Source organism: Acyrthosiphon pisum, chromosome A2, assembly GCF_005508785.2.
Source record: "Acyrthosiphon pisum isolate AL4f chromosome A2, pea_aphid_22Mar2018_4r6ur, whole genome shotgun sequence".
NCBI classification, from domain to species: domain Eukaryota; kingdom Metazoa; phylum Arthropoda; class Insecta; order Hemiptera; family Aphididae; genus Acyrthosiphon; species Acyrthosiphon pisum.
The window spans coordinates 61,560,865-61,612,435 of NC_042495.1; the positions used below are offsets into that span (position 1 = coordinate 61,560,865).

The window sequence follows — 51,571 nt, forward strand, 5'->3', positions numbered from 1 at the left end:
TTTTTGAACTGTTTTAAAAAACATGATCAACAAAATGGCTATCTTGGAAATTTAATAAATTTATTTTCCTAAAAAAAAATTTTTGATAATTTTTGAATTTTTGAAAAAAAAAATCGAATATTATGTTATTCAATCAGAATTTCCATACTTATTACTGTAAAAAAATTGCATTTCAATATATTGATTTTCCACGGAGATACTAAGGGTGATACGGGACTTCTGGGAACTTACTGTACATTGTACGTTTATTATATTTATAATTTAATACAAAATTGGGACAAACTAGAAAACATAAGGGATATAATAATATTGTCTATAATTTATTGTACGTACGTACTACCTTTTTTTATTATATTTGTCCATAATGTATATTAATTTATAAACTTATTATTTTATTATTATATTTGATGAAAAGTATTGAAATATTTATTTTTGAATAGTTTTAAAAGTTGTAAAACGTATTTAGAATTTTTTATGGAGGTGTTCCAGTTAATTTTCCAAGCACATTTAAGTGGTAGACTCCGCTAAATAGATTTATGGAGCCAATGATGGGGATCCGGACCCTATGAAACCCCCTCCCCGTAAATACGCCACTGGCTTATATTAGTTATCGTTTTGTTCTGAAACTTATATGATTAGACATTTTTAATTATTAACCTATACAATCTGAATTAATATTTAACTTTTTATAGCTTCAAATTAAAATTATTGAATATTGAATTTTTACAACTTTTAATTATAGTACATATTTAATTTATAATAATGATATTAAAGGTTTGTATTATTACTTACCCTCCCGTGTTCTATCCAGAATAGACACACTTCAATGTTCAATAACCCTGCAGTGTTGTAACCCAGCAGTGAACATGTTAAACATTATCAGTGGTTACCTACATAATATATCTAAGCCCATTTATAAAACCAAAAATATATTTTTATTAAAAAATATATAAATTAATGTGATGTATATATTTTTGTTAGTATATTTCTGTGGACATAATAAATAAATAATATTATTAGTTAGCGCATAGTATATTGTACAATCCTCATGATTAGGGGGAAAAAAATATAAAATTTTCCCGAACATGACTGTCTAACAACAATAGGCACTTTCACATTATATAAGGAAAATAAAAATAACAATCATTCGATATATATATATATTTTTTTTTGTAATAATGCTTCTCTGTATTTGTAAAACTCGGTCATACACGAGGGTCGGAATCGTCCGTAACTACATATTGACTATAACGATGTTTTTTTTAGACTTTTTGCAGAAATGATCAAAATAGATCTAAACTCTAAAGAAACAATAAAAATATTGATTTTTTACGATTTCTGTAAGTACCTATGTATACTTTTTTTATTGTTATCAACTCTATAAAATACTGTTCGAAGAAAAAAATGTATTAAAAATAATCACCATTGGTTGATACTTGTTCATCTTAAAATAATTGTACTGTCTAGTGACAAATTAAATATCAAATAATAATGATTTTTTTTTTTCATTCATAGTATAACCTAAAATATTATAAATTAAAAACTTATGACCAATAACTAATAAGTAAGATCACTAAGCATGTAATTAATAGTAGTACTGAAATATTTGTAAATTCAATAATAAATTAGCATTCAATTTAGTATAGCTAATAGTTATCAACGTAAAAAACATTACAGTATATTTTAAATCATTCAAGCTCATTAAAAATGATTAATACCTTACGTTGATATCATGTTTTTATAAGAATATAATATTTCAATAAAATTTAATATTAGAGACATGAATATACGTTTAGTTTGAATAACATTAATATCATAATTATTTAAAACAATGTAATGTAATATTATTAATACTATAATAACACGTCCTTGATTTTACAAATTCGTTTTTTATAAACACGTTTAACTATGTTATGATCTCACGGAAACTAATAACGAACATTTTCAATGATGGGACTTAATTAATTTAACCGACAACCGTTGGGTTAATATTGAATGTAGGTAATACGTATTCATCATAAGATTTAGTTTTTAAAATATTTAGCTTAGATTTAACTCAAAAGTTTTATGATTTCCATAACTCTGATAGAGTGTATTGTTTATTTATAATTTAAAACACAAACATATTATTTTTATGAATAATGGCAATAATACTAACATAATATGTATATACATTCTGATTCGTTTCAAATATGTCTCATAATAAATGCCTTATAGATACAACCATTAGACAATTTACTCATTATAACTCATTGCGTTCAGATAGGCCTATTAGAACTTGTATATTTATGTTCGAGTTTAAATTTAGATAGGTACGTACATTTATACTATACATAATACATCTTATAATGGTATATAATAATATTATTGTTGGTGTATCGGTAGGTATTTTAAAATATTTTATTATAACACTTGGTTGTATGATACTTGCCACGATTGTCAATACTGTTATATGTGTTATATATTATAATAGTAAACAACGAGGGTGATTCATGTGTGTTCAGAAAAAAAAACAACAGTAACAAAAGAATTTTTACTCAAGTCTAACTGGTAAGTAGTGCTTAGTCCTTAATATATTATATTGACATAACTCTGCTTTTACTTTATTACGTACATTTCCTTAGCTCTCCGCAATAAACTTATATGTAAAAACTTCAAATAAAATTTCAGTACAGTAATGCACCATTACACATTTTGTAAGTGTTTGTTTTTTAGGTTTCTATTTATTATTAAAGTATTTGTTTTAGATAGATATATCTGTGTTTGTTTGGATACTGTATACCTATTATATATTTAGTAGGTATAAAAACAAGGCCGAACTCTTTGGCATTGCTATTAAATAAATTCAACTAAATGTTCTTATTTTATCTCATTTGATTTTTACAACGATACTATTATTTGATACGAGCTAAAAATGTATAGTAAAAACGCTAAGCGTACCTACCTACAATTAAATGTTTTATACAAATTACCTAACACTGATTGTATGTGTTTTTTCGATCTGTACTTAATTATTAATCATATTATGTTAAAGAGCCACCGATTTAAAATACAATGTACTATAATGAATAATATTTGGTAATATGGCACTATATGGACATAAATACATAATTTACAAAGTGATCTAAGATTAAATCGATACAAATCGTATTAGTATTCAATGGTGAGGTTAGTACCTAGTTGTAATTAAATTAAGTTATTTTGAATCACTTTTGAACTAGTAAATAAGTTATGATTTTCAAGTATCAATATAAATTTGCTTATCAAATAGATTGCTTTGAATTAAATTTAAAATGTATTCATTAAAATATAAAATATAAAATTATATTTTCAAGTGTATGCCAATACGCACCACAGTATCGGGACTAGGAGCTACTATTATTAAAGAAAACTGTTTGAAAGAATAACATGAGAAACTGGCAATACAAACAAATTGGTTTTAGAGATCAAAAACATGAATATATTTTAAATTTGTAATCAAAAAGGACTTATAATAATTGTAAATATTTGAAATTTGTATTCCAAAGAAATGACATGTAAAAATGTAAGAAACCTATAGCATTGAATATACAATTGTTTAAATTCTATTCGACAATTCGACATGGCACATCGACACAATAATAAATCAATACAATTTACACGAATTAACTGATTACGCAATCCAATATTTCTGGAATAATAATCCTTCACAATATACATGAACATATTGGGACATGTTGTATTCTTATTTTATGCTTAAAGTTATAATGGATTATTTTTGATTACGATGTGTTTTAATCATAAAAAAATGCATACAGTGTTCTCAATTTGAGTATTCTAAAATTTTGGAAAAATTAATTTTTTGCTCATCATTGTATGTCAATAACCATCTAGGTAATATAATGTGAGTTATACATTTATTTATTTGTCGTATAAATGATTTAACGCTGGTTAATATCTCAAAATGTTTAACCTTATACGAAAAATATGAAGAAATATTTAGCTTGAGTGTACTCACCATTATAGTTTGATTATATATATTCTAGAATTGATTCAAGATATTCTTGAATGCCATGAAATCCACTTTATAATATTACTTAGTAAAAAAAAAAATTAAAACACATAAAAAATATTAAAGAAAATGACGTCTTGATAAAAATTTATAATATTAAAAATCGTTTAAAATATTTAATTGTTTATGATTTTTTTTTTCTCACGGATTGGACGTGGTGGTCGTGTGTGTAACACAAATCAACTACTGCGGTTGTAGAGTCGTTGATGTCAATTTAAAAAATAATCTACTTCTGTTTCTGCCACCGTAATACAATTACCTCCCAACGGGAGGAAGAGATGGAAGGTTTCCGAGGTTAATAAATTGGTGGTAAGGAAGTAATAGTATAAGAAATATATATATATATATATATATAGTATTACCTGACTATCAAACACTGATGAGAAAACGAAGTAGATGATGTCCTAGTATTTTGTAACTAAACACGTATCTTGGCCCACAATTATAATATGTTCATAAAACCGTTGAATATATTTAGAAGAATATTAAACCAACTTATTTTATAAATTCATCACGACAATTCCATGAATAACAGATCATTTTTGTTAAATTGCTGTACGAATTTTGTTTGTATATTTAATTAATTTTACATAAAAAGGGCAAACGTAAAATAAAAATAAAGGTTTAAGGTCAAAAATGTGATATTTTTAAAAATAATAAATTGTTGGATGTATGTAGGTATTCATCCCTTGTCCGTAAAATTATAAAAAACATTCGTTTAATATTATAAATAGTATTAAAGTGTGTACAGATATCTATTAAATATATCGATAATTTTTTTAATATTAGAATAGGTATTTTATCATATGAGCGAGGAATACAAAGTATTTTATCCTGTTTAGATACTTACATAAATATGTACGTAGGTACTATAGATATATACATTTGTCTGTTATAATATCCTAAAACAAATTTTTATTTTTATTTTCCTCTACTTTTATTATTCCAAACTTTTAGTGAATGATAATATTGTATTAAATAAAAAATGATGACTGAGCAATTATGATACTAACTTACTATACTTAGTATAAGTCGGATAATACCTATGTGGCTATGTAGGTACTAATATTATTTATGTAGGTACCTACACAAAAACACTTACCATGAGTTATGACTTATAAGCCACTTTGTACTTTAAAACCATGACATTATGTACACTACTATTACCTAAGTTTTTTTATTTTTATCATTTATCTTTTAGATTCTGTGAAAAGTATAAAAGCTATTGATTTGATACTTGCATATTCAAACATTTTTTGAGGATAATAAGAATGATTTGTATGTAGCTAAATATGGTTTGCAAGTTGAGTACATACCTACGTGATTTTAAGATATAATATTTAAGTGATCACTGCTTACCTATTAGTAATTTATTTATTGTTCTTACCAATGTTTTCTATAAATCTGTGAAAACAAGCAACTCTCAAAATCGTTTTATGAATGTCTACCCTAATTATGTATTAATCTTTTTTTAGTTTGAAATAAAATTATAATATATATGGGTGTGGCTACGAGGTTACTTTTTATGAATACTCTAGACTTGGGTATTACAATTTGTATAGCATAATTTAAGAATTTATAAATTTTACTTATTATTTTAAGCTATTAATTATTATTTAATTTAAATTTATTTCGTGTGTTAAAACTATGCAATAAATTGAGCAACTGTGAGATGCATAATAAAACTTTAGACAATCAAAATCTAAAATAATTCATTAGTTATATGAAGTTTGAACTTTGTATTAAATAATTATATGCTGAAACTAGTTAAAACTAACTACTAATAAAAATTATTGGAATATTATACGTATCCATATATGGTTGGTAATAAATTATTTCTGATCCATACGATATTATCATACAATTAGAAAACTAATAGTAAATTTTAATTATATTATCATTAGTGAATGTTTAGCTCCATGTCTATTTTCAAGATATGAGTAAACAATATATTGATAAATATTGACTGGGTGTCTGGGGGGTTAGAGTATAATCTGTTATACCGTCTTAAAATAAGAAAAAAATTGTAAGTAAAATAAACATTATCTTAATGGCTTACAATATTACTAAAAATGTATAATACCTTTACATTATATTTTTCAATGTTTTATTTTTAACACATTGTCTTGAATGAGATTAAAAATAATATTTACATTAACAAAACATAATCATTAATTCATACTTCATAGTATAATATTTACTAAATATATAATATTCTATAAACTTACAGGCAATACCTTTGCATGTTAAAATAAACATAAGACAGTAAAATAAAACACATGATCGTAAAGCCAATTTTTTATCCAATATCCATATTACATCAGCACACTATGTTTAAAGAAAATATCTTACACACCTACCTGTCCTACCTACATAATATTATGAAGGGTGACTTACGAAAGGTAAGGTCATAATACATTAGTAAACCGAAAGTTAGTTAACCGCGACCACGTTGTTGCGGGTCTTACAACTGGAGCCTACCATTATAATGTGGACCGACATTACAAGAATACGAAGTAACTTCACAGATTTCGTTCAAGACCATACAAGATAATGGAAACGATTCAATCCCGTATTTATCACTGTTGACGTTTTTTTTTTTACTTTAGTCATGACGTCATAAAAACTACACAACATTTTAGATTTATGTGTCGGAGGACCTAGTTACAGACGAGCAAACCGGAAATCCAAATATCGTTTAGGAGGTGGATCGTCAAACGTACCGACTACCGGACAATATTATAGACATTCGAGTTTTTGGAAAATGTCACGCTAATGACGTACAATTTTGAACAGTTGTCATGACTCGTTAGCGGATGTACCTCCCAATTATTACCGATTACCTACCAATAAATTACGTTATTGAACATATTCGATAGTTTTTCAAATAATTAATAACAACATTAAAAGTAAGACAAATAATTGGCTAGTAATAGATAAAAACCTATGTATAATATTGACTAATCCAAAAGTAGCTAGGTGTACGTTATACTAACTTATTGTCAAACTATAATTAGCTATCATCATCAAATAATATTATACTTATTTATGCTTATATAGTTATGTGTATGATCATAATAATTATTAATAATCATAATTTTACCTTTTAGTTGGAACATCACCAAGCTTATAGGAATAAATATTATACTGTTAAAGAGTTCTAAATAAAATATAGCTAGGGATAATTTTAATTGGAACGTAAGATAAATTCAAGTATTATAAACGTGAATTTTAGTATTCTGTTAAATAAATTATTAATTTGATATTGATGTAATTATCTTTAAAAGCCATTACAGTTAGGTAGGTACGTAAACATTATTTTAATATAATATGTATTCATTAAAGTTGCATTTCCAAAAATATCACGTTTCACTTAATAAAAAAATGGTTCAAAATTGTTGTGCGTTTATTAATTATTATAAACAGGTTGATTCGACGATCACATGCTCACCCCCATTTTTATTTTTTAATATAGCTATACAAAATCTGATTTTTGGAATTTTTAAATAGGTAAGTATACGTCTTAAAGACCGTACTTTTGAATTTTTTTGAATTTTTGCAAATTTAAGGAGTGTTCTGTGGTGATACAAACATCTGTTTTTTCAACCACGTTTAACTACGTTTTTTTCAAATCTTTATTTTACATCTTGGATATGTATATATCTACATAATGTTTATATAAAAGCCTATACCTATATTTTGTATATTTCGTAAAAAAATGTTTGATTCTGAGTGGAGAGATGAATGTATGGGTTTTGCAATGATGTGTGTTTTTCTATTTGTCTGTCTGTGTACACGATAAGTATTCGAAATAATGATTCAATTTTCAACTTCAGTATCTTGTTAAATGGGAAAGTGAATGTTGTTGGTACATTGAGGAGGTCAAAACTTAAAATTCCCAGTAATTTTCAAAAGCGCCGTGAAAAACAAAAGAAAAATTAAGGAAAAACGTTATTTTTACGCAAAATGGTTTTTGGTGTAACTTAAAAACAAATGACCGTAGATACATGACATTTTGAGACATTTTGAAAATGTTCAATTTTTATAGCTAAGGATTGAAAATTTAAAACAAGGTTCCACGTAAATATGTTACATATAAATTACTTTATTCGCAATAATATCATCGGTGGACGGAGTGGCCGGGCGGACTAAGGCGTCGGTTGCGACGCACACCGACGCCGGTTCGATACCTCAGCCATGGGCGGAATTTTTCTTCGAGCAAGTTACGGTGTCCGGAGAACAAGTGCCGCCATCCCCCACCCGAGCATGGCAGATACCTACGGGTGCCCAAATCAAAAAGTCTGCCAAAACAAACACACACGTGTTACTCCCCCTACAAACAAAACACCTACAAATAAAACAAAAAAAGATAATGGCCTAAGTTGCCCGCCTTAAGCTCAGTAAAAAAATTATAATATCATCAAATATACTAAGTAGGTAATATCAATATATCGTAGGCTGACTGACTGTCTTCGCTCAGAATCGTTTTTCTTATACAATGATATTCATTGAATTCAAATTTAACACCATCCATTACAGGACCCAATTATAACCTGCTGTACAGCCGAGCGACACCAACTTGGCCACCTTCTTTTTTTTTTTGGAACGTATTATTAAAGAAATGTATTGAAATAAATTGACAGTGCGCATAAGAGTCATGTTTTTGATTTGAAATAAAATTCCCATTTTTTTTTTTAAAATATAATATATTATAGTTATTGGTACATAAATAATGAATAATAAATAGAGTTGGGACAAAGAGTATATTTCCAATATCTTTAAATTCGTTATGTTTTATCTTAAAACCCCTCCATTTTTTCATGTGTACATGAGAATCATTTTTTTATATTATATTATTATTGTTGAAATACTCTGATGTATATAAATAGAATAAACCTATTGGAGTGCTATACAGATATCTTTTGCATCTAATTTGTTTTGGTTTATATGTACCAATGAGTTAGTTAAATTTTTCATCACACATGTTATTCATAAATAGTATAATTGCTTATTAAGAATTAAAAACTAAAAATCTTTTCACATTGTGTATCGTATATTATGTATAGGGTGGCTCACCAAACAGATTCAACTCATTGTTTCTTTTAATTAAGCATTTACTTAAACAATTCTGTTTTTTGGAATTTTGAAATTTAGGTATACTTAAAAACAATATTTTCAATTAATTTTAAATTGTTTATATAAATTAAGAAATATTCTGTGATGATATAATAAACATTTTTTATTAAACAACAAACACCGAAAATAATATCATTTTTTGAAAACCATTTACGAATCTAAATCTAAATTTAAATTAGTAGTTTCTAATTAGAAACTTAAGTTATTACATTTTATGTACCTATATGGCTATATACTAAGGCTAATATAGATTGATAGTTTTACATAAAATATAAAATTTATGTAATGTTTAGTATATAATTTTATTATACCCAGAGAAAATTTTTACAAATTATTAAATTGTATTAAATGTATATTACCTATAATAACAACCTGCTAGTATTTTTCAATCACCATAGCCCCTATATCTTCTAAATATATCATCATGGGTGTTAACACTGTCTTAATATTCAAAAAAAATCATAAACTAATTGTTTATAATTTGATGTAGGTATATACAACAACATCAAAAAATCATTTCCTTAACAATTTACAATAAAAAAAGGTGATTCAGTTTGAAAAGAATGATTCTATCTCCAAATGTCACTCTTTAAATTATATTAAGAAATCGCCAAACACCATAATATTGACTATAATAATTTCTTGATAATCATGACATCAACAGTTAATTGTATAACCACGACCAACTATACTACCTATTTAAAATGTAATCACCTAACGACAAACCAACAAGGTAATATGTTCCCCATGTTCATAAAGCAGGTGCTTAATATATAGGTAATCCAAATAATTTGGATAATTGGATTTGTTAATTTACAATACAATTATTGTATTGTAAATTAACAAAAATAAATTGTTTCACATCGAAAATCTACAATGCTACAAAATATTATAGCCTGGATTCTAGATCATTCGAATATATTTTATTCAATTAAGATGTGTAATTAATGCATGAAAAAAATCAGCTAGTCTCTGCAAAGGTCTTAGGTTTTATGTGTAAAAATCCCAGTTCAATCCCCCCTGAATTTTTTTTCTGTGCGCGCCTGATTTAGCTATATAAGTGAATAAGGATTAAATTAAAATCCATTACAAAATGGATTAAATCACTTAATCTATTATAACTTTGATTCACTTCGTTAGAGTATTTTTCTGTGTTTTCTAGAGATTAAATTTAAAATAGAATGACAATGTAGGATATGAAGAAAATTAAAAAAACAACTATGTTATAATAATATAATCAAATTAACATCAGTAAATTTTCTTGTCATGCAAACATGTATGATTAAATATTTATGTATGTAATATGTAAAATAGGTAGATAATATTTATTTTAAAATATTATGCTAAATTTTAAAGAATTCATAAAAATAAAAGTAACAAATGTTTGGTATAAAACTTGTTTCAGCATTATATAACAGGTATATTTATTTATGTTTATAATAATATAAAATATATTTTGTTTCTTAAATAAATCTTACACTGTATTCAGTAATTCTTACTTAATATCTACTAAATCGAGTATAATCACCCGATTACTTGAGTATACCTATACCTACTAATATAATACTGATACGTATGAGTTGAAATCAAATAAATAACATAATATAAACAACTACAGCTAAAAAAAAAAATTGATTAATTCACTTATATGTAGGTATAAATGTATTTTCTAGTACTGTTAAGAGGACATCATACTGGCATGCTTTGTTTCTGTCTTACTAACGAATAACAAAATTCAAAATAATCAATACAACTTTGTTATAATATATTATAAATATTAGAGTGAATTGATCCATTACAAAGTTAAAATTATGAGTATTCTATATATATCTATACTTCCTGCAGGTTTTTATGTTTTGATTTTGAATCAAGTTACTTATGTGCATTTTTAAAAATTAAATATAAAAAAACTCACTTGGGCCCCTATATAATATTTTTAGTTTACATTTTAACAATAAATAAATAATTTTCAAAACTTTAATATTAAAAATAATATAACTGAGTTAAAATATGGATTATTCTAAACGTATAATATTTTGTTGTTGTGCGTGTTTGTAAGACGAAAACAACACGTATGGATAATATGTCTTCTTAAATAAAATAAAATTAACACATGATCAAATTCAATTTATTTATTCACCGTCAGTTATATAAACATTTTGAATACAATAAGCTCAAAATATAAAGTGTTTTTAAATGTATCCTTTTATTGATACTGTTCGAATGGATACAAAATAAATATTAAATAATAAATAATAATTAATAAAAAAAAGATTTTTACTTTAGTACCTATATCTTATACTTTTTTTTAGTTTCATCACATGAATAATGTTCATTACACCATTCCGTCCAGTTACTTGGCAACAGTCTAGTGTACAAATTATCTAAACGAAAATTGGTTACTTCTGTAAATGTTGAAACAAAGGACCTTATTTTCTTGCTTGGTAAATAGTTCGATATAGGTGATAAAGCCCTGCAAAATATAAATAATACGTACAAAATACTTAATTTTTTTGTTATTAAATCCAAATAAATTGTATGTTGTGTTTTATTTTTACAAAGTCACTCTAGTAAATCATACATTTATAATAATAATTATATTTGTACTCCAATTATCAATGATAATTATGCCAGAATGAATAACTTACCAATTCATCCAAATTAGTGTCAAACTCGGGTTTTTTGCACCAGCCATACGGCAAGAGACCCTCTCCACGCACTTTTCGGACCGCATGATTTGTCTGAAGCTAGCCATTCCAGTTTCCATTACTTGGAAATTGTCTAGACGTTTCCTCATCCTCTTCCCATCATCGCCATCATCGGCTCCATCACCTCCATCAGGTCCATTTGGACCTGCTGGCTGATTGCCTGATGGGCTCATGCTGCCAAAGTTATTCGGTACTAAAACCGGCTGGCTGCCCATATTGTGCAGGTTCCATAGACGCGATAGGATCATCGGCCACGTAAATATTGACAAGAGAGCTGGAAGGAACAGGGTCATTTTCACCATTTTCATAAACATCAGAGCCTTGATGGCCAGCACGAGTATGAGGAGTTTTAGTTTGAACAACATTAACAACAAGGCCTTGATGAAGCCCAGCGCTTTCAACTTAGCCATCGCGATCTTCACCAACGCAAACAGACCGATTTTGGTCACGTCGATCGACATTTTGTGTTTGCTAGGATGGCGGATTTCGGCGATTATGGGAACAGGGCGCGATGACTGTGGTATTTGTTCGCCGTACCACTCCATCATGCTGTCTCCACCTGACCATCCGTTGTTTGGATTTCGGTAGTTTCCGGACTCGTAACTAGATGCCCCAACGTTACCACCTCCGCCGCCGCCGCCAAATTCGAACGCGCTTCCGTAACCTGTCGATCCATCTTCGTCGACCGTGATGTCTGTTTCAATGGGCGTCGGCCCGTACTTATTCAACTGTCTGTGATTAGCGTTATACCTGCTGACAAGGCAATTATTATCATTATCGTTGATCTTTTTATCAAATTTATAATTTTTAAATACTTTATCCATAATAATATTATATTATATTATATTATATTATATTATATTATTATAATAGTATACTATTTAACAAATTACACGTCATGTATAATATGCATATGCTATTGCTGTACTACTCGGTGTTCACATGTTTAATTCATTTTTTATAGTATTAGGATATAGTATTTAATTATATTCAGATTATGTATAATTATAAACATTATATTAATTATATAGGTAGGTAAATTACAATAATAATAATCATAAGCCCCATATCTTCAAAATCCATTATCCGTTATCTATTACCCTTAATACACAAAGTCATATAAATCAGACACTAATCATTCAAAATTCTATTTAGAAAAATCAATATTTTCAAAAAAATAATTTTACTAATAATTTACAGAAAATAGGGTGATTTTCATTTAAAAATAATAAGTGGGTATAGCTACAGAACACTCCTTAAATTATATAAGAACATCTTAGTATTTAAATATGATCCTTAAATATATACTTAAAAATTACAAATAATATCAGAATTTGAATATATTATGGAAATATTATTAAAGAAAAAAATGGTTGTTGAGTACCTTAGCCTGTACTGTATAGCTGTATATTATATACGTATGTACACATCTAATATAATATATTAACACCCTTGTATATTATAATATGTACCTAAATGTATACTTTGCATTTTTAATACAGAAAATATTAATAATAAATTAACGAACATAGTATAATATGATATAATAGGTAACAGATTTTAACAGCGATATTCTGGAATTCATATTCAAGTGTTTTATTTAATTTTATTTCAAAATAAGAATATCATTTTAACGGAAGTCTTTAAAATATAGAAATAATTAAATTAGGCGCTTTTAACTATAGAAATAACAATATCAAATTCATTAATTAAATATACTCAAAAATCAGTTTAATTACAATATTTGAAGGTATCTAGTTACCAAATTATTTAATTGTTTGTAACCGGAAATCCAAAAAGTTGGTGCAATTTATTTAATACTTATATTTTCATACCTATTCCATTTCGGAAATGCACCATTTAACAACACATCTGCGTGTTGATCTTCTTCGAATTCGACTTCTTGATCTTCCTTGCTGAAGTAGAACGGATTTCTGATATATCTGCCACGAGTAACGAATGCCGGCGTACTGGTAGTCAGCGAAGGGTACGATTTAGTATTGGAAACTGATAACGGGGTCTCGACAAAAACATCGGACGTCAAAGACGAAAATGTATTGTAATCGTCAGTAGTCGACTTACGACCTGTTGTCTTAAGTTCCACACTCAAATCATGAACCAATTTAGATTTATCTTGCATTTCTTTTGAAGTCCGATTTTCGTGCAACAGAAGAGGAGCGTCGGTCGATGCATTGAGCTGAGTGGTTGTTATAAATACAGAGTCATCGACTAACGTCAGTGCAACAGCCATAACTGTTAAAATCTTAAAACTCATTTTTTTTAAATAAATGGTTTTCAATGTATTAAACCCTCCAAACAATATGAGTGGTGTAATAATGACTACGTCAAACGCCTGTAAATGTTTGAAAAATTGTATTACTGTTATTATTATTATATTATTACATTATAATTTGAAATGTAAAACAGATTTTAAAAGCAATATGATACGTTTGGTACTAAAAGAAATATCGACAGTACACTAAAAGGATATAGTATAGGAACTAATGTGCTTACATATATGAGTCCACAGTTATGCATCCATTATTGAATAATTGTGTCGGCTAAAAATATAAATATTAAAAAATATTTATGAATTATAAACAAAATAATCAGTTGAGTTCTTCAAAATTTAAGCAATCGAAAAAATGCAAAACTCTAAACTCCTTTGTTAAAATGCGTCTTAGCTATGCACATCACTCGTTGACAACGAACTGCGACTGATCAAGTCCAGTGGCATTGCTAATGTCGATTTTCTTCAATGACGAAAATCAAAGACAATAGTGTCCACGGGGGAGGAGCGACGACTTAATTGGCTAGAATCTAGAACAATACGAAATATTTACAACGATTTTTCTTTCATTGTAATTGAATTAAATTGGTTAACCATATATGTAAAATAAAGACTTTTTTGCAAACAGTCTGTGTATTAAACGAGAGTGAAGACGAAATAATTGAACCGCACCAGTGCTCGTTAACAGTGTATATTGAAAGGAAATTAAATTGAACGTAATATAATTATGACACGTGGACGTGTTTAAAACCGTTAGAATAATTATGGAATAAAAATAATATCAAACGTTGAGAGAAAACACTTATATTACGATGATCAATAAAGACATCACTTACATTTTTCCTATACAAATAAATTCGGTTTTTGCTTGAGAAATACAGGCCCAGCCCGGGGGCGGATTGGCAATTTTTTCGGCCCGGGAAAATGAATCAACTCGGCCCCTGAATGGCAAATATAACTTTTATATCCTCCAAAAACGATATTTTAAAAATTGTTTTATTTTAAAAACAACTCTTGATATTACAAATTTTAATAAAAATGTATAAAAAATATTTACACAATCTTTAAATTTAATAATATCATAATAGCTTCAATTATTTTGTTTAAGATTTATCTTTAATAATTGAAATTTTAATAAAATTATTATTATATCCATAGCTTTATATTAAATTAATTAAATAACAATGGAAAATAACATATTTTCAAAGAATTATAAAAAAAAAAAATCCAAAACCAAATTTATATGAAATACAAACTTGAAAGCGTAATTTAATTGAAAAATTATTAATATTACCTAATATATTTGGATCAATATGTTTATATTATGTGCATTAAATCACATTTTTTTTTTCATATATAAATTTCCTCATTTCTATATTTTAATTTAATTATATTCATTTTACATTTAAAACTGCAGACTTTCAATACAAAAATAATGAATTAAAATTATGGGTTGAAACTTGAAAATGAAAATTTTAAATTTTAAAGTAATTTTCTGACATTTGCATTTCTTAGCAATTTTTGAGAAAAACCACGAAGAAATAGAAGCAAGCATTAAGTGTTTCTTATAAAATCGTGTTGAAATGAATATAATGTTCGGATAACCAAGTTTTATATTATATTCAGAATCAACCAATCATTTATTTTTATGTCCAATTCATGAAGTATTATACTTAGGTACATGTCTATTATATACCATTCGCACATTTCTATTAAATATGTACCAATATCTATAATAGATATATGAAACTTTGTTTTCAATCATTTATATTGTACTTAACTATCTATTAAGATACAAACTAAAGTGCTATAATAATTTATATTATGTAGTGTATTCCGATTTATTTATTCATTTAAAAATAGCCAATAAATGATCTAATAAGTATAATACAATATAATATTATAATATAAATGGAAAAATTGTTTATTTATACACTTTTTAATATTCATAATACAATCCATTATTTAATATAAACGATTGAAAGTCTACCAAGTTATTATATAGAACACGTGGTTATAACCGTCACTATCTTGGATAATAAATTGGGGATATGGAAGGGAGACATATTATAGTCTATCATGAACGCATCGAACAGAAAAACCGCGACAATTCATTCAGGTAATTATTGGTGTGAGAATAATGGCATATTGGGCCCACTACACTAGATTATTGTCAAAATGTAAGAGAATGCGTTTTAAGAGATAAATTCACATCGGAAACTGTGGGTGAGGAATTGCCGTTTTTGGGGTTTTCTCTCCATTTGTCACCTCAACCTAATCAGTCGTACGCCACTTTCTAGTGGCCGGAAAGACTCTTTATGGTCACCCGACTACCCGAGTTTTTCCATCATCGTAAGAAAAAAAATAATGGTTATCATAAATCCTTTGGCACGATTTGTTAAAATTGTTTGAAAATATATTATAGGTCAGCTATAGTAAGGACAAAATGGATTCAAAATAAAATTTATAATATTATTAACAAAAATGTATATTTATGTAATTTATAATTTTCTTTTATGATAATAATAAATAATAATAATAATAATAATATGAAGATATACCTATATTAAAGTATTGAACATAATTTCATATTGTAATAAAATTTCTCAAACTTTATGATTAAATATAGCATTATTAAATCAATATATTCTTATAATACCTAAGCGATAACGCACTAATCAATATAATGGATATAAAATAAATTAGAAAAGAAAGAACAAATCATATCGCTCTGATCGTACAAACAAAATGATTTGAGAGTTGTCTTGCGAGGTCACAATGACGTCTGTTCCTCTTCGGACGTGAATGAATATTATTTCGGTGCACGTGGTTCTCGTCGAGTATAGATCTATCACGGCTGTATTGACACATTGTAATAGCATTATGTACAACAGTTAGGTACTATAGACGTGAGACGAATCTGACGTGACGATCAGAACCCGGCAAAGTCCACTAGTGCTCTCGTGCTTCTCTGCAGTGATTTTTGAGTACTTCGACAGGGATACCGCACCTCTGAGCAGACGGAATTCACAAGGTTTTCATCTTCACCCGTATCAAGCCCCATCTCAGTACCGTAGTTGTAAGCCTCGCGATACTGCTTTAGTTTGTCTCTGATCGGTTCGTTGTTCTGAACTACGCGGAGCGTCTGCAAGAACTTCAACACCCTGTGGAAAACAAGAAGACAATATGAACTAAAGTGGATTCTCACACATGCTGCTCTCTACATAGTGTTATAATGTTCAAGCTTGATAAATAAATTAAAATTGAGCTGGTTATTTTTAACTTAAAAGTTCACCACGAGATATTATTACCAAAAAAAACCTTTTTAGCGAGTTGACTGGTTTTGTTTTTACTTAATTCTACTTTACTCTTCATTAATTCATACGAATTGTTATATTGTTGAAGTTATTTAAATTTGTTTTAAATGCTTATAATTTATTTTTAAATCAAAGGTACGAAATGCATAAGTTTTTTTTACTCATTCTTTACCACAACCCACAACGCTGACGGCGTTTTTCGAGATAACACATTAAGTGGTTATATACTTTTAACCATTGTTGTTCAATTTTATCTTTAGATTAATTTCTTCAGTGCTTAATTTCAAAATGCAACGTCTTTCATTGTGCAATTTTAAGCTGTTGAGTTGTATTTAACATTTATTCTATTTTGTTATCTAGTTCCATATTTCATCCTCTATTCCGTAGTTATATTATGTTATGTTATTATTCTTCACTGTTTCGTATTGCAGTCGTTATCTTGTCAGCATTACATTATTCGTGAGAAAAATAAAAAAACTTCATAATATAAATACTTCCAAGTATTATTCGTTAATGGTTTTAAAAATATTCATTTACGTAAGTATATAGTTTGTATTCAAATTATTTGAACTTTTTACTCAAATATTTCAACTCGTTTTTTTTTTTTGTGAAAACGTTTAAACAAAAAACTTTATTTGATGAATATAATAAAGTTAACAGCTGTGTGGATATAAAAAAAAAATTCATTTTTTTCAACAATCTATAATGTAAATTTTTTTTTTCATTAAACTTACTTATAAAACTATTATTATTTGAGTTATTCTCCAAGTTTTGAGCGATTACCATGTTATCGAATTTATTATCCATCAAAAATATTTATTTTTATTTAATTTTCAAACCATGCTAATATTATTTCCCGTAATTTCGATACATTTCCATTAAAGCTGAACATTAAATCGGTTATTTTGGTTTTTAAGTAGATACGTTATTGAATTTTGATTTCGATGTCTTCTACAGTTCTACCATACTTACTCACTTCAGATTTGTATACATCACCCTCCCAAATGATATTTTAACTAACTGTCAGTTTCACATCAATATTTTCCAAAATAGTTGACGTAAGGTAATATTTCATGACCTATATGTTTGCTTAAGTAAATTTTTCTTTCACTTATAGTTAGCCACTTACACATCTTTTATACTTACTTAATTCATAATATTTGGAATGTATCAAAACTTCATAAAGCGTCAGGTTAGGTTATATATGACTAGACTATATACTTGAAACAGGATTCATTCCTTCATCATTTTTTTTTTAATTCTAACGAATGCATTTTATGAGTTAAATTTTGATTACTGTCATGTACTGATGCACTTTACTGAATATGTCGAAATTTTGAAGTTAAAATTTTTTATAAACGATACATTTTATACAATTTTGACTAAAATTATTTAATTATTAAAAAGTAAAAATATATCCAACCAGATATCATAGAAATGATGAAAATAGGTACTCAAGAATTATGTTAGGAGAATCATGGAGTTTTATTTTTTTTACGTTTTAAAAAATTCAAATTGTATCAGTGTTAACCGTACTATCATGTTGTATACCTATTATAACTTTTTTACCGAAAAACCCCATTGATATTTAGATTGCATGTTTAAACATATTTTGCATACTTAACATCTAATTTAAAATTCAAATTTATTTTACTGTATGGAAAGTCATTATTTAAACCAAATAAGTAGGTACATAGTTAAATAATAAATTATTGTCTAAAAATCTATAAGTTTTTGTTAGGAAGATATTATAGTGGTTTGACATTATTTTTACACGAAGAAACCTTTTACAATAATCATATAAAAACAGCAAATATACTCAACACCAGTAAAAAATAAATATTGGACTCTTCTATAATTTCATTATTTTTAATAATAAAACTATGAACAATGCTTGGGAAACATCTAACCCCGCTTTTCAAAGGTACTCACAAATACAAAATTAAAAAAAAAATGTGTTTGTGTGGTTTATAATATTAAATAGTAACTAACAATATATTACTAATTACTATCGTATACTCCACGTACCAATATAGTAATATTCAATATTTATATTTCACATCCCTATCTTCTCCATTATTTTGTCTTTTATAGTTTTATGTGTCACTGATCAATTTACAAATAGGTACTTGCCACAATTATATTTTCTTCTCATAAATTAAATATGTTTTTCATTATATTATTTAGCTTTTAACTATAATTCTAATTATTTCATTAACAGTAATTTTTGTTTTTATTCCTTACAATTTATATATAATTATATTATCTTACCACCTACGTCCTACTGTCTAAAAAATTTAATACAGAATATTAGAATAACAATAGATACTATATAAGCTATGCATAATGCAATAATGTTAAATATTACAAGTTAAAGCTATAACTCATTTCTATGTAACCTAATAAATAAAGGTATATCGTATAATATATTATACTTATTGATTTTTTTTTCACATATCAACCATTATAATTTTTAATCATAACAGAATTCATTCAGTTTTATAATTTATACAATTTATTAGGTATCTTTAATGTATTCGGGGACAGGGAAATATAAATGTTTAAAGTGTTTTAACAGTAAGTGTGTATGTGTGTGTGTGTGTGTGTGTGTGTGTGTGTGTGTGTGTGTGTGTGTGTGTGTGTGTGTGTGTGTGTGTGTGTGTGTGTGTGTGTGTGTGTGTGTGTGTGTGTGTGTGTGTGTGTGTGTGTGTGTGTGTGTGTATGTTTACCAAATAGATAAACGTATGTATTTTTTATATTAGGTATTTTATGTTATAGGATACTAATTCCCCCCTCCCCGAATTATTTAACTTTAACCAATCGAATCAAGAGTTTAATTAATTTATTTATTTATTTATTTCAAACATGAAGTTTTGATTTAAACAAGTTTTACAAAATAATTTCAATCATAATATTATTATGTCTTGATTTAGTTTTTATTATTGTTAAATAAGTTATCACTGTATATGACATACACATTGTGTCTACAGTTATACAATTACATTGAAAACATTGATGGTCAATGTATAAAAAATTCGTTAGTATTGAGACAGTGAAGCCAGACCATTGTGTTTCAACTATAGAATTAAGCTATTTAAAAGGTTCTGCTGGATTGCACTTCTCTATTAATGGCTTTCAGATAACTAGAAAATCCAATTAGCTGGAACTATTGTAGTAATTTATTGGTAGTTCGAGTATTCGGACATTAGATATTAGATACATTTCACGATTAAATAAATATCTATATTCACATTAGAGGTTAGTTGGGACAATTATTTATTGACCCAAACCACTCTATAATATATTAATTGGTACAATAATATAATGTGTGGTGATCGATGAATATAAGGTATGAGAGTTTTAACTAAATTAAACACCCGCTACCAGTCACCACCCAAGGGGATCATAAAAATTAAGTTATCATACAATTTGAGTTCATGAAAAAATTATTGGTTTATAGTGTACAAAAATATTAATTAGATTAGTTTTTTTTCTTTTTGTTCAAGTTATAAAAAAAAATAATTGTTTGGCATATTATGTTTTTATCATACAAATAAACCAAATACAATGCGATATAGTTCATTTAAGATTTTGTAAACCAATGGAAGCACACTAAGATTCAAAATTTAGAAATTTAAGATGATTTTAGTCAATAAATATTCAACAAATATATTATAATACTTACTATAACTATATATAACGTAGATTTATTGAATTTCTCCTATACGGCTAAACAGTTTTTAGAAATTATTTAGCTTAAAAACAAAATAAATTATAGTTACCGTTAATAGGTACATTTGAACGGTATTTCGAAGGTACTTTTTAAATTTTAAAAAGAAATTTGTAACCATTTTGTGGACTTTCACTAATGTTATCGATCATGGAAATACACAAAAATAACTCGTCACTTGTCATGCAGATTTACTAGATTAGCCATAATTCACCACGTTAGATGCTTTGTTTAAATCACTTTGTATATACATAATATATATACCTTAAAAAGTATCTACTATTCATTCGGATATTGTCAACTCAGCATGCTTAAAAATAATTAAATAATAACTTTTCTCTTTCAATCAAGTACACAATATATTATATTATGTCCTTAAAATTCACTTTTAAAGTTATGAAGATATTACGACGTATTTCTCTTTTAAAACTCTATTATGATTAAATTATCTTCACCCTAAGCATAATTAACTTCTTCTTATATATATATTTAATAAAATATATCAAGTGAATATATTATCATATTTGATTTTTCTTTATAATTCAGTTTATTTTGTGACTATATTATTAAATTATTATTTTAAAGATTTTAATCTTAATACAACTATTAGAAAATTAAATAGTTAACAATTATTGTTCAAGAAAAACAAGACAAATGCGTAAAGATACTATAGCAGATATCATACAGAATAATTTACATACTCACATAATATGAATGTTATTCTGCTTTTTTAGCTACCTAATATTTAATTTATTCTTATCAAGACATTTTTACGCAGCTCTATTATAATTATTGTATCAAATACATTAAAGAAAAGGCTTATAACATATAAACATTTCTCACTTTAAATTCTCATCTTGACACGTTGTTTTATTATTCGATGTCTTTGAAAGTGTCCAATTTTATACATCGCATATTTATTTAAGCTTGAGATTCAAGTTTGAATAAATTTAATATTTTCTATTGGATTTTTTTTAATAAATGAGAGGTTATTTAAAATACGAAGTTAATTCTAAATGATGTAACATAAACAATTCATATTATTATTTAAAAAAAATAATAATCTATAAAATTAAACTTTGAAGTAATTTCATGAAAATCAAACTATCTCTCTTGTTTATAACTTTCACGATATATCATAATAATATGTCAATAATCACACATTCACACAATGGGTTTTAACGAATAAATCGTTTCTTTAAGTACCTATTACAAGATTAAAAAATGAACGTAGTTCAATTGTGATAAATATGTATGGTGATTATTCATTTTTAATATTTAATATTATTATTCTCATTGCGTTTCAAAATGCTTCGAATTAATGAAATGTTAACACAATCATACGTCGTGTCGTCTATGTACATTAAAACAATTTTTTTATTGTAGCCGAAGTGGTAACATTTTTTACTACTTGTGCATTATTTAAAATTGCCGGTAAATATCGATGTTATATTTTAATGACAAGATTTTAAATATGGAACAAAAATCATCGACATCTTTATTAAAAAAAAAAAAAAATACAATGTCAAAATGTCACCAACGAATCCAAACAGTGCAAGCCATAGGATAACTATAAAAGTGAAAACTCATTCGACAACAAAACATGCTGTGTGGCACTCGTCGGGAGGTTCTTCCTCCGATTATAAAAGACGATTTTCTACCGACAGTAGAATTTATTTAATTATCAGAATGGTATAGGATTTCCTATGCAGCCGTCATAGTTACTATAATTTCGAATTAGAAATGGTTCGGTTCTATATACGGGTGTATACAGCAGTAAATACATGTCTATAATGTGCTAATGGTGATTGATATTGTTTGTAAAAAAAAAAAGTAAGAAAATAAAACATACGGCTCGATGTAATAATAAATTTTACCTATATAATAAATCGTTGTTATCAATATATAGTAAAATAAAAAAGTAAAACGTCATCAATTATACACGGCTATAAATCACAAAATTCAAACGAAAATTAGTTCATAATACCTAATTTAATGATTAAATTTTACAATTTTAATTAGTATCGAGTGAAAGTTTCATTAAAACTGTCTAGTATTCTTGGTACATATTATCATCTTTATTTCCCACAGGGTTTTTATATATCGTACGTCTAAAAACAAATTTAAGGAAAGTACAAATTGTACCCGTCATGTGTGTAACTGTGTCTGAGTGTGTATATTACAAATACCTAAATTTTTAAAGAATTATTAACCAAAAAGTGTTTCCTATTCAAATGTAATATTATTATCATTATTATAAAATCATCAAAACGCATTCATCTAAGACATTCTTTGATTTACAAAACTTTACTTTCACGTCATGAATTTATATTATTATAATTACACATATTTTTTAACATGAAACGAACTTTATAGTATTAATAGTATACGTCATATATTATGAAAATTGAAATTTATGATTTAAATTTTAGTCATTATTTTCTTATTTTAGATTTTGAGTGGAACGATGAATGTATTGATTCTACAATGATGTGTGTTTTTTTTTATTTAATTTTTAAATTTTTAAATATTTGTGTCTGTACACAAGAAATATTCGAAATAATGCTTCGATTTTCAACTTCAGTATTTTTTTTTATGGGAAAGTGAATATTGTTGGTACATTGGGAAGGTCAAAATTTAAAATTCACATTCATTTTCAAAAGCGCCATTACAAACAAAAGAAAAATTAAGGAAAAACGGGAATTTTTACACAAAATTGGTTTTTGGTGTAACTTTAAAACAAATGACCATAGATACATGACATTTTGACTGAATGTTTATATTAGTATTTTATATACACAATAAAATGGTCAAAATATTTTGATTTGTTTTAAACTGTTTACGGACAATTTCATATTTCAATTTTTTTTTTTTCTATGAATATCAATAAAATTTTATCTGTTGGGCCAAAATGTCTAAAAATTTAATACAAGGCTCCTGATATATTGTTACAATAGCAGTTGAAAAATACTAAAAATACATAGGCTCTTTTATAAGCATTTAAAGATCGAATTTTAACATAATGTATCAAATTTAAAGTTAAATAATTATTTTGTAGTTAAAAATTTATAAAGTGTCTTTATATCTAAGAATTGAAAATTTAAAACAAGATTCTACGTAAGTAGTTAATTCTGTTACCAAAAACTCTAAAAATACATAAGCACAGTTTATTTTTATAGTCATTTTAAGTTCAAATTTGGACGAAATTACATATTAAAAAACCTAGAATAGCTATTTTAGTTATTTTGTTGTGATTGTATAATATTATTGGTGGGTATTTGAAACTTCTAAAGTATACTATTATATATCTATGATAGTATCACGGTTTGTTGTTGATGTATTACGCGTTATAAGTACCTGATGGATATTGTGATATGATTAATTTGGAATTTAATATAGGTGAATTTGTTTTAATACCATAGATATAAGTATATAATATGTCTTATACCTAGACTGACATACTATCTCTAATACTTTTTCTTATACAATGATATTATGTCATTGAATTTAAATTTAATACCATCCAATATACAGTGATCCACTTGTAACCTACTGTACAGCAGAGCGACATCCACTTGCCCACATTTTTCCTTTAACATTTGACTTAAAAATAAAAATATAGTATATTTAAAATGTATATAATATGTGTTAAATATTCAGAGTTATTCATAAATTTCTATTTTTTTCAACTCTGTATACCTAGCCACGATGTGTACCCTAAACGGCCGAAACGAAGCTAATCCCAAACCAATATATACATGGAAGGGCTTAAGTCTGAAAAAATGACCACTCGAGATACCCTTCACCAGACTAGCATTGACCTCGTGGTAGAGTTAAGACGTAATACTCTACGTGCACGTCAGCTGTATTTTCTTCATACAAAACCATATCTACAGATTATTTTGGATTTTCAAAGAGTCCATAAACTATCGGTAACTTCAGATGTGCCTAATATTAAGTTACAGTGATTTACCAAATATTGTAGTAATGATTGAAATAGATTAAAAAAAAAAATAGGCTAAAAATAATTATTTTGTATGCAGTGCCAAAAAATAGAGACATGACAGTAGTGTAGCTAAATTGCATATATAAATCGCCGTGTGCTCATAATTTTATTTTTTTTATTGAAAAAAGTAAAATAAATAAGTTATTCCAAAACATCATACCGATGGAGAGTGCTGACATGGTAACGAATAATGAGTAAATTCTTACTAAATAAAATATTATATCAATAACTCATCCTTAATAATTATTGCATCACATACATTTTAAGCATACATGCATCAATGATGGTAACGAACACAAATATTCGGTGTATAATCTATTTATAACAATACTATTATTATTCATAGTAACTAGCCGCTTGTTAGTTTTAAATTTTAAATATTAAGTTGACAAAAGTACATAAAGTAATTACGATAGATAGTAATTGAAATAATATTGAAATATTGTACGTCATCGCTATAACTTTTTTAAATTATGAATCTCTGAATTTATTTATTTAGTCTTTATGTAATAATAAATTCCTTTTCCACATTGAGAAATAATATTAAACATGAATGAATATTGCAGAAATTAATATTAATTATTGTTAAATTTAATATAATTTAGGTACACATGATCGATTTCAATAATATACAGTTAATACGTGACGTTTTTTTTAACTACACCACTCAGTGACGTATAAGCCTTTGTCAAATCTAATATATTTCAGCCATCAAGGGAATGCAGTAGCTGTGACAATCAAATAATTATTGATTATACTTTAAGACGATTAGGTGTCTGAGCTTTTTAGTTTTCCTGTTTATTAAAATAATATGTTATTTATCGTAATATTATTTTGTTGAGTTTTCATTTAAATCCCCCTTTTTATTTTGATAATTTAAAATAATGTATCTGAAACATCAAAAAGAAACTGTCATAAATATTTAAACATTGCGTTGTACATTTATAGTAAGTAATATGGTTTTGTTGAAATAAAAAAAAAAATCATCGCTTGTACGTGTTTTCAACAGTATTTGCATTAAATATAATAGAAAAAACCGTGCTGAAATTTAATATTATTTTACATTGAAAAATTCTAAATGTAAATACAATATTTTAGAAAGTGGAAATGAAAAAAAAATATCACTAGAGAAGTAGGTAATTTGTGTTGCCTGTTTCGTATTCAAACGGAGTACGTTTTACTATTTAACAATTAAATATTATATTTTACCAAGTACCGTATATATAAAAAAAACAGCTAAACAACATGTAATTAAGGTCAAAACATATTATACACAATTTACTTCTGTAGCCTATATAGTATGAAGAATAATGTAATTAAGGTCCTAAAATATAAACCATAGTCCATTGGTTTTAGTGTTGTAGTCGTGGGCTATTTAAAATAATTACACACCCTGATAAGAATCTCGGAATAGTAAATACATATTATAATCTAAACATATTATACGTATTAAAATATGCATAACTTAAGTTGGCATTTAATTAAAATAATTTATACAAATGTATTTTAGGTTTTAACGGGTTAGGGGTGGCTTTTAGTTTTAAAAAAATGTTTTTTACTTCAGTCATTTATTGCTATGGAATAATTAATCTTATTTAACGACTCAGACAGTTATTTCTAAATAACTGATCCTAAGAAATATACAATTTATTATTAAAACCAATTAAAATATAGTTAAATAATATTTCGCGTGATTATTCATAGAGTTACAAAAATATTTTGATTTTTTTAAATATATTAGTATTTTTATATTAATTTTAAGTAATATTTATAATTGTATTTTTTATATTAAACTATAGGTGTGAATGTATAGACCAAAATTGTACCGAATCCAAAATGTCAAAATCTATAAATATAATATCAAACCTTGGTAGCCCTGGTAATGTGCCTATATGGTATTATGATGACGACCTAACTGAGCTACCGGATTTCATATAATAACATTAAAATATATATATATATATAATATATGTATGTATATTTATACACACACACACATTACAACTATCGAACTTACCAGGACACCTGTTGCTTGTACTCGGATCTGGCGTCCCTGACGCCTAGCTGACAAGCCAGCCGTTCCATGCACCTCTCGGACTCAAGCAGGTTGCTGAGCACACTCTCCAGGTTGTTCTCCAGTGCCCTGGTGGCCGCGGGCGTCGCGGATGTGTCGTTGGCAGGCTTTGTGGAATCCGTGGCCGGCATCATCATCACCATCTGCGGCTGTTTGGATGACGTGTCAAGGCCGACAAACTCCTTCCACCGCTTCCATAGCGGCTGCAACAGGAGGGCTGCGGGAATTAGCACGGGCAGCGAAAGGACGACCACAGCCAGCGGCACGACGAACAGCTTGAGCATGAGCGCCTTAACGGCCAACAGTATGGGTATCTTGGCCAGGAACAGAGTGGCTATGGCCGCCACCACGGACTTGACCAGGCCGAACTTGGCTGTGCTTCCCGTCTTCAGCAGGTCGGTCAGTATGTTGTTGGTGAACGGCGACGGACAGGACACCGACGTGGCTGCAATGGTTAATTTTAACGGTCATTGTTGTATTTGTTTCTATTTATAGATTTTTTTTTGAGATTTTATTGAAATTCATTGTGTATTGAGATATATCCCTGCAGCTCATTGATATTATTTGTGCACCTCATGGATAAATAACAACGCTGACAAACGAAAACCAATCGAACCGAATTATTTTATTTTTAATAAGAATTCATTAATTATAAAGTTAAATCGTTAAAATAGTTTTAAAACTCACACCCTGAAACACCTCGCTAATATCTATAAAGTATTGTGATATTTGATGGTTGATGATTTTGATTCTATTTACAAATGATTTTTATATACCTAAATACCAAGGTACCTATCTATAATTGTCTTAGTAAATTTGGCTTTTTAAATCATAACAGGAGGTAGAATTGAAAATATTAAGTAACACATCATTGCAATATTGTATATTCATTATTAAAAGCTCTACCCAAAACTTTAATAAAGTATGTCAATCTACATCAGTACATCACCAATTGTTTTAATTCATAATAAGCGCTTATACTATTAAGACTATCAACTATTTAATATAGGTTAATAGTAAAACTAGGATCTTGTTTGATGAATAATTACTATAACTCGTAATTTAATAAATAAAAATTAATTTTGAATTTACGATGAGACTTTCACTAAATTAATCTTACCCAGATCTTAATTAATAAGTTGCTTTTTTTAATAACTGTAAATACACCAAGTAATAAAAAAAATGTCAATAATAATAATATCAATTGACTTGCAAATGTTTGAATTATAATATTTAACTATATTTTATATTTGCGACTGAATAAATTAGTCAGATTTTCCTTGATATTTTTTTTTTTTTGTTACAAAATGGAAACGATACGCTATAAGCTCGTTTATAGAGCATTTCAAATGCCTTGGTATCTACTTAAAATACATGCTATTATTTTGAACTTGAAAAAAATTTTGTTAAATAGTGGATTTAATTATTAATTATTAATTTTTAAATACAGAATCAGTGTTGATACAAGAAGATTTTTGTAAGTCGATTTTTATACTATATATGTTCCAGCTACCAACTATAAGTATTCTTTGCTCAAATTACGATTTTAATTTAAAATAAACATTGATATTTATATATATTTACATTTTTAATAATAATAAAACTTTTACAGATTTTATACTTAAATATATTTTATAATCATGTTTTTATTAAGAGTAAACGTGAATTGTTCGATCGAATTTAATAATTTACTATAATAATATAATGCGATATAGGTATTAAGGTGGTGACTAATGTAGGTACTCCAAGTATAATTTATCATGTAACAGAATCACTAAAATGTCAAAATCATATCAACCATATTATCATTTATTATATAAAATATCTAAAAATGTAATTATTTTCATATTAAGTGTAATAAAAACTTTTGACGATTCGTTTCCAATCAAAATAATATTATATAAAATCAAGAATCAGAAATATCATAAAAATGTGGAATGTCCAAATATATTTAATAAAAAAAATGTAAACTGTAATAATTGCCCATAATTATTATTGGCCGAGTACAACTTTAAGATAGGTATATGATATAATATATTATATTATGACGTAGGTTGTAGCTACCTATGTTGAGATGATTCGTATAATTTTGCTTTGAATATGTACATAATATGATACTGTAATTATTTTAATTTATGGTGCGCCAACTTTGAGTTTCTGGTAAATGCGTATGACGATGAAACCAAGTGAAACTTAATTCAATTACAAGTAATATACAAAGTCGGATTAGTGGCCGTGCAATTTTGAGACGCTAGCAAATGGACGAGAATCTTGAATTGAGCCGATGAAATAAGCTAAATGGGGAACCTAATATAAACTCACCTATATAAGTAATATGCACTTTAATTATAGCGTTGACGATGAATTCATTTAAATAAGTTCGAAACTTCCGAGGCTCGCCGAGTGGGAGGCAAGGTATTTATATTATATTATTATACTCCAGTGTGGTGTGTTTATTCGGATTATAGGACAATAGAAACTGAGGTGGCATGACGTTAATATCCGGCACGTAACCGACGCTTAAATAGTGAAATGTCAGCGAAAGAACCAGAACTTTTGCCCACGGAATTAATCGGCAGGTGTGATTACGCCCTTGGATTTGGGCAGTGACTTTACAAAACTATTATTGTTCGGGCGCTCTGCAGTCGTTGTATAATGTTATTATATTATAATATAAAACCGTTCACTGGCCTCAGCCTTTGTCTTTGGTTTATAAAAACATAAAATATAAAAAATAAAACACATCAGCCAATGCGCCTATACGTCTCTGACATTTTTTTTAATATAAACTGATAACGTGCACGCGCCTTCACCTTCAATAATAATATGTATTATAATAATTATATTATGAACTGACGTTGAATATATGATCATGTGATGAATGCTTACAATAAAATATCATATTATAATATCGTATTATTGTCTTAAACGATATTTTTTTAAGCGTCGACAGCCGCGGCGGCGCGTCTGTCGGTGTTCCGGTTTTCGGTTAGACAATGTTTAATCAATTTCATTATTGTAAATGTATGAATAAAATTTCTCCCGCCTGTCCGTCCAATGTTGTATTAAGATAATAATATAAATCATAACTGGCGCACGTGTATTGTACTAATATTAATATATTATTATTATCATCATCATAAATTAGACGATATCCGAGTATACGAACTTATATCGTACACGTATCATGTATGGCCCGAGTATGTGCGTGTGACGCTAAGCTTGCCACCAACGGTTAATCAAATTATCACTATTGCTTTTGTTTTTCATTTTTGTTTTTATCGCAAATAGATATATTATATTATATATGTTGTAGGTGCCTATACGTACGTACGTAGGTAATAATAATAATAATTTATACATTGTTGTTTCGATCCCGTGCGGGTACGTTATAATTGGACCGGCCAAACTATACGCGTTACAGACATAATAATATTATACAATGGGAGTTAATTAAATTGATGGAGCACGGTCGCGGTGCTCGGGGACCCTACAGATTTCTCTTTCCTACGATGACGTCGATAGCATACCTATAATATTTTTATACTAATATAATATTAATACACTACCCTTCATTCCAGCCATCGACTCACACACACACACACACACACACACACACACGCGCGTAAGTCACGGTAAATCATCGTGAATGTCTGAATCGATCAGTCGACCGTGGACTTACAAAATGTATAATATTATTATTATATTAATATGTATACTGTATAGTGTAATAATATTTTTATGCGTACAACATGATTTATGTGCGTTGTCGTCTACTCCGATGCAGCCGTACAAAAATATCATTTTTCACGCACCTTTGAAATTCGTTACAAATTGCTGGTAACTGCCTTTATTGGCTGCGCAGTGTTCGCGCGCTCGTTTACTCAATAATAAGCGTTTATGCATGCAATATTGTATTTTTCATCCACACACCTACGTAAAATGAAAAGTCATATTTCTCTCACGATTTTTATATTTTATTTTCCAGTCCCTTTACACGTTAAAGGCTATCGACGGCGTTTCACTGCGTTGTTTAGCAATATAATCGTAAAATGTCAAATGAGCTCATAAATATTATAGACCATAGTGAAGTGCAGTGATACTTTCAGTAAAAAATATATAAATACCGTCAATCGTATATACGCATATTATAGTCTACTTTGTAATAACTTAGTAATATACACTGTCTAATAAACTGAGTATGTTGTATACTTTGTATTTAAGTCTGTTTACTCACTAAATGTTTGATCATATTATTATTGAGAACACTTTATAGACATTTATAATAAACGGAGCATCGGAAGACAAACACAAACACTACAACCATATTATGCCCTTATATAGTACGTTCTATATAAATATATGCTTTCGTACCTAGTTGATTTCATAGAGAGTTTAAAATATTATACTATTTAGGTTTAGATTTTCCTTCAGATGACCCAACCCATGAATTTGTTATCTCCGTCTTACACACGTAGAACGTAGCAAATTGTTGTTCACTAGTTTCAATAGAGTTCTGTTAGTTTTGATATTAGAGTGAATTGACATATTATCAAATTTTTGGGTAAGAACATTATCTATGCTTAAGCGTCAATTTTTACTCGATATTTTAATTTTCAAGCGAGAAATAAGTATATTTAATTTATGATTTTTCACATACCCATATGTTGCTTGAAAATTAAAATATCAAAACAATTTCTGACACTTAAGTACAGAATCCGACATTATCTGATAATGTTCTTACCTAAAAGTTTGAGAATATGTAGGTAAATTCACTGTAATACTAAAACTAATAGCTAACAGCACACTATTGAAACTAGTGAACGAAAATTAACCATGTCGTACGTTTGTAAGATAGAAACAACAAACGCATGGGTGGCGTCCTCTTCTTATATCGTTACGTACTTCGGTAAATAAACCTCATAGCTGAGTATTATAATTAATTTGTTTTGAATAAATCGCACATAAATTATACCCACTATACTGTAATAACGGCGCATAAAAAGGAGCTCATGCCAAGACTCGTGAAAGTTATACATTTAACTATGGGCTTTTATACAATTTTATCTGCATAAAAATGTTATTTATTCTGCTTAACATAAATCCAATCACCTTACAACATTAATTTGGACGAATAAAAATAATAATTTTGTACTTACATAATTTCATTTTTTTAATTAAATACGATTTTTATTTCAAATTCAGATTTATTTTAAGCATAAAACGTCTTGTCATATCGTATTATTGTACTATAAGCTACGTTAAAAATATGCAAATAACCAAAAGTTGTATTTATTGGTTTTATTTTATGACGTCATATTATTTTTCAAAATAATAATCCGAAATTGTAATATTTATAAAATTATATTACATTTAACAGATTTCTAATATATTATTATTCTACTAGTTTATAATGCATTCGAGAATCATGTAGGTATTATTTTTATAAAATTATAATATGTTATAGAAAAAAGTAAATTATTTTCAGAGCAATTTAATACCATAATCATTATTTGTTAGTAACACCATTTTTAACAAAAGAAAAATGTGTCAAATACTCTAATGCCTTTCGTTAAAGAAAAAATAATAACCACACTATAAATATTTATATATTATATTATAATATTATTATACAATATGTATGCACACATAATTTTTTTGACGTCCCAAAGGACAATGATTTATGGACTTAAAGGGTAATCCATTTAAGACTTTAATATCGTCATTAAATGTTATTTAATATCAAATTTGTAAGTAGAAGACTATAGCAAATGATAGATTTAAAACACTAATCATTATAATGTTTAACTTTAAATAATTGAAGCTGAAACGAATTATAAAAATCAAAATGATCAATTTTATAATATGATATAGGAGAGTTACTTATTCAGTATTAGTCATTACTCAGTACCTTCATATTTTATCAGAAATATTGAACTTTCACAGGTTTTAGTTTTATCTGTACATATATTATATTACTGCAACCATAAATGTATAACTTAAATTTGAATTTGCTTAAATTAATTTACATACGTGGATAGTAGGGTGTTGCATAACTGGGTTTTCTTTTTTTCGTATCTTCTCCATATCCAGGATAGTATGATGGACTGTAACCTGGACTGGAATAAGCACTCGACGGGTTGTCAGCTGGCGCAGATGGTTCAAAAGTTATTTCTAAAATTGATTAAAATTGTAGTTATTTTTCATACTAATAATCTCACATTTAAATTTTGTTTTTTATTTAATAAATAATAATGATAGCCTAATAATGTACCCATGGAATATTTCAATTATTAGAAATGTTATAAATAAATAAATAATGTATAAATAATATGTAAAAAATATTAAATTATAACTAATTATGTATTACGCATTATGCATTATTTTGTGAAGTTCAACAAACCGTTTTAAAATCTACGTATCAATCTTGTACAATATGGTAGTCGAGTGCACATTATCATTAAGTCACTCGTCACTGTAATAGATGTATTAAATTTAAATTCAATGATAAATCATTGCATATGAAAAGGGATTCTAAACGGCCAAATGGGGACTGCCTTTCAGCTCATATTATTAAGCGTATGTTATATTATTATCATATAAATTATATTGCTATCGTAGTAATTAATTTTACTATTAGAGATGCGGTATAAAATATAAATAGTTAATAGTTAAAAACCGTTTAAATATTTTAAAAATTGTATTCCTTTTAGTAAAATATAAGTGTATACTTAATAATGTCAAGTCCCCACGAATGTTTTTTTTATTATAAAATGCATAATTTTATAATCAATACATTTATCCCCTCAGAATCTAAAATGAGGGGAAACCGGGTCAAGTCAGCTATAAAGATAAGTTAACACACATCGAATTCGAGTTTCAAAACCGTTGTTGGCCACGATACAATACCGCCTGGCGCCTATCGCCTATGCATCAAACATATTATGATATAATCCTTTATCACACATAAAACTAAAATTGCGTGTGATTAAATCCCTTCACGTGTTCAAATCATTTTTTAGGTGAATAAAAAACTCTATTTTCTTGTAGGTATATCAATAACAAGTTACCAAAATAAAGACGAATCTATAACTAAATGATAAAATAACTGTGGAAATTAAAAACCAAACTTTATTTCAAACAAGCCATTTCATAAAAAAAAATGAATCCTTTAGGCTTATTGATGTAGATAATTTGAGACAAATTGATACGAGTATTTGTCATAATTATATGATTCGGATGATGGGTGAAGATTAGTTTCACAGATTATTTTTAGTTCTATCAATCATTAAATGTTACAATAAATAGTACCTACATAAGAAACGATAGTTATTTAATGCAAGTTATTTTCAGAGTTATTATCAGAGAGGAATATTATGTAATATTTTTATATTTTAAAAACGGTAATTATTTATGAACAGTTTCAAATTAACACTTTTAATGAAAATATTTTATATTATAAAATGATTAATCTATATGTCTCTAATGTATGTTATACATTTTAAGGACGATTTATTTTAGCGATTGTGTAAACACTCCAAAAGTCTGTGTTACAAAGCCCGTACTTCGACACAAATATTTTTTTTAATTTTTGCACTTACGTTGGTTTATCATCAAGACGATTATTGAGTACTCTTTAGAAGCTATAATCCATAGTTATGGAAATATATAGGTACTGCAATTGAACATTTTTAAAACAGAATTAAGTCGGTGGAAAAAATATTCATGAAAAGTGTGACTATAGTCTAATATATTAGCCTTGCGGTCTTCTCTATTGAAATTGTATGGACATTATACTATGTTTTTTTAAGCATTTCGGAATTTGTAATGTAATAAAATTGATTTAATAATAATCTCAATATTCCAATTTTTGACTTGATGATTTTCTACGAGCTGTAGTATTTCAAATATTTAATACGTTTTTTATAGCACGCTGTTCCTCGAGGTCACTCCATTCAGTCATTGATTACACGTGTAAACAGTAGGATTGAATAGAAGCTTTTTTGATTCTAAATAGTTATTGTTTATTCGAACCAATAAATAAAATACATGTTTTAGCAATCTGAAAACAAATAATTAAAACTTTCCCTCCTGTGAATCGGTGTGGATCGTATATTATATACCTACTAATTAATTTATGTTTTTTATTATCGATCGCAGTGAAATTCTTTGATTTACGAAAAAAAATTTGTATTTACATAAATGTAGACAATACACACAAAATCATTTGTGTTTATCTCGTTTGTTCTAGTTAGGTTTTGTTATTTTTTTTCGATGACGCATCCTATTTTGTTTTACAATACCACTCTAATTACTCTTCTGTAGCATTTCTGTGTACTTAGTCCGTCCCAGAAATACAACATTCCTTAAGAAGAAACAAAATACTAATAATAATAATAATAACAATACAATATTATCTTTTATGGTGACTGTCATCCGTCATTAGGGGAGAGTTCATATTTCTAGGACAATTGTGTTAATATATTCATTGGTGTATTATATTATATTTTCAATCATATATATTTTTCTCTTAATGTATGTTTACAGTTATGATTTGTATACCAATTGTATTATAAATGATCGTGGTAGGTAAGTGATCGTAAATATAATACATTTTTACATTTAAATTATCTTGTTTTAATTTATTCACATAATATCGTATTATATTTCCACGAAATTGTTATTGTTTAGTTCCAATGTGTTTCCACTCATAAATAACACAATTTTTAATCATAAAAAAAAATCACAAAATCTCTATGTATTTCATCGTAGATAGGTGATTTATATTCTGCATTTATTTTAAATTCGTCTTCACTTTTAAGACAATAAAAAAATATAAGAATATAAGCCCAATATTTTAGTTAAAACTTAAAACAATGTATTACGGACTCATACACTTAGTATAATATATCATAAGAATTATATTTTCTATGCTTGAAAAAAATATGTTGGGCTGAGATTCATTGAACTGTTTAAGGATAGCATTAGATAACTGAAAACTAACACACACGGCTATTACTATATTTTATAATTATTACACAATAGAAAAGCTATCATCACTTCGGTATGTGATTTATCTATATTTTACCTGACATTATATTATATTACTATAAGTGATTACCTACTATATTATGAGCCCGAGTGACGGTCGTTTCTGTTATTTATTTTTACATGGTTTGTTATTAATATACTCGAATATCAAAAGAAAATCCCTTGTACTGACAACTGACACAAAGTGCCTGCGTGGTTGCTGCAGTAGACAGCCTGCAGCTGGTTGCTAACGAAATGTACAATGTACCTACCTAGGTACTTATTCGCGTTTCACTGCACTAAAACTTAATATCGTGATCTAAAATATTTTTCAAGTCTGGAAATTTATGATTAAAATGTTTAACATTGCAATATACCAACTTTTGAAGTTTTGATTACAATTTCAATATGTATTTTCTCAAAAATGTCAATGATTATTATTTCTCATCTTTAACATTTATGTATTATTATTTTAGACAAGTAAACAAACTACCTATATCTATGATTTTAATTTTGTAATTTATCATTTTAATTTATTGATTTTGATATTTATTTATTAGTGAATTTATTTATGACTTTTGGATTACAGACTCGATAGTTTTTTAATGTTGCCTTAATGCTGAAGGTATCTATTAATCATATTGTGAGTATTAAGTATTTAGCCGTTTTATTGTACCTGACGACCCGTAACTGGAGCTCGGTGGTCCGTAACTGGCTGGATAGTTATTGTAACCGTAAAATTCTGGACCACCCGAATAATCTCTGCTCTGCGGTGATGACGATTCAGGAGCTGATTCGGATGTCCGGCGTTCGGGAATCGTCTCGGACGCGCGACGGTCGTCTTTCATCGGCATAAAACCCACAGATCCTGTTTGACCGGAGTTTGGATCGACTACGCTGAACTGCTGTTGCAGAAGCTGCTGGCAACTGGTGGCCGCCAATAACGCCACAAACACTGTCGCCACTTGAATCATTATGAACACAGTCCTGCAAATTCAAACTTTTAAGTCCATTACGTTGCAGTAGATAGTACTATTAAAATATAAATCATAATTTTAATAATATAATAATATAGATGTTATAGGTTTTGGCAACGTGGTCGGGGGAACCCTGATATTAGTTATCCAGAGAAGGTTTTCTATCCCTTATAGATAAGTTTTCCACAGCTTAGAGCACTGTGTACGAGGTTTTTTATGGTATTTGGTATAGGAATATATGATATAGAACCTAAATGCAAACATAAGTATTGAGTAAATCAGACATTAATACTGCTTCGAGTATATAATTCTAAATTTCTAACGTTGGAACTATTTTATTAAGTCAAAAGTAATATGATATTTGCGGATTGTATTTTTGTATTTTATTTTAATGATCACATTTTCCCAAAAATAAAACGATCTTGAATTTTTATCTATTTATATATATTCCATTCTGCATTTCTACACCGAGGGTAAAAAATAACGAGCCGTGTATATACCAGACGAAACGAAGAAACGGTATAATTGAATTACATAGAACAATATATTTAAGCTATTAAAATAAATTGTATTCTCTTTTTTTATTGTATACAATTTAAAAAAAACACATTTCGACTTGATTGTGTTCGTTTACTTATACCACCGAAAATGATTAGTTAATAATTTATCAAGTAAATAAATAATATAGTCATATAGATATAAGATAATACAGTCATTATACCCACTCCTAAAAACATTTACATTTTGGGTTTGTATTCGACCCAAAGTTTGAATTTCGTTATTTTTCCTGTTGTATACTTGTATATTATAATTGTATTTAATATACATACATGTATGTACCTATGGTTCAATCGGTGTATGGCTAACAATGATTATACCATATAGCATACCATATAGCCATAGGCGCAAATAGCGTTTGGGATTTGGGAGGGGGGGGGGGCTAATTGGGCTAATAGGGCCTTACTTTGATAATATTGAATAAGCTTAAAACAAAATGTAGGAAATGTTTGGGGGGGACTATTGCCATTTTTGGGGGGGCTTGCCCCTAAAGCCCTCCCCCCACTATTTGCGCCTATGCATATAGCATACTTGCATACTATTAGTATACCATACTAATATTATTATTGTTATTGCTACAAAACATATTATTGTTGTATTTCTATTTTAATTGTGCCGATATAGTACTCGGCTGAGCGGTTCAACAAAATAACACGGAAAACTGTCACTATACGATTTGTTACGATCTTTTTTACGACGGTTGTTTTGGCAAACGTATAAAGTACGTGTTCCAGTAGATGTGGGTATAAGATGCTATATGTAGTATATAATTTTATAAGCCTATATATTCTCCAACAAGCTTGCGCTACAGAGCACACCGACGCCAGCGTGAACTTTTTAAATCGATTTACATCGTGCATCGACCCAATCAACACATTTTACCTATCGTCTACTACAAAATGAAGGTATAGCATATTATTAAGCATGCCAAGCATTTCACGAGCGTATCGCCGTGGGGCACAAACGCCGCCGTAGGTACGTAATAAATTACCCAAATTTCCGTGAAGGAGCTATTTACAATATAATATATGGTATGGAATAAAAAACAAATAAACAAAATAACTACCTGCTTAAAACGTCGGTTTTGGCTTTTGAGACAGAAATTCCTGGCCAAAAAATGTGTATTTTACGAGTATATAGGTTTTAATATTTCATATATATCGCTATAACATACTGATGAACAGCTATTAAAAACATCCCATTGGTGTTAAATTTCTATGAGTACATCGATGACTAGAGGGCTAAAAGTTGTTATTCACAAATACTACATATAATATTATCATACATCTATGTAAATATTATTGTACTTAGATTAAAATCGTTGCAATATACCAAATTTGAAATTACTTCTCATGTTAACTATATGAGTAACAAATAACTTTTTTGCGTATATCCATACTTATTCCTTAATCCTTAGTTTTAAACTTTCTTAAACTAATTTGCTTTTTTATCCTGAAATTCAGAAACACGTATTACATAAAGTGAAGATAATATTACTTAGGTATATACTTCTCGAGTGCATCAATTAGTAGTGTTTTGGTACTGACATTTTTTACAAAGAATACTCCTATTTTCCTCTGCCGGACAAGGTTAAACAATATAATATTATTGTAGTGTTTTGTATAATGTATAGGTACCTATTTAACAACCATGTTATTATATGCATCAACAATGTTAATATAATATTACACTTTGAACAATTGTCACTCAAACACGCTTATCTTAAATAATAATACTAAACAAATTGTTTTGATACACAGTTGTTAGATCAGTATGATCGGATAATATATTAAACGTCTTAATAAGATATTATTCAATAGGATAAAAGAACCAATTCCTATAATTATTATTTTATGCCGCATTAGTTCAGGACAATTCAAAGTATAAGCTGCAAGACCAAAGTCACAATGGCTTTGGACTAAACTAAATACTACAGCGACGGATATAGTAATATTTATTACAGTGGCGATGCGGATTCACCCGAATGACCTAATAAGAGAACTTTTAAACATACTCAGACCTATTTTCGTCTCGCATGCCTTCGCCATTATTATAATATTGTTTTATCATTATTTGCAACACGCGTTTATTTTCGGTATCTCAAAGACGTCCACCCCTCCCACCCACCCACCCATCATTTCAATGCACAACGTGTGTTAAGAACGCAATTTAAGACTGTACATATACGAGTCAATCCGAAACGACGGGACGCACGCAGAACACACGCGAGCACGTTCCGATCACAATATCATCATTCGGCCAAAATGTTCTGTTGTTTTCACTAAACGGATCGTTCGTCATCGCATGAATGAATAGAACAAAAACAAATTTGAAATCTGTCGAGCATCACCGAAGCCCGCGCGGCCCTTCTCCATTGAAAGACGCTATATGAATAAAGGCTGATTTGTCATTGTTGTCATTGATGTTATACACGCGGCGACCGTTCGACCGGCGAAAATCTCTCCGCGGTAGTGCGGCGGCGCAAATTATGATAATAAATTATGTTATTATATTAAAATATTGGGACGCGCATAGAACAATAACGTCGTCAGTGAAGAAGTCTCCGGCATTGTCTCAGGCTCGCCACTGCAGTGTGCTCCGTACTCGACAGTCGACGTCCAAACTTTTAGAATATATTATTATTATAATAATAATTGGTAGTAGTAGTAGACGTATTTATTAAGTCTGTATAGTCGTAGTATTAAACCATAATAGAAGACTGCGGAAATGTAATGCAGTCCAATGAACGTAAACAGTCATACACGTACAACTGACATACGCGAAGGCGAAATGTGTAACAGTTATAATATTGGCGGTCGCGAAATAATAACGATCGTTGATTAAAAACAAGAATAATATTATCTGAAATTCTAAACGCAACCACTAGAACTAAGACAGAATATTTGAACCAAGCGTGGCTGGTCATAACTCGTTTACTATAAAGCACTGGCAGAATTACGTATAGGTACTCAAAATAGTATTATTAATAATGATATCTACAAAATAAGGTATTGAAAATGAATTTGATAATATTATACAGATTCCCGATAGAAGTCCATCATTAGGTATACCTAGTAAAACATAACAATGTGCTGCAACGGATATTGACAGACTGCAATCGACACAGACCACAATTTATATAGCATAATATACTAATAAATAATAATATTATATTAATACTACTTCTCGTGCATCGTAAAGCACGTTAAAGCTGTATGTTTATTGAATTAACTTTTATTTGATACAAAATATATAATAATATTTAGGTCATAGACAGTGTGCATTTTTCCGTAAGTAAAGTGTGTTGACGAATGCATATTGTAGTATATTATCATTCCCATTGGCGCAACCGCGGCATATCAATATTTTTGGGGGCCAATTGTCAAGATCTCACAGACTTGTGTGGGCTTCTCAAATTTAACGCTCCTTAAAATAACTTATAAGTACAATGTTTCCCAATCTATATTTATGTATCTAGTACTTCCTACTTTTGTCTATCTATTGAGATAATTTACTACTCATATTTCAATACAAATAATATTAGTAAGCCAAATAGAGCTTAACAAAATACAATTCTAACATAATTTTTCTTGGGACGTCAGGGAAAAATATTTACATTCTAAAATATTCGTAAAATGAATAATGATGATGAAAAAAGTAAAGAAATATTTTATGAGAACAAAAAAAGAGAACATAGCTTTCCATTACATAATAATACAAAATATGAATATGAATGTCTTATACACTTTCATTACGCAAGTCAATACGTCAGAATCAGTCATCGTTAAATGCTTTAAATGCGTTTTACAGCAATGTCTGGTTACTTAAAATAATAAACTTAATATGTTTTCAATGTATCAAAAACAAATATCAAAAAAATATAGTTTATGTTTTTAAATTATTAAATAATTTTTTAAAATAAATATTGAGATTATCATACCTATAATTTGTGTTTCTTTTATAAAATTGTTCATACTTTACCGTTTTTTTTTTTTTATATATATTTACCATTTACGTTAACTATGTGAAAAATAAGTTGTTTACTCAAAGTATGCCATCAGTTGTAAACGTATTAAGGCAACAGAATCATGTTTAAATGGAAAATAAAATAAACAGAATAAATATCAAGATGAATAAAACGCTCTTTACAGCTTAACTTATAGACTACGAAATGGGGGATAAATTATTGATCGTTATATTGCTTGAATAAATAATATTATAAATTATAACCGCCCTTCAGAAAAAAAAAAAAATATTATTTTAATTATAGAGTATTTTTTATTTGTAATTAATACTACCCGCTATTATATTGACCCATTTATATATAAAAAAAAGCAACCATGTAAACCAATTTTATAATGTACCAATATATTTTTTTCCAAATATTTATGCAGGTGTTTATATTTAAACATTTAAAAATTATGATAACTATTTTTAGAGAATCATGTCTTCTGATACATGGTGAATTGATATTATACAATAACACTTCGAATATATAATACTAATTGACTACCATGAGAAAAACTTTTTTTAACTTCATAATTTATTATTATATTACGATGGCAAATACTGTTTGGTTTCAGGTATATTTAATATAAATATGACATAAATAATTCATTGATAATTAAATTGTGTAATTCAATTAAACTTAAAAATGTTATCATGAATATATCTCAATGCAGTTAGAATTTTTTTTTTTTGTTTCATGAGAATTTTAAATTATTTATAGAAAAATTAAGAAAAATAACTTTTTATTAATTTATTGAATTTAAAATTATTCGTTACTCAGGGAGGTATTGTGAACTTTTTTTAATTTAATCAAATATATATATACATAAATATATCTTTATGAAATAAGAAAAAGTTGTGATATTTAAAGTATGGTTTTTTTATGATACATAAATACAGAAAACTCAACCATAAATTAAATTCTCTTCTCTATTACAAATAACAATAAAACTGTAAAATAAGACACAGGTCAACTGTGTTATTTTTCATTATTCAAGAGATACATATGTATAGTTTTAATATTTATTTTGAATGATAATACATATATTGTATTATATAATGATATTTTAAATAAGACTTGTAATGAGATTAAAATGTTAATACTTTAAACCCATTTATAAAATTTGTAAAATTCTTGAAGTAGGTATACGTCTTAATAGTTAATATTATATGTACTTTGTTTTTTTAAGTAAAACCATTGATAAGGATTATTATTATTAATATATTATACAATTTAAAACCGAAGAAATTACTCATCTTAATTTTGATTCAGGTGCATCAACATTTTCAAAAATTAAGTATTTATAAATATACAGGAAATACGGTGGATATTATTTTTAAAAAAACCTTTAAATGGTATAACATTTCTAAGTACCTATAATATATAAAAATATGGTTAGTAAGTTACTATTTTAAAACGCACCGAAAACTATAATTTGAATAAATTAAATGTTAATAATGATAAAAGGAGGGTGAATTTTTCGTATGGTGAAACATTCTATGTATTATTTAGATACAGAGTTTTCTATAACACAAACGAGTAAATAAAATTAGAAATAGAAATTAAATTGGTATCTTACCTAAAACTATAAAACCGGAACTCGAATGTCCACGTGATATTCCAAACCACAAAACCAATAGTTTAGTACTTATGCTAATAAATTAGTAAAGCTAGTAAAATATATAAACAATGAACCTATGTACATTTATATATTATTTGACCAAATGTGTAATGCACAAATATTAATGTTTAATGACACTTTTATTAACAGACTTTACCACGTAAAAGTAATTTATTATTACTAGATAGGTAGTAAAGCTAGGTAACGATGTACCACAGTACAACTGTGGTTGCAGTACGATAAACTCGTATCGTTACAAAGTTAATTTTTTTTAAATTTACTTTCAACCAACTGAAATGAACAATTTACGTAAAATACTCGTCATGGGCCTACGAAATTAATTTCAGGATATTTATCTAATCAGATGTCCAGATGCCTTCAGCTTAAAAATCGTAGTATTGTTTTTTTATAATTACCTGACTGTGATGTGATTGAAAGTAGTCACCTCGAAGAGGATACTTTTCGCAGCTCGATTGGCGTCAACTGGTGGCCACTTGGCCTATTGCACTCGATGTTACGGTTATTCTTCGGTCCCGTGTTTGAGATTAAAATGTCCGGTAGCAAAATAAAACGAAATACGAAAACTGGATTTCAATTGTATACGGTCGGAATACGAAACCCGGACGAGTAGTTTGATGGAGCGTTTGCGATATTTCACAAGGAGCGAACTATGACCGTGGTAGTGGTTCGACTTTATGCGGATGCTGTTGCTGTACGACTCGGACGCAATCGACGGAAGCCATTTACTGATACGACCTGACTCTGGTAATGGGCATGTGTACGGTCCTGTGATGACCGGACGGTAAAGCTCGCGGTAACACACTAACGACTGTGAGTGCTGTCCACTGCTGTTTTTATCAACTGCCTCGCCCCGCGGTTTTCGAAAACAAAACAAAACGAAATAATCAAGCTGCCGTCCTCCTTGTTAAAATTCCACACGCCTTTGCCCCCGCGCTGTTGCCCACACCCGGTGATAATGTGTGTGTGTGAGCGTGTTATAGTATAAGTAGCGACGACAATATAATAAAACACATAGCCTCAGACGCACTTTCTAGCACGGGGGGAGAGTCGACTGTATGACGTATCGTATAATACAATATTATGTGTACCTACATGTAGATACGCGTCCCGGCAATCAATGGACACACACACACACACACATGTAAGTCAGTGATTTTTGCCTACAGTCAATTTGAACGCATTATACGTTCCCGGCCGTATTTTTTCTTTTTTCTTCCGTTTCATTTATGTTTCAAACCGTTCGTTTCATTGACGAAGGAGGTAGGTATACGCATCTGCATACTATAGCACACACAGTCTCACCCACCGCCACCGCCGCCACTTATTCAGATTTGAACCTAGATTCTGCGTGCGTCTTCAACCCCGCCTTAATTTTTTTTCTCTCATCCGTGTACGATGTAGCATCCATCTCCGGCACTGATATTATAATTTACGCATAGCTACGTGATCTTTTGTTTGGGATCGTATAAGTATTTATACATATATACATATTATGTTGCCGTATAGCGGTATGACGTATGTGAAACGTTTTGTAGTATTCGCGACTTATATCGCTGATCGGACGGAATATGCATAATATAATACTATGGTGGAAAGTGTTTTTTTATTATTATTATTATTATTATTATTATGCACCTGTGCGAAACGCACGCACAGGTCCGGATGTCGCGCTGCGCAGCCCAGACATTTTAACTAAATACTTAAAATACTGCACCAAACCCTTCAGAAAAATATAATTACTATGCGTATTATAAGTTAATTACATCTGGATTATAAAATATATGGTAGTAGTTCTATAGAATATAATATAATCAAGACTCGTACATAAATATAGTGTAGGTTTTAATACCTATATTGAATGCATTTGTACTGAAAAATACATAAAATATTATACAAGATATGTGCAATCTCATGGTGAAGTCTTAGTACTATCCTTATGGGTAAGGGAGTAAAACTAATGTTATGGTCATAAATGTACGAATTAACAAGAAAATCACTGAATACAGTAACGAAAATTACCAAACGCGTAATTACGTTATACACGTTGTTTTATCAGGTTGCACGGGACGTCCGATGAAAGCGCGATGAGGTGGCGTTAGGGGGTAGGTTTAAATAGGCGAAATCAGATTATTCTGCGAACATAAAAACCATAGCGGAAAGTCGAACATCACACTCTGCACACAGTATTGCACTATAATACCTATCAAACTACCATGCTAGTATAATATATATATATATAAATGATGGTATTATGCGAAGGGTTGAAATGGAATATCGAAAAATAAACGCCAGTCGTAATGGCGCCGAACTTTTGAGGTAGGTACCTACAGCTATATTGTAATACGTGGATGCGAGATAACATAATACCATGCAATTTGTATATTTATACAACTGAAGCTAGAATGATTTGCACGTATATTATACTATTGTCGATGCGTTTATATATATAGGTTACTTATATCATATTTGATGGACGGAAATCGCTTTTGTTGCGTCTTTTGAATTTTGAGCCAGACGATGATAATATGGTCTTACAATAGCGTGAGTTTTTTTTCAACATAACATATAAAAAAAAAAATATTAAAATTGTTCAACTATATGGTATAGTACCTATATCATAGGAAATAAACACCTATTTTTCTTTAAAGAATCATTAAATAGACCAATTGCTTAAGGGGATTTCGATAATAGGTTAAGTTAGGTTAAAGTCTTTCATTTTTAAACGTTTCAATACTACAGGTAATATTTTTATCTGTACCTACTACGTTAGTATTGTACCTTCGTGTATAGAATTATTATTATATTATTTAATAGGTATATCATTTTTAATATTTTACATTTGTATACAGGCCAATACATTTTGGAAGACCTAACGTACTATTGTGTTGTAATAAAATCAAATTTTACAAAAACTTAACTCCGCAATAAAATAATAATTGCAATTTACGATAGGAAGTTTAACTTTAAAAAAATAATCAATACAATTCGTCATGGTAATTGGTAACTCATTTTATCATTTAGATTTATGGTAAGTTAAAGTAAATAAATTATTACAAGTCAAACAAAATATACTATATTGGTGGTAACGATTCAGTAATAAATTTTAATATATAAGTATAATTTAGTATAAGTTACACTTATAAAAGTTTCATGTTTTTTAATAAAAAGGTCCAAGAAATATAGAAAAAGTAATTACCATAATGTACTTACTGAATCAAAGTTGGTAAGTTAATTAATTTTAAATCAAACAATTATATTTAGGTACATTTAACAACATATTTTTATTATAGTATAATATGTCTAATACTTTGAAGATACATACCAAAAACTACATGGGCAGGTACATGTTAATAAAAACTGTGACTTATGTTTTTAACAATAAAATACTTAATGACTTTACGTAAAATAATAGTATAGTTATTGTTGTACTAATTTTATGAAATAATGTACTCACTATATTATCCATTTTTAGAATAATACTTTTTTCTTTGTGAAATGTGTCTTTGGAAGCTTGTGCATGATCGAATATTTGTCAAACATTCAAACAACAAAATATATTTATATGTTGTTATGATCAATAAAATATTTTTTAAAAATGATCAGCAACAATATTTATGGCATAAAACTGAATTTATTTAATTAATCTGATTTGTTTTTAATAGAATATTAATTTACATCTTATTAAATTATATGTTATATTTAAAACAAAATTATATTTTATTGATTAGTGATTTTGGTTTTATTTGATTACATTTTCAGTGTCGTAAACCACACATCAGCAATAATTGGAGTGTACTTATGTCTTATACAGGAGTTGGTCGGAGAGTCGATGGACATAATATTATATATTTGTAAGCAATTTTTGGGATAAGTTCCTATAATCATGTATAAAATATCAAAGCGTGATTTCTATATTATATTTCATAAATGTATTAATTTAACAATATGCACTTGTTAACTGAATTTTATGTTGGTAAATAAACTGAAAATATTTAATTTTTTTACTCTCTATATCCAGGTTTGTTAACTCTTCAACAAATAATAATAATCAATGACCATTAATTATATATGTATTACTTAATATTTATTTGTATATTTGTACAATTGTATCTACGTACTTAGTTCTTTAATTTAATTTACCTCTGTACTATAATAATGCCCTTGAGAATTTATAATTTAAATAAAATATAAACAAATACATATATATGTATTATCCATATTATATTATATGTACTACAAATTAGGTTTGCGCCTTATATCACTTCAATGTAATACATCAATGAAACTTGTAACAAAGTTATTTTCAATAATATTTCTTACCACCCTTTTCCTATGGAAAGCCCAATCAAAGTTTAACTTATTTAACTTTTACCATTTGATATTTGATTTATTTACCAGTTTACTCAATGCTGTATTTACCTTATATTGGACGAATTCGAACTGCGTGGTGACTTATTATAACACGTGGTCATACTTAACAATAATCCGTTAGGTTAGGAATGTAGTGTGACGATATGTGAATAATAATCCAATTGTTATAGTTTAGTAATTAGTATTTAGTATTTGTACAATATTGAGCTTCTGTTTTATTTCTAGTTATATACTGTTTGCCACAAGTCTTCAAAGTTTAAATCGATTTCTATAAGTAAGTTGATGCCGTACACATAATACAAGTGAACAAATGCATACAATGTACTAGACACTTGTAATTATTGTTTTCTGTAATATTATCGTTGGTTCAATTAACTATCCAAATAATATGATAAACTATTTAAACATGAAATTAATAATACTATAAGTATCGTAGGAATTGCGGGACCCACGTTTCTTGAACGTTATTACTTCAAGACAGCCAACCAGAACCCAATTGACATTTATAGTCTAATGTAAATTTATTGGTTTAAGCAATATCCTACATTCCTATTGTTTGCACACATTTAATTTTAACCTAATTTCATGTTGTTTTAAAATGGTAATTTTCAACGATGTTTAGTTATGCGATCTAAAAGTGTTTTTAATCAAATACAATATGAGCTTTGCCATAACTCCCAATTATCTTCAAATACATAGGTTAACCTGAAAAAGGCACACAACACACTGAGTTGTACTAAACGTTGATTTTAAATAATACCGTAGTGATGGCTGCTCGAGTGAACAATAAGCTACTCTTTGCCTATACACCAGGTCACGAAGTTCTCGGTATGTACTCACGTGGTACCATTTTTTGTATTATGTACCACATATATTTATATTTAACAATTGCTTAATTAATAGCAATAAATTATAACAATAGTATTATATTCAAGTATTATTTTATTTATTTAAAAGATTTAATCTAAAAAAAAAGGGACGTATAGGTACTCAGAATTTTCACGCACGTGCGGTGCTATTATATTTTTCCCTCCTGTACTTATATAAATATTAAAATTGTATCATGAGTAAAAATATGATCACAGTACTTACTCAAGAAACATGAATGCTCTCTTGATTCAATAACGAAAAAAAAAAATAGTGTCCAAAATGGTCTCAATATTTGTTACAAAACATATTATAAATGCAAAAAAGTACCGCCAAGGATGATCGTGTGTATTACGCGTACACAGGGTGATTAAATGCAGACTCCACACATCGTTAAGCGTTTCTTCAATACTTATTGGTGGACATATTAAATATGTGTCATTAAAAATAGTCTCCGGACCATTGACCTTTGGTCAAGGAATCGTTAAGAATCGAATGGCTCGTGGAAAGTTAAGAACTCCGGCCACCACCAATTTCCTTTAAGACTCACTAATACTGAAGAAATCGCGGTTAACCGCTCTCGAGTGACGTAGATCATATTAATACATGGTCGCTTCGGCCGTGATATAAAACCATTAGGTACCACGGTAGGTACACGGTGTACCTATGTGCCGTCGACAAAATATGTCTGTTCCTCCCCACAACACTCGTGGTACTGGTTTTTGTTTTGAACCGTGTCGCGCTAAAATTTATTTTTATTTCATATGGTTATTTAAGCCACACGTGGCACATCGTTTGAAATCGATTTCACGATATCGTCAGCCCAACCCCCTCCCCATCCAGCCACATATCACCGATCACCCCCGCTCGTTGTAGTATGGAATCTAATATTAAAGTTTGAAACTCATTAAAAACATTCTTATTACAACCAATATCTTTATGCCATAAATATAACATCAAACGGAAGTAATTGTACTTAACTAATATTTGAAAATTTATAATTTTAACCGGGTGGTTATGTACCTATAATACAACGTGTTATTGTATACTGTGGCCTTTTTTTGTGCTAAAATTATGAGTGGCATTGATACTAAGAAAAATTGAAGTTTCCTTATGGCTTATTATTGGTTATGTAGCTAATACATCATCAGTAGAATAAAATAATGACACTCGAATAGAATTTAAAATTATTTTATACAAACCTAATATTATTAAATGTATAACTTTAATAAGTATAAATATTATGTCATCCAGTTTATATCAAATTAATAATTACTATTATATACCTACTTATATAATTTCACATTTTCATTTAATATTCTCAAATAATTTAACAATTACATTCTACTATGGCGCTGGTAATAAAACTTACTATATTCTAACCTTATAAAAACGTCCAGCAGGATAAGTTATTTAGAAAAATAAGAAAAGTATATTTTATCTCCTTCAATGTTTCATTAAGTTCAAAACAACCACTTATAGACTCAAGTTCTCATAAGTTCTATTCAGTTCTTTTACAAAGCATAATTCTATTCACTATGAAAGCTGTGTACGTACAATATAAAGCTCTTTCGCGGAAAACTATTCATATATGAAAACCCATTAATTTAATATTGAACAATTATAATACTAAATCACACTAACAGAAAACTTACCTCACAATATTAATCAAAAACAAATTACGGTAAGTACAAGTGCCCAACATAGTATAGAAATGCATGATAATATAGGTAGTTGAACAAAAAATGATTCTTCATATTTTAACATCAAACTAACTTCAATAAATAATATGTTACTAAATATAATATATATGTATTTTTTTAACATATTATCATATGATTTATGAATGCATAATATTATATTACTATATTAATAATATAATATAGTTTAATACATAATAATTAATTTATGACAATTGTAATTATTATTATATTATTGTGTTTATAGTGTATATACCTATCTACCTACTGTGTAACAAAGTTCTGTGGCGAAGGGAGTAATCTGAGGCCGCATATGAGTTTCTTCAGGGGTGGTGGTTGGGTATAATGGTTAATAGCTGATAATTTGGTATTAGATTTAGTATTTTAGTAGTAACTGCGACATTTAGATAGAATTATATGACAGGGAATTCCTTTATTGCGTTATTGGTGCTGTGGAGTATGTGAAAATAAGATTAGCCTCTGAAAAATGCCAAGTTCACCACGCTACTTGTATAACATATAAGATTAAACAACAATAATAATTTTATGGACTAATATTGTAGACCGTAGTTGCTATTAATATTTACTAGGTAGGTTAGTTGGTACCTATTGTTATACGGCCTGTAGAGCAGTTTTTTGTGTATCAAGACATTTATTTTTATTTTTGTATTTTATACTTTATACAGTTATCCAATACTGAGATGTAAAAATAAAAAATAATTTATTTAGTATTTTTATAATGCAAGAAATAAATTTCTATACCAGTCAGCTGTGCACAAACCACTTAAAAAATCGTTAAACAATCTTTAAAATATACGGTGATATTTATAAGGCATCACATAAATAAATTATGGGTACAGGTAGTCCGATATAGTTGGCGTTCAGAAAATTGAACTTTTATGAAGTAAGATAATATTATAATATTTTAATGGAAAAGGTTTTATAATTAAATATTAAAATAGCAAACATCAACCTATTTTTTTCATACAATTACCGTATTATAATAATAAAATTATGGCATAAACATAAAAATGTGTATAAATGTCTTTTCCATAATAATTTAAATTGTAAGTATAGTTAAAAAAAAAATTAAATTGTCTAATTA

General features: G+C 28.0%; 2 protein-coding genes across 2 annotated transcripts; both read right to left on the reverse strand.

The window, feature by feature from the left end:
* Positions 1 to 11,349: 11,349 nt before the first annotated feature.
* On the reverse strand, positions 11,350 to 12,711 carry LOC100570640. The gene is made up of 2 exons (XM_029490458.1): positions 11,836 to 12,711; positions 11,350 to 11,660 (listed from the first exon to the last, which is right to left on the reverse strand). The coding sequence occupies exons 1-2, from the start codon at positions 12,441 to 12,443 to the stop codon at positions 11,477 to 11,479; spliced, it is 792 nt and encodes a 263-aa protein (XP_029346318.1). The 5' UTR covers positions 12,444 to 12,711; the 3' UTR covers positions 11,350 to 11,476.
* A 4,053-nt stretch (positions 12,712 to 16,764) lies between these two features.
* LOC100165312 lies at positions 16,765 to 43,486 on the reverse strand. The gene is made up of 5 exons (XM_029489642.1): positions 43,466 to 43,486; positions 37,019 to 37,329; positions 33,346 to 33,486; positions 27,256 to 27,757; positions 16,765 to 17,349 (listed from the first exon to the last, which is right to left on the reverse strand). The coding sequence occupies exons 2-5, from the start codon at positions 37,314 to 37,316 to the stop codon at positions 17,118 to 17,120; spliced, it is 1,173 nt and encodes a 390-aa protein (XP_029345502.1). The 5' UTR covers positions 37,317 to 37,329; positions 43,466 to 43,486; the 3' UTR covers positions 16,765 to 17,117.
* Positions 43,487 to 51,571: the final 8,085 nt, after the last annotated feature.

Excerpts from the sequence above, each read along its gene's own strand:
- LOC100570640 (XM_029490458.1), bottom strand. The coding sequence starts at position 12,443 with ATGATGGAGTGGTACGGCGAACAAATACCACAGTCATCGCGCCCTGTT. Across the intron at positions 11,661-11,835 it reads ACACTAATTTGGATGAATTG|GGCTTTATCACCTATATCGA; the intron begins GTAAGTTATTCA and ends TATATTTTGCAG.
- LOC100165312 (XM_029489642.1), bottom strand. The coding sequence starts at position 37,316 with ATGATTCAAGTGGCGACAGTGTTTGTGGCGTTATTGGCGGCCACCAGT. Across the intron at positions 33,487-37,018 it reads CTCCAGTTACGGGTCGTCAG|AAATAACTTTTGAACCATCT; the intron begins GTACAATAAAAC and ends AATCAATTTTAG. Across the intron at positions 27,758-33,345 it reads TGCAACACCCTACTATCCAC|CCACGTCGGTGTCCTGTCCG; the intron begins GTATGTAAATTA and ends TAACCATTGCAG.